This window comes from Syngnathoides biaculeatus, chromosome 7 (assembly GCF_019802595.1).
Source record: "Syngnathoides biaculeatus isolate LvHL_M chromosome 7, ASM1980259v1, whole genome shotgun sequence".
NCBI classification, from domain to species: Eukaryota; Metazoa; Chordata; class Actinopteri; order Syngnathiformes; family Syngnathidae; genus Syngnathoides; species Syngnathoides biaculeatus.
Window position 1 is genome coordinate 10,652,240 of NC_084646.1, and position 71,874 is coordinate 10,724,113.

At 46.2% G+C, this 71,874-nt stretch overlaps 2 protein-coding genes across 2 annotated transcripts; both read right to left on the bottom strand.

The window, feature by feature from the left end:
* Nucleotides 1–1,414: 1,414 nt before the first annotated feature.
* Nucleotides 1,415–3,520, bottom strand: LOC133504102 (proteasome subunit beta type-11-like). The gene has a single exon (XM_061826297.1). The coding sequence runs from the start codon at nucleotides 2,304–2,306 to the stop codon at nucleotides 1,512–1,514; it is 795 nt and encodes a 264-aa protein (XP_061682281.1). The 5' UTR covers nucleotides 2,307–3,520; the 3' UTR covers nucleotides 1,415–1,511.
* A 21,301-nt stretch (nucleotides 3,521–24,821) lies between these two features.
* LOC133504020 (sodium-dependent phosphate transport protein 2B-like) lies at nucleotides 24,822–37,761 on the bottom strand. Its single transcript, XM_061826135.1, has 13 exons — nucleotides 37,656–37,761; nucleotides 36,092–36,145; nucleotides 35,874–36,008; nucleotides 33,066–33,194; nucleotides 32,847–32,990; nucleotides 31,540–31,651; nucleotides 31,279–31,474; nucleotides 29,796–29,891; nucleotides 29,307–29,418; nucleotides 27,694–27,861; nucleotides 27,094–27,210; nucleotides 25,680–25,804; nucleotides 24,822–25,611 (listed from the first exon to the last, which is right to left on the bottom strand). The coding sequence occupies exons 2-13, from the start codon at nucleotides 36,135–36,137 to the stop codon at nucleotides 25,084–25,086; spliced, it is 1,908 nt and encodes a 635-aa protein (XP_061682119.1). The 5' UTR covers nucleotides 36,138–36,145; nucleotides 37,656–37,761; the 3' UTR covers nucleotides 24,822–25,083.
* Nucleotides 37,762–71,874: the final 34,113 nt, after the last annotated feature.

The following is a 71,874-nucleotide window of genomic DNA, read 5'->3' on the forward strand; positions in this document are numbered from 1 at the left end:
AACCGGCGCTAGCGGAGATAGTTGCGCTATACGAGGTTTCGTAATGTCATAATAATAATAAAAAAAAAAACACTTGACTAAACAAAAAACTGGAAAGAAAACACGAGCGGTGACATGGAAGTGGCGCAGATGGACCATGGGCACGGGCAGACCGGGACAAACAAACAATGACATCGGCAAGAACCAAACCAAAGCAGGGAGCCAAATACAACCAGACAACGAGGAAAACCTGGATGAGACTCGAGCGGCGGCAGGGAGCTGATTGGTCAACGAAAGAGAGAACAGCTGGACACAATTAACCGAAGACCGAAAACACGAAAAACCGGGACCAAATCCAAGCGATCCGAGACAGACCACGAGTACTCGGGGCCAGTCGTCACGTTTCAAGAGACCGCCACCGCCCGGCTTCGTGCAAGGCATTTGCCTGGGTTGTCTTCCTTTCAGTCATTTAGCAAAACATCAGCAGCAGCTTTGCAGCGCGTTCACGATTTTTCCGCATAAAAAAGGAAAAACTTCTCCTCCATTCATCTGAGCGAAAGAAAAGTCAATTAATTAACCAGTCCCTTGATAATCATGTGAAACAAAATTATTATTTTTTAATCCCCTCTGGAAACAATTTACCTCACAAAACATTCCATTTTTTTTTTCAGCAAATCCGGCGGTATTGAAGAGTGCTAAAATGCTCGTCTCTGAATCTTCTCCGCCTTGCTCAAATGACATTGAAAGTTTTTTTTTTTGTTTTTTTTACTAGTTGTGCCGTTTGCGCCGTCGCCGTCCGGAAGTACCGCGTCACGTCACGGTAAAAAGGTCCACAGCGGATGCGCCGTCGTCGTTCCGTAAAACGTCCACGTTCAAAACGCCGGCCGGTCGTTTAAGTGCGTTTTATCGTTGTCGCAGGAAACGCTCAGGCTGTTTACGACAGGCACGGATATATGCGCGGCCAAATCAGATGACAAACAAGCCCGCAGGCGGCTTCCTCTGCTCTTTATTAATTTACTATTTGCTGAAAAGATGCCGTGGCACGTTCTCGCCACTTCACAAAGGAGACGAGGCCTTTTTTTGTTGCTCTGGGATCCGCGAGGTCCTTCAAGGACGCCGAACAGAAAAAATCAAGAGGGCGCAAAAGTGCTCACACTCTGTACTCGCGAAAAAACAAAGAAATATTGATTGGAAATTTTCAACCGGGACTCATGAACACTTCAGATATGCCGCCGCTTGTGCGAAGTTAAAAAAAAAAAAAAAACAGAAGAAGCCTCCCTCACTGATGCACTTTCAGTTGTTTATTTACATTCACCACATGACCATAAAATGAAAACTTGCAAGGAGCAGAGGTTAGCGCGTGGCTATAACATTTTATACGGTTGTATTTTTCTTCATCGTAAGCGCGCATTTATGAAATTTGCGAGAAAGAAACCCCATCCGGGCGCGGGTGGAACATGCAAAGGCCGTACAGGACTTGAGCACCCACCACTCCCCGCCCTCAAGTGTCGGGTTTTAGCGACGTATCATTTTCAAAATTGCGAACGTTCCGCCTTAGACGGGATCAGCACCCTCATGCGCTCCCTGTAATATTCCTCCTTCAAGTCCTCGCGCTCCCTGCGAGTCCACCCGGCGGAGGTGACGAGGTAGATGTCCACGCAGTTGCCCGAGTAGGCGTCCCGGTGCGCCGCTCTGTACACCGCCTCCCTCGCCACCCTCACGGCGTCCTCCGTCGACATCCCCCACTCCACCTCCTGATCCAAAAGCGAGTAGGCGTAAGGCGACCCCGAGCCCACCGAGAAGAGCGTTCCCCGGAGCCGAACGCCGTCGCTGCACACGTAGAAGAGGCCGGGCCCGCCCTCGTCCCACCCGCACAAGGTGGTGGCCACGCACACGTCGGTGCCCTTGAACGGCATCAGCATGCGCCACAGCAGCTTGGCGGCGCCGCCCGTGGACACCCGGCGGCCGTGTCGCAGGCGGTGGAGCCGCAGCTCCCGCGTCAGGATCCGCTTCCAGAGGGCGCAGTCGGCCGACGAGCCCGAGCCGGTGCCCACCAGGTGACTGTGGATGGGCGCCACCTTCTCGGACTCGGGGTTGGCGACCAGCCCGTTGCAGCTGGAGCGCGTGTCCCCGGCGGCCAAGACGCCCCCCTGGAAGGTGAACGCCAGGGTGGTGGTGCCGTGAGACGCGGCGAAGGGTGGAGGACTCCTCACGGTGCCGGATTGTCGGGGATTTTCTTTCAGACACTCCACCGCAGGAATGGAAAAGTCCAATGGGCCCGTAGGCAGAGTGGAGGCCAGGGAATTACACACGTCCTGTAACGCCATCGCGCACAACCGATCGGTGGTTACGGCAAAAACAGATTTCTGACCAACCTTGCCGTCTACTTTTTGTCACGTAACGACGCCAAACCTTCACAGTTTCCCCTTCCTTCTGTAGCGTCGTCGTCACAGACCCTACGTAAGTGTTTTTCTTGATGAGGTCTCGTCGTCTTTGCTGTTGTCGTCTTCAGTCGGTCATTTGCTAGCACAATACCGTCTTCGCCTTGTCTGTGTCAATACTTTTTACTTGCGTCTGTGTCGATTTTTTTGGGGTTGTTAAACCTCCATTGGTCATCAAACTTTTGTCGTCAATTCTTCGCGATCAGTCGTTGTTGAACTTCCGCTTCGCCGTTACTGCCTTGGTGTCTGTTGACTCTTCACCGACATCGTCGAGCCTTTGTCCTCTCTGACGCTCCACCGCAAAAACATTCGTGACGGATCTTAACGCGTCGGCCGCAAGTTCTACGCCGTCTGCTTTTTATACCCGAGGCATCGGCAACATTTACCGCTTCCTTCCTTTGAAGCCAAACATTCAGCCGGCCGCGAGTCATTAGTCCAGGTCCTTTTTCAGATCGCATTTCTTCAAAGCCGCGTCGAAGCGAAGGACGCCGAGACGGATCAAATGAAGTCAAACTCGGCAGCTTTTGATGCGTCTCTCCTGTGGCTTGTTCTCAGATAGAATCCCAAACAGGGTAACTAACGCCGCATCAGTCCAGCCTAGCGTGAGGTGTCCCGTTACGGGTGCAGCATGTAAAACATGCAAGACCGGGAAGCTCGCGTGGTCCGATGGGCCGCGTTAGCGCGAAGGACCGGGCCCGCGCCAGCTCCCGGAATCAACGTGACGTTGGATTATGTCTCTGCTTTTAATCAGCCTTGAAGCCAACGCGCACTCGATGTTATCGCCGCTAAATGTGTCTCCGCTGACTGCGCAAGGCATTTAAATTGTAGCAGTGTGGGAAATTTGCCTGAGGGTTGTAAAAATGTGCCGGTATCACCTTTGAGCACGTGTCAGTTGCCATTTATAGCCAGTTATCGGGCCGTCGATGTTACAAGAAAACACGAAGCCGTTTCAAGCTGAACTCTGTTCGTTTTCAGTGCGCACACAGTTCTGGGTCCATTTTGAGTTGGCCAAGAATATGCTGTTTATAATTTACCATCTACAGAGCTTTTCAAAATGTATCCTGAGTTGATATTCCAGAGGAAATGGAAAGTGTCTTTTTATTTGCTACGTGCAGGTGCCGCTCTCGCGCCAGTTTGTGACCTCGATCAGTTTAGTTTGTGTCAAGTCAACTAACAGGAAGGGCACCTGTCCCCCTCCGGACCTGCAGGGGGCAGAGAAACCTCAATCACGCGACTCGTGAAACTTCCTGTCAGAGGCCAGCTGCGGCAGCACGTGAGCTCGTGTGGAAGAAAGAAAGCCGACCGGCAAAAGGAATAAATCGCGAGCAAAGAACTGAAGCAACTAAAAAAAAAAAAATAAAAAAGCCAAAGGCAACCCTCAGTTTCCCGTCAGACGCAACTGGTAGGGAAAGGACTCGGATGCTAATTGGTTGATTTGTTTCATTTCAGCTACGAGCTACGTTCTTTGTGTGTGTCTAACTTCTGAAATCATCTCAAGTATTCATGGAGACAAAGTGGATGCTTTTGTTTGGTTTATTCAATCAGTTCTGCTGCTTATTTACTTTGTTACTTTTGAATACTTAAATGTGTGTCATTAATTTGCTTAAAATGTGATGAGTAAGGTTAAAGTAATGCTTTGATGACTGATTTATTTAAACTAAAAATAATGCAATGTGTTCAATGCGCTTCTTTGTTCAAGGTTTTCAAGCTAATCACGCTCCAACCGCCAATGAAGTGTGAAAAGTTGTTGACGTGTTTGAAGACCAAGACCCTTTTTCAAGTTGGGCCAAAGAACTGAGGGAGTTAAAGACAACTTGACGGTCTGTCTGCCCTGTTCTACGTTGGCAATTTCGAGAGACCCTTCAAGATCCATCCAAGACCGACTGCAGCGTGACTGAGAGAACCGGTGGAGAAACAAACAGTTCTGGGGCCAATTTGAAGTGTCACGTTTTCAAAATTAGCTCCATTTTCCTAGATTTAACGCGTAGTGCTAGATTAAAACTCTGACGCGACCCATATCCAAGTTGACCCCGTGTCACTTTCTGAAACTTCATCAGATGTCAGTGCTAAAGAATGCTCAGCAATGCTATGCTATGCTAGGCTTGCTATGGTAGAGCTTCACTGTCGACGCGTAGTGTGCGTGTGGAATTTACGGCGCGTTGAAATTTCTTTCCCAAGGTTCACAGCTCAAAAAAGACAATAACACGCAACATTTGCGCTATTTTTAAATGTCAAAATGGAAATGGATTGGCGCCCGGTTGCCATTGTTGTACTGATGCTTCAGACCTTGCCGCGTACCCAGAAAGATGCTCAGAGAGGGAAAGAATTTGATGTTCTTATTATTATTCGGTGCGAATCCTTCATCAGTCAATTGTCGTGCGTCATCGTCGTCTTCCATCCGTCGTCGTCGCCGTCTTGTGCGGTTGCGCTCGACCCTTTTGCATTTTGTCGCACTTTTCCTTCATCATTGCCGTCATTCTTCAGTGTTATTGTCATTTTTGTTGACCCTTTGTTGTTGCCGCTTCCTCGTCGTTAGCTTTTTCTCGCGAATCGCGGCGTGGCGTACCCTTTGATCCTTTTTGGTCGTCAGCGTGAATATTTGATCGTCTTCGTCGTCGGCCGTCCTTCGCCGTCTTCACTGATCCGTCTCCGTCTCGGTCCTCTTTGTCGATCCTTCAAACTCCACTGTACGCGCACGACGCAATTAGTTACGCGAGGGAAGCTATTTTTGCGCGGAAACATATTTCGTTACGGCAACGGGGCCATGCGAATACAGTATTGATTGTACCGAGTAAAGAAAAAAATTTCCCGCTGATTTCCGAGAGTTCTTTTTCAGGTTTTGGGTAAAAAGGAGCAATCGGGCTTAGTTTTGCATTGACACGAGTGTCTGTACTTCCACATCGGTGCAGAGCGCGAATCTCTCTGCCACCTCCGGTCGCTCAACGTGCTGGAACCCGTTTCCGCTTTTCCTGGCATCCTCTCCGGTGTAGCGTGTGCTCTTGTTTTATGGTCACTGCCAGACGGCGAGGTCACTCATCTTTAATTCAGCCTCACGCCCGAGAGGCGCTCGGGCCGCGGCGCCGAGGCTCGCGGGCCTTTCCGCCGTCGGCGGCTCCGTGGCGCCATCCGTCACCTTGACGGCGTCCGTGACTGCGACGCGACGCCGCTCGACGGACGCCGGCGCCGTTCACCTGACACCGCTTTGCGACGAGCGCGGCCAGCCGAGCGTGAGCGATGACGTGTGTTTGGCGAGATGAGGGAAGCGTGCGAGGGCGCGGCGGATTCGTCGCGCTGAAATCTACGAGCGTCACGTCTCCGTCGGGGGCGCCGTCGTCATTCAGGTGCGTGTTACGCGAAGACCGAGACGAGGAATTCGTGGCTCTTGTATTATTATTGTATTAATAACCAGGCATGATGAGATGCGTGCAAATTCCCCCCTTCTGGTGAACGAGGCTCAACTGTGACTTTATCGTGTCAGGTTCACCCCAAGGGAGGTAAAAGAAGGAGAAATTTGGGTGCGTTTTGATGCCATCAGATTGCGTCACTGGTAACTGGGCGACGTCGCCCGTGTGCCCGCCAATTTCGGTTGAATTCCCTTCCTCGTCAAAATACGAGCCGTTAGGAGCTCATTTCAAACTACAACAGATGACTTCCGCGACGAAAGGTGCCAAATGGCTCCCAAGACTTTTTCATGTGTCCTGCCGTGATGTGCGTTCGTTTTGGGTGGGTGTCGTTGTTGGCCAATATTTCCCAAAAATGTAAACAATAATATTCCAAACCAGGCTCCCCCTTTTGCTCAAATCCGCCTCTCATACAAGTTCAGTGGTGATAAAGAGAAGCGTTGCACATTTCAGAACGGAAGGCAAGGCCTTTATTGTCCGTGCACGGCGCGCCGCCAGATTTTGTTCCCCCGCAAATGCTGCTCGCGAAGCTTTGTTGAACGTTTGTGGCGAATCGTTGTCTGGCGCCAGCTGTCGAGTCCCCGAAGTGGGAACTGGGGAAGTCCGCAGCATATGGAGCGCTTCACAGATGACAGGCACACGCACACCAAACGTTCGGGGCCCGCCACTTAAGCGAGATATCATGAATATCAAATTAATTCACAAAAGAGTTTGACGCCCGTTTTTAAGTATGTTCTTTGGGACATATTCTCATTTTTTTTTTTTTTTTTTTTTTTTTATATTCCTGGACTTGTGCACTTCACGTTCGGAATGTTGGTTCACTATACACTATTATTATTATGAAACGTGGATATTTCCTGATACTTTTCAATCTCACTGATCAGTCAATCAGTAATAAAGATGAAGTACGCTTCAAATGTTTTTTTTTTCCAGGTTGTCGTGGAGGTATTTGATTGGATTCAGCGGACACGCCCATGACGTTTGAGAGCGGGGAGAACCGCTTCATTTTCCCCCCAATTTGAAGCATCATTTTTATAGACAAGGTGATATTTTTATTTTTCATTGAGAAGACCTTCCCGGCTTGATGTGTTCCAGTTGATGGGAGACTACGCGCGACACTAGATTCGAACGCGAACGCCCACAGTCGAGAGTCGTGCGTAGTTGCCGTGAATTTGCTTCAGTTGGACGACTTCGGCGCCTCTTCACTCGTAGGGAGAATTTGGCTCGATAGGAATTACGGATGCAATCGCCTTCTGCGGAAAAACGGCAATCAGCGGATTTCAAACGTTCGATAGCAATTAGCATGTGCGGAGGCGACGTCGCGGCGCGGCGATGCGGCGCGACCGTCGGAAACCAAGTCATTTTGGGGCGTCTGTCGGCTCGCGGGAAAATGACGAAATGAAGAGCGGCACCGCTTTGAATAACATCTGCTCGATTGCGATTTCATGAGCCATTTGGAAGGCAACGACACGCACTCAAAGCTCGGAAATCACCGCCGCTCGCGCCGCCAGACCCTAAAGAGAGAAAGAAAAGACGGGCCCCAAGTCCAGGACCGAAAAGTTTGTTGGTTTGTTTATTTTGAGTCATTTGCAAACATTTGCTCAGACTTGTTGCTCATTTTCTGACATGTTACAGACAAAACTGGTAGTTAACCGAATTGTAATCGATTGATGTTTTTTTTCATGCATTTTGAAATTACGTCCTTTTTTTTTTAATCAAAAGGATGCACATCAAAAATGTTTTTCGTTGGATTTATGGACACATCAAAGATAATACTGCAACACTACAACAGATTAATTAATTAATATACATAATTTGTTGCAGTCTTCACGCAACTACCGTAATTTCTGGCCTACAAGCTGCAACTTTTCAACCCTGCGGTTTATGTGGTGATGCGGCTAATTTGTGCATTTTTTCTAACGGCCACAAGGGGGCACTCGAGGTAAGTACAAGACGGGTGGAATATATGTGCCGAGGAAGTGACTTTTATCGGCCCTGTTAGCGCTGTGCCAGTATATTGCTGCTGTGTTACTGGCGCGTCTCAGTGATATTTACCGGTAAGTTTTATTCTGACTGGCCTTCTTAGCGTTAGCGGTAGAGCGGCGCTAGCGTTAGCACTTGCTTTAGCGAGAAGCTAGCGTTAAAGTCTTTCCGTGTACCGCCTTTCTTTGTAAATATCTCGTGTTTCAATGTGGGCACTTGTGGCTTTTACACAGCTGCGGCCTACGTATGTACCAATCGGTATTTCCTTGACAAATGTACTGGGTGAGGCTTGTAACCAGGTGCGCTCTGTAGGCCGGGAATTATTGTAAAAGTTTTAAAAAATATTATTCTGATTTTTTTTTTTTTTTTTTTCTAAATTTATTTTCATTTTTTTTCAGCAAACTATTCCAAGGATAAAGAATGATTTTTAGCGGCAAGTTCCTCGCTAATCAAAGCGTATCTTTCTAAAAAATTTCCTCATCTTATTATCGGTTGAAATGTAAAAATCCAGCCAGCGTTAGCCGCAGTTCCGCTCACGCCACATATTCTTCCGACGCTAGAGCGGAAGGCTCAAATCGTGCTCGGAGCCGTCGCAAAACCGCTCTGCCTTGCTCAAAGGCGATCTGAGATGTATCCAGCATTGAGATTGTTATAATCGGGGAACATTGGGTGAAGACGTGCCCGTTTGAAAATCGCCAGCGGTGTTTTAGCGTTAGCCGTGCGACGAGGATGTCCGCTGGCGTCTTGCCGGGTCGGACGTTTCATGACGCACGTTCGAATTAAATCCGTGACTGACTGCACAGAATTGTGAGATTCCTCCCCGACGCCGGACATGGTGCGGTTTTTGCTTATTTTACGCTCGGCGGTGGCCAACCCGTTACTTGCTCTGTGCTCCAAATAACCCTCCCACCACCCACAAACATTTTTTTTTTTTTTTTGGATGCGTTAAGTTAAGTTAAGCTAAGTTAAGATGCTAGGTTGCAACTGAGAAGCCATCGTTATTTATTTTCATTATCCGTGGAATCTTTTTTGCGGCCGCATTGGTGCTGGAGGCTCAGGTTCTGGTTTTGTTTGCCAATTGTGCCATCGGAGAATATTGCGAAAGGTTGGGATGGGGGGTGTTTGGGAATACATAAATAAAGACGCACGCGCACACTTTCATTTCCACGAACGCCTTGAAGGGAAAATGAAGGTGTCAGGGCTACTCAGCAGGTGGTGCGCTTTGTGGTGATGTATTATGATGATGATTTTTTTTTTTTTCACTGTTTGGTGCGGCAAACCTGCAGCTTAGCTGACCACACGCTGCTCGGGAAGCCACCACGTCGTCATTCCAGCCGGTCTTGCGGACGCCGCGGCTTATCCTCCAATGAACTCTGCGCCGATGGCATTTGGCCTCTGCCGAGCTCGAGCGACGGAGGCACTCGAGGCGAGCGCAATGCGCGGATGTGCTTCTGCGCTCGCAGATAATGGAAACCGTCTTGAACGGAGACGACTGTTTGCACCCTTTACTGGAAATGAAAATATCTGCCACACAAGCGAAGGCCTGAATTCAATTCAGTTCACCACAACTTTCCCGCTGCCGATCTTAAGCTCCGCCCCTTTAGCTACATTTGCCACGTCCCACAAGCTTCCGAGATGGCAACGAGTCAATTCTCTAATGCGTATTCCAGATAATATTGCGCTATGTTTTTTGCCAAATGCCTCAGACTTGCCCAAGAGAGTTCTACGGAGAGGTCTCAAGTATTTCACGCAAGGATATGTACTCGGAATTAAGATTTTGGACGGAGCAGGACGCGCGTCAGCGTTACGGCGAAACGTTGGCGATGGACGCCAAAAAAAAAGTTTGACGCCTCACAAACTTCATGTTGAAATCCAACAGGATGAAATAGTGGAATCGTGCTGCGCGTGGAAAGCAGGGTGAGTACTTTTTACTTGGAAAGATCACCAGTAGTATCAGTGGAGTCTTGAGAAGTGAGTCGGCTTGTCATCGAACCCAGTGCTCTGCCTTAAAAGTCGGACGTGATCCAAATAGGCAACGAGACATTTCTCTTGCATAGCCGTAACCCGACTCTTTGGCATAAAACATGACACACTTCATCGGGCAGCTCAGTGATACGCTAACAAAATGAAAGTTGTTCTCCGGCTCTGATAATAATTCAACCCAACTCCGAGAAGGTACTTCTCCCCCACTTGCATTGGAAGATACAGCCTTGCGTTTGTTGTACGTGGGCTCTTCCGCCAGCCTTAATCCATCGTAGAAACTTGGTCAACTGTGTTTTAGGCCTTGCAAAATGAATCATGCTAGCAGGATATCTTTCATCGGAACTGCACGTTCCCCAAGCGCATCTGAGGACCATTTTCTTCGTAACGTGAACTTTTCCAAGCGCGCGCCGGTGGGACAACACGGCGAGAGGGGCGTGTCAAGCCAAGGGGTTAAGACAAAGCAGTTATCTGATTGGCTATTATTGTGCGAGTGATTGACAGGTCGGAAAGGTCCAGTTGACATTTCGGTTGCACACCACCCGCGCAATACGTGAAATCTACAAAGCGGCGACCGCGCATTTTGTGAACTGTGTACATTTTGAAGTAACTGGGCTTTAAAATACTCCTTTTCTCACTCTAATAAACACTTTGTATGCTCTTGAAAATATTTTCTTCAACATACAGTATTGCTCAGCGGTACTGAACAGGATGTACTTCTTGTTTTCATTGGAATACAATATGAGTTTCGATGAAACGCTCTTTTATTTATTTTACCGTTTGAATGTTTTCCGCGAGGGAAGCGTGCGTGCAGCGTGAGGTAATATCCAAAATGGACGCAGCGGCTGCGCTGGAGCCCGTTTCGAATGTCTTTGAGTCTATTTGGAAAGATCAAATTAAATGCTTGACGTCTGCCTTGTTGTTGTCATGGCGGCTTTTTCTTTTTTCCCATTTTCTTTTTTCCGCGCTCGTGTGTGCAACGGTGGCACTTATTGATCGGCTGATTGATGCACGTTCCTTCGGGGCGGCGAGAAAATAAGCTCGCCTGCCTTATGAGTGCGCTCATCAATCTGTTCGCCGTCGCGCGAATACCACTTGCCGTTTCCCGGCTCGGGGGCTCAATTAGCGGCTGCAACGGTTCAGGTGCGTGGCCCGTCGGGATTGGACGGAACTAGCGTAAAAAAAAAAAAAAATAATAATAATAATAATAATAATGTTTTTTTGGGGTTTTTTTTTTTTTGAAGTGCAGGGAAACATTTAAGATTGGAGTTTTTGCAACTACGTATGGAAGACGGCTCAAACGTCGCATGGAATAATGAAGCCCGCCCGAGTGGAAATAATCCAATGCTTTGGCCTTCATTTGCAATTTGATTTCCCTCAACGCCGGCAGCGTCCAAAGTACGGCCCGGAAGTTATTTTTATTGGCGGCCGCGGTGGAAGATTCCAAACGTGGGGCCAGCTTGTCTGTGAAATTCAAAGCTTTTGCTACAAATGTAATTGTGATCGGTCACCACTTGGTGGCGGTATGGTATGGCTTTGGAACGACGCTTTTTCAGTAGCGTTCCGTCACTATCTTGTCATTCACATTAGCAAATTTGGTTTACAGTATATTCATATCGTGCATTTTGGGGACTTTTAAGGGTAGGCTGTTATTTTTTTTTAATGAAAATAAACACCCCATGGCTTAAACTCTTAACTCCAAAGAAATAAACACATTAAAGAAAAGTTAACTACAGCAAATTTGTATATGTAATTCCCCCCACACTGCCCCCCCCCCAAAAAAAAAAAAAAAAAAATCTGCCTAGCAACAGGAGGCCTGTACAACAAGTCGGGAAAATATCGCGTTCAGGTAGCCAATCGAAGAGCACCGTTCGGCTCACGCCCGCGTGGCGGAATCCCAAAGCCTCGAGGCAAAACGCACCCAGAATGAACTTCCACTGCGGACAAATATGAATTTGCATTTTCATTTCATCTGGAATTTTGAATTAGGGAGGTTGCGTTCTAATGATTTTCAACCGTGCTTTTATATGCTAATGACATGTCATCGAATATTGTAGATGTTCTCGTGACCTCTGAGGCTTGTTTTAGATGTCTTTAACCCAAAGAAAAGTTTTTAAAATAATAATACATTTTATGAAATATTGATGTAACAACATACTTATTGTTACCTGCTTCAGTTATATGTTGGGTTCAACATCTCCACTGAGATTTTAATAAAAAGAAAATGATTCATTTTCTATTAGTATTTCATTATTATGGCAATAATTGAAATTAAAATAGCAGTAAATCATTATTAATGCTTGTACACATTACAATAACCTCTGTTTTGGAATTTTAAAAGAATATTTGATTGATTTATTTTAATTTATTTATTTTGTTATAGGATTTTGCGAAATGTTTTTCAAAAGGCTTGTTTTTAACCCAAAGAAAAAGCTTTGAAAATAATAATACGTTTTATGAAATATTGATGTAACAACCTGCTTCAGTCATATGTTGGGTTCAACATCTCCACTGAGATTTGAATAATAAGAAAAGAACGATTCACTTTCTATTAGGATTTCATCATTATAGCAATAGTTGAAATTAAAATTGCAGTCAATGATTGTACATATTACAATAACCTCTATTCTGGAATTTTAATAGAATACTTTTTTCCACTTTTTTTTATTTATTTCATCATTATGTTATTGTTATTTTATTGCAGGAAGCTCTACATTTTGCAAAAAGTTTCCAAAAAAAAACCCAAAATCAAATCATATAATTGAGTGAATATTTCTGTTCTTATTTTACAGTTTTTATTTTTCTATTTGTGTTATTTTATTGTTACATTATTTAACCTATAAGAAGGATTTCTCTTTCTCTGTCTCTCTATTTAATATATTTATATAGCCATTATCCATACATGTATTTGTATACCTGCATGCATGTGTGCGTTTATGGCGCCGTCGCGTCCGACCGCAGCTGACGCCGAGCGAAGTTGTCATCCAGTTTTTCCGGAAGCCTCCGCAGGCGGCGCAGCAGCAGCAGCAGCAGCAGCAGCAGCAGCAACAGGACCCCCACCAGCGGAATCCCAGGATGCAACGTTGACGTAAGGTTGGCTTTTATTAGCGCGCCCGAGCAGACTCATTTTATTTGCATATCTAAAAAGTGAGCGCTCGCCCCGGCTTACAGATTGCCAAATGTTTCTCTTTTATCTTCTGAATATGAAGAAGCCGCCGCCGCCGCCGCCGCTGCCGGAGCTTGAGCGGCTTTATTTTAGCGGGACCTCCACAAGTTGGAGACTATTTTAGGGATTGCTATTTTTCATCTTTTTATGTGGGGTGAATTATAAGTCATCCGTCTTTTTTTTCTCTTTCGGTACCGGATGCTAAAAAAAAAAAGCTAGGTTGGATTTATGACCCGGGGGCTCTAAAAACACACCTCCAGGGACCGCTGTCAGGACATTAGCTTTTCTTATGGTTCACTTTATGACCGGCATCGCTCACACGTGTCAAAAGTGGCGAAATAATATCACTTGTCAAAGTATGGATTGTGATTTTCTTTCAAAATACTTGATTCATTTAGTTGTCTGTCAATTGAAATATGTCTAATATGATGCTTTTTCTTTTTTTCTGGAAGCAGATCTGTAAAATAGGATTAAAAGAGTGAGAGCAATCTGAAGGCAAATTAACAAAAGAATTGATATTAGTCTGAAATAACTTCCCCCGTCGTCGCACCCTCGGACAGGAAGTCATTTGTGATTGGCAGCCGATATCCGCGGATTTTCATTTGGCCTCGGCCTCCGCGCACGGGTTAGCATTTATCTGCGCGGCGCAAAGCGTCCGTCGCCGAGCTGCTTTTTCTCATTACGGAGGCGCCGCCGGTCGGAGCGCGGCCACACTCGAGCGCGACGACAGATTTATTCGGCCCGCAATCTCATCGCGCGCCGATAAACTTAATTAAACTCGGCCGCGGCTGCCGTAAAAAAAAAAAATAAATGAAAAATAAACAGGCCGATGCATTGTGCCTGCTGTTTGTTATCATCGTTGTTATTATTATTATTACTGTTATTAGTTCTGCTGCTCATTATTAGCTCCACCGTTTTCCCCCACCTGGCATCCAGGTGACACGCACCAGATTATGGCCTCCGTCGTCGTAGCCTAGCATAAAACAGTATGGCAAAACATATTCTAGTTTAACTTAACAGTGTAAAATAGCATTATATTTCATATACTATAATGTTGCATGACGTAGCATTGTGTAGGTTAGCATAGAAAACCATAGCAATACATGATACAGCATTGCGTCGCGCAGCATCGCGCGGTGCACAATCGCGGAGAACACAACATTGTGCACCATACTGCACCGTAGCATAGACCATATCAACATAGACTAACATAGATAGTATAGCACAACTTTCCAAACTCTTTGCATTTCAAAGTGGAGCATAGTATAATGTATAGCACAGGGTCGTTTAAAATCATAGTTTTGTTGAGTATCCCATTGTACGGTGTCGTATAGCAAAGTTTAGCATAAACACCTTCACGTCAGCCATCAGAAATTAGTCGCGTTCACTCATTAAGACTTCACAATTCGGGTCTTGGTTTATTTCACGCTGTTTTTTGCTTGTTACACATTATTGTCCTTCTTGGTCTCGCTATAATTGAACTTGTATTTTCATTATTGTCATTAGCACCTTCGATGCTGTGCCATGGGACAAATTCCCTGCTCTGAAGTAACGGATTTCGGATTCAATTTTTATGGAATCATTCAGTACAGTTTTTGTCCCCGCCCCCTGTTCCTTTCCTAAAAATAAGCACACGGCTAAAGTTCAAACCATGGCACACAATAATAACGAATATACATTTTTGTTCCTGTTCTTTGCCTGCTAAGCTCCTGTATGTCGGTCATCATGATTGGCAATATTGGATTTTTTTTAAAGATGGTTCTTGGTGTAATCCTTTCGACAAGTACCGCACTGGAGTATCGCCAGAGATGCGGATCAGGATGAGGCGACAAAGTCGTCGCATTGTTCTCTGCGTTTGCGTGTTCGCCCGTCGAAAAATGGCAAAAGCCGGGGGGCGAAATGTGAGTCAGGCCGCTGCGCTGCATCCGCGCCCGCTATACTATCCATGACTTGACCGCGATGCGTGACGCTACATTTCACTCCACGATAGTTTGCAACGGGCAGACCGACCTCCTTTGATAATTGCGGCGTACGTGTACTTTGAATAATTGAGATGTGTGCCGATACAAATGGGTCGTGAGCAATGAATAAGACATTAAAGACGCCTCTTCGCCATTTTTCTTTGCTGTTGTTGTGTTTTGCAGGCCTTCTGCGTCCTTTGTTGTTGCTGGGACGCGCCTGCCTCGAGATGGCGCTGTTTCCTCATAATAGGCCCGAGTAGACGATCTTATTTAAAAAAAAAAAAAAAAACGCTCTACCCAAATATTTGACTGCCACTGGCTCAACAAAGAAATGTCATACTAAAAATGTATATTTATTGGTGCTGTTTATGTCGTGGAATCTTTGTTTGTATATCATTTTACAGTCATATTTATTTTTATCTTATTTTGTATTTCAATAGGGTTATTTTATGTGTATTATTATATACGTGTATATGGATATTGAATGCTGGGCGGCACGGTGGAGCAGTTGGTAAAGCGTTGGCCTCGCAGTTCTGAGGACCCGGGTTCGATCCCGTCGCCGCCCGTGTGGAGTTTGCATGTTCTCCTGGCACTCCGGCTTCCTCCCCCCGTCAGTGTGACTGCGAGTGCAGCTGTTTGCCTCGATATGCCCTGCGATTGGCTGGCGACCAGTTCGGGGTGTACCCCGCATCCTGCCCGTTGGCAGCCGGGATGGGCTCCGGTACTCCCTGTGGCCCTCGTGAGGATAAGCGGCAAAGCAAATGGATGATATTAAATGCATTAAGGGTTACAATAAGAAAGATTTTGTCGCAATTTAAATGTCGATATCTCGCCTGAATAAAGTTGTTCTTATCTGAGATGAAGTCATAATCCAAATTCATTTTAAAGACGAAGGTCAACAATTGGTATGCGACGACGGTCTTTAATTGCCCCAAAGTCAAGCTAGTGAGGCGTCGTTGGTCGGACTAGCGACGTGTCACCGTTCCGTCGCAGTTTTGCAAGGAACTCAAAGCGCTTTACAACCGCAGGCACTCTTTGTTGATTCCACAGGCATACCAGTGGCTGCCATTCTGTGCCTACCACCAAAACGGCCAACCGTGGCCCAAGGACACGACGGCAACATGCGGCCCTCCGGACCACAAGTATGTTCGCTGATCCCGATACCACAGCTGGCTCCCATTTCCGAGGTCGCTGGTGGTTCCAATCTGCCCCCGCCTGTTTGGTCTTTGCATGTTCTCCCCTGTGCATTTGTGACTTTCCTCGCATTCCTCCTACCCCCCCCCCCCCCAAAAAAAAAAGCTTAACTGAAGACAGTAAATTGCCTGTCGGTGTGACGGTTCAAGGTGTACCGTGGGTTTCGTCCGGAGTCAGCTGGGAGAGGCGCGATACGGGATGTGGCAAACGAAAGAATGAATGATTTTGCTGACGGAATCGTTGCAGCTCGCGGCCGTCCGCTTTGTGTGGCACCGCTCGAGATGCCGACTTTTCCGCACCGACGTTCCCGCGTGACCTCGGTTACTTCTCCTGCGACAGCAAATTGTTCTCGTGCGCCACAATTGACACGCGACAAACGCTCAGGCTAGCGCGCGCAGCGGGGCTCAAAACACATTCAAATTTTATATTATTGGTAGGAAATAGAATATTATTGACAGGGGGATCAATTATAATATGGACTAAATACAATACAGTGAAGTCCTGCATGTTTGCGGGCGGCATTTCCAAATTTGGCCAATCACAATTTTTTTTTTTCCACATTCTCCCCCCCATGGAAAAAGAATCAACTTTTTCCTTTTTTGTGCTGCGATGAAAGCTCTACAGCAGGGGTGACCAACGCGGTGCCCGCGGGCGAATTGTGGCCCGCGAGGACCATAGAAGGCGCCCGCGAGGTATGTTCTAAAAAAAAAAAAAAACCAGGGTACAAATTGTTAATATTATTTGTGCTTCAAATTCTGAATCTGACTTGCTCACACGTGAATTAAAATTTTAAAATACCTGTGATGACATTGACTACAAAAAAAATTAAAAGGAAAATATTTGATGTAGGTGTAATCTGAAATACTGAAATTTGGCGCAAAAGGGGTCACATAGCCCTTCGTACGATCGGTGCTCACGAAGTCGGCCTCATCCTCAAAAAGTTTGCCGAGCGCCGCTCGAAAGAGTTTTTTCGGCCATCTTGGAGCAAGGCAGGAGTTTCCCGAAGACGGACCAGTTGAGAAAATTACGTTGGACAAAATCAGAAATTATTTCAAATTTCAAAGATATTTCAAAGGAATTAAAGACATTAAAACAGCGAAACTGTAAATGTGCAACATTACTTTTGAGCAATGACCACAATTGTAATAATACAGAATAATGATTGTATTTCATATATACATTAACAAAACGTACATGTATTTCTCTCACATCGAGTGCAGTTTATTACATAAGTGAATACTGAATGATGATGATGATGCCGAGACACGCAATGGCCGCTTTTTATGAGCGCGCTGATAACATCTCCCCAGCAACTCACGTGGCCTTTCAATTCGCTTGCGGAAAGACGACGTCGCTATCAGAGGTGGCAAAAGTCCTCACACACACACCGCGGCAACACCCATAACGTGCAAGTACAGCGCAGAATAAAACTCTACCTCGAAGTATAAATGCAAGTTTTCGGGTCAATTCTATTTTTGATCCTTATCTAGCGTTGACCCAGAGGGAACTCGTGGAAATGTGGCGGAAAACGGGCGACTCTCAAGCTCCCATCTTGAAACAAACGCACACATTTATGGCTTTTGCAGTTGGACCATTTCCAGCGTTATCGCGACCATTTTTCAAGCTGGAATTCGTTTTGACAGTCGTGGGCCAAATTTGACACACGACATCTTCAGGGTGAACAAACTTTGTCGCGCGAATGACATTTTTGCACATTTTCGCCGTCGTGTGTTTTGTCCAAATTCCAGGCTGAAAGAACAACATTTATGATTTTTTTTTATTAACTGTTGCCTGAGATGTCAAACTGGGTCAAATTTCACCCAGGAAAAACCCGGCCTTGTTGCCGCTCTCCGACTGGTCCTCTCTTCAGCAGACGCGCTTGTGATAAGTGGGAATGGACGTGGACAACAAACAAAACAAAACAAAACATGAAACATTTGAATGCTCCGAGGCCTCAGATGCTAACTAGCGCCAGGCTAACGATGATAATAGTAGTGCGGTAGTAAGTAATATCTGGATAATTTTCCTGTAAATTTGAATATGTCCAAGTTAAGACAACGACATAAATCGAAAAATGACAATTGCAATTCTCCAAACGTCCTTCACAGGAACTTTTAGTAAATCCAACAGAGTGCGGTTTTTAATTTTTTAAAAAAAAATTTTAATCGCTTGTAGAGAAGCCACCGCAACATGTACAACTTGTACACACAATTTCACAACATGTACGGAGTCAATGGCTGAAGATTTTTGCGCCCTCTGGGCAGAAACGCATCATACATCAGGCAACACAAAATGAATTATCTTCATGAACAATATTTCTGTAATTAAAAACAAATGATATGCGGTGTTGCCTTGACTTGAAGAATTTAAATTGTTCAATGACCAAACTCGCAACAACTCACAAATACTTGTTGTTTGTGTGTTTTTTTTTTGTTTTGTTTTTTTTTTTGTCCCGTTGCAAGTCCATCAGGGCCCGGTGCTTTACCATACACCGAAATGGCTTTCTCCCCCCCCCCCCCACTGGCGACCGACAGCTCGAATCTACAAAAAAAATCCTAAAATCCGCTTTGTATGCAAAGATGTAATTATGTCAATTAGCCGCTGAGTCAACTGACGCCACGCGTTCCCTACACTCGTTAATTTTTCAACTCGACGCTAACCGCAAAGTTCTTTCATCCGCTTAGCGGTGCTCGCAGAACCTTTTCTGCCATCACGAATCGTCACATTAATGATTGTACGTCTTTTTGTTTTTTTTTTTTTGTTTTTTTAATCTGTCCACGGAGATATTAACATGCAAATGATTAAAAAAATATCACCCTTTGTAAAAAGTGGGGCTGGGAAATATGGCCAGCAATGTTCTTATTTTTGAAATTCGGATTCCGACTGCCTCTTTCCAGGTGGACGCTAATTTTGTGCGGTGGCTTCCAACACTAAAAGGGCTAAAAAGTCTCACAACGACAATTTCCTTCCCGCCTTTTGGGTTGATGCAGGTCACAATTTTCCGATTTGCAGTGGCGGGAGAAGCGGATGCGCACTTCCGGGGCAACTTTTGGTGCGTTTGTTTGTGCACAATATTGGTCGTCTGTGTGTGTTCACTCACCTGTCGGTTACGTTTTCACTATTGTCAGTTGAACTTTTTACCCCAAGTCCCGTCGGTGGCATTAAACGAGGGCAGACGCACATTTAATAAAAGTGTGAAATTGGTGCTTTTTAATGACAACTTCATGTGAAATTTTGATAACACTGTGAAAGACGAAAAATTGCCCGTTAAAATGTGTTCCTCCACTTCCTGTAGAGAACAACATCAAGGAAAAAGGTTTGATAAGAGGACATTAATTTTTTTGGGTTTTTTTGGAGGCAACTCCTTCCTCCCACGGAAGAAAAAGTTTTCCAGGAAAGCGCGCGAGTCGGTCGTCTTCTTTGTTTTCCCGTCGGAATTCCCGCAACCGGAATTCAGCGTTGTGCTCAGAACGTTCTGTATCGCGACCGAGTTCCTCTCGGTTATGATGACCTGGACTCATTCATGCTTTTTTTTTTTTTTTTTTGGATGCTGCGCTAAGCCAGCTACGTTGATAAGATTGCTGAGCGGCCCCACACATTGTGCTATTGTTCATTCAGTCACGCTGCGGCGATACCCGATGTTTACCGACATATTTGGACTTTTGCGGATTGGAACCGGCGAACTCAACTCGACCTTGGACGTCGACAGCCGCTGTTTGTGTGAACGCTTACAGACTTGAGTCAGTGTTGTTTTGAAATAAGAGGGAAATATTTTAATGGCTATAGCGACAAAAATGGAACATCAAATTGTAGTATGGGCAAAAAAAGTCAACTTAAAGCAATAAGAGTCAGCAATGACTCCAACAAGTGAATAATTAAAACAATGAGAGTGAATCATCAGATCCTGATTTGTTTCCGCTGAGTTCGGTCTGTGAATCAAAATGAAACGACCCGTCGGACTTTTTGGAGTTTCCTTATGGCCCCGTCACACCGTGACGTTCTGGACAGCGTTTGAGGAAACGTCGGTAGTCGCCCACGGTCGCCGGGATGGCGCCGGAAGACCGTTGTTCGAACGCTAGTGAACGTCAATGATGCGGAGAACGCCGGTCCGGAATAAAAGTTGTGAACGCGCTCAAAAGTTCTCACCGAGACCAGCTTTCATCAACGTTTAATTTTAAACGCTGCAGAACGTTCGTGGAAGGTTTTACCAGCGTTCGCCGAGCGTTGCACGCGTTTGGCTATCGTTAGTCAGTCGTTACTGTGGCGTTACTTGGTTGTTACTTAATCGTTTGCTTTGCAGTGAACACAATCCCGTAGCGCGCACAGCGTGTAACTAAAGTCAAACGAACGTCCTTTTGACAAATTTGCCAAATCGCTCGACGCGCGCCAGTGACACGTCGGCACACGCTAACGGTTGGTCGCTGTTCCACGCTTCTCGTGCGTTAGACACACGTGAATCACACGCCAGATGTGTCATCCGCGTTTGAGAACGCTGAAAAATAGAACGATTGAAATGTTCAGAGAACGTTGACCGGAACGTCATGGTGTGACGGAGCCTTTAGTCGTCTATTTGAAGTCGCTGAGTCCACGCAACCACATGGTCCAAGAACAAAGTTAACTCTTCACCATTTACTTTGCCTCTGATGTTTTTCTCCCCTTTTTTTTTTTTACTCTTGACCATCTTGTGGGTGAACTGTCGCTTTAAATATTGCTGCCATGAAGGCGGATGCAATCTAATTTTCGTAAAAGTTTGCCAGTAAAGTGTCGCGCGCGATTAGCACATTCTTTGCGAATGACTTGTCTTTCGCGTCCGATAATCAGATTGGAGTTACGTATCCTGGTAGCGATGCGTTACTGTTGAGTACATCGGCTGCGGAAAGTTGACTCGTGCATAAAATGCATACTTATGTGTGTCAAGTACCAGATCTCAGCTTCTACCAAGGAAAACTTGCCGCTCATAAATGTGGCGACTTGACATCGTGACAAACCGCCAGCGGTCCAAAATAGCGTCGAGATGTTTCCCGCGTGGGTTCGTTTGTTCGAAAAATCTTTAACCTGCCGAGAGTATCGTCGAGTGATAATGCTGATAGATTTTGACCCGTCGGTGTCGTGTCATATCTGTCATCTGCAAGTGAAGCTCAAGGTTCCGCAATCGGGCCCTTAGGCGTGTCCTATCTCCGGGTGGAAGACTCCGGTTGTCACGGCAACCTTCCCGACGCCAGCGGGTTTTCACGACCTCGTGGTGTTCCCCAGGGCTTGTTTTGTGGGCCCTTGAGGTTTGATTTGTTCACACATTGCCTCGGCAGATTCCCGACTTCGGAGGTAGCGGCGGGCTTGTAATCGAGGCTGGATGGAATCTGAGTGAAAAGCGAACGATGGAATTGGTGGCTGTGAACGTAACACTCGCTAATCACTTTTCTGGATTGGCAGGAACCATCAGAAGAAACAAAATGGCCGTTGTAAACATCGCCGGCGGTCCGAGAAGCTATTTTGCACTGGCTGCACTTTTGTTTTTTTTCCTGTCACTGTCTTGCATAAGACTTTGCCATCATAGCTTGCCTCATTAAGTTAATGAGGTAGCAAGCATTCTTTAGTTTTAAAAGACTCATAATTTGCATCTCAAGCTGACACGCCACAGTTGACGGAAAAATGAGACGGCGCGACGTCGTTGTTGTCTCACCGCGGTTTTGCTGTTGGATGCCATGAAAATCAAATGAAAAATCTTTTATTGGCAATAAGACAGCAGTCCAAACATGTTACATAAGGTCCAGGAGGCATCCAAAGGGGTGTCCTGATGGCTTTTATTGTTTGCATATCAATTTCTGCTCCGTGAACACGATAAGAGATTACGCTTTATGATTTGATGGGACGATTTGCTTTATTGCGTTTGAAATTTCCACCGACAAGGGGCAGCCTGGAAATCCTGACCGTGGCCGTCGATGAGGTCTCGCTTGGACTTCCTCGTGTGGTTTTTAATCGAGTCTTATTTTAAGAAAAAAAATTCGCATTTCCCTGGGCAAAAATGATCTTTTGTGTAATTTCCAACGTCATTCTGTAAACTGTTAAAGTGGACATCATGCTATCGTTTCACTAAAATTCACTTTGTGTTTATTATTCATCAGAGACATCGTTTGGTTGAAATATATTTTTAAGAGGGCCTTTTCACAATATCAATGCATTATGAAACCCAGATGCAAATTGTACTAGATTTTTATTTTTGTTTCGGGTAATTCACAAATGTTATCAAAATAATCCTCAATGTTATCGCCATGAAAATGATGCTAAAATCTTGAATTTCAATGAACAAAATGGTCTTAAAATGCAAGCCCAAGATGTTTTTTTTTTTTTTGTTTGTTTTTTTTGGGTCCAATTTCCAACCAAATCATTTCACAAAACTTCACTTACACAAAACACACACACAAAGAAATTCACCCCAAAGCAAATATCGCACGTATAAACTTCCCCACCCACCAAACTGATTTGAATTCTGATCAACAAATACATTGTAATTGTTAGCTCATAGATCCAGATAACCACTAAAAAGTGATGGCAAAATTACATATAATTTCCATTTTTCAAATATTTTCTTTCCTTTTCCAAAATTACAAATGGTGTTCAAACGGAATCCTGAGTTGCTCCTTTTTTTTTTTTTTTTTTTTTTTTTTAAATACAATTTTAAACAATTTACATGATAAGTCTTCAAGTATTTCTTTTAGTCACAATCTAAAAAAGGATTGGTCATAAAATGTTTATATCTGGAATCAATACAGTCATGATTCTAATTTCTTGAAACAATTATTTGCAGGGTGACGTTGCCGTTTCCTGTTTTTGGCAGTGTTGTGCAAGGCCTCGGCAATCTTCCACTGATTTTTTTTTTTATGTCATTGGACTGCGCGGGTGTAGCTCGCGTTGCAATCATACGATCTAATAACCGATAGCGGGACGCCGTTTACGTGGCTGGGATGCGTTCACTGAGGTGACGACCTTTGACCCGCTCACTCGGAGGAACATCTGCGGTCCGCTCGGCTTGACGGGATTTTCTCAAATTAAAAACTGTGAAAATTAGACGCCTTCGTCAAAAAGTAAACATAAGAAAAATGTTTGCCCAAAAGTAGTGAAGTGATGCAAGCAAATATTATAAAATGTGAAGATTGAGAGGTCGCTGGATGACACTTTATAAAGTTTGCGTTCAAAGGCACATCAGATATGAAAAGCAATGAACGCGTTATCAATCGTGCGTAACACGTGCATGTGCGCGCCGGCTTATTGCGTATGAAACGTAAACTAATAACCATCATTTGCGACGTATATCTATCTAGAGCGTTATAGATATAGATGCATAGATATAGATGGGTAGATAGGGAGCGAGATTGAACTTGAATGGGAAAAGACGTTACAACCGCCTGTCCTGGATCAGAAACTCCAGCTCGGAGTGCGTAAATGTGCGCAACTGAGAAGCGAGACTTCGAAGCCACAGAAGAGCGGAGACGGAACTGCGGCGAGGTCGGGATTCTAGAAGGGATTCGGCTGCACTCAAGTGGCCTCCCTGATCCTTAAATAGAAGACATCTGGGGCGACCGGCGGCTCTTCTTGGGCTGGCCGTCCGGCCAAACTGAGCAATCGGTCACGGTCCTGCCGTTCCAGCCCTGGCTGGGCGTCTCACGCCTGACCGACGATGCTTAACCCTGGTACTTATAGGACCCAGGGGACGACTGGTCTTCGCCAGATCGTCGCCTCCCACGGCTCGTTCCCGCGCTTCCCAAGTCCTGACTCCAACCTCCCGTGTACCGACCAACGCCCGTCGCGACTGATCCTGCTGCTTGTGTGGACTGACTCCCTCGCTCGCTCGGTTACCGACTCTGGAACAAATAAAGACTTTCTCCTTACTGCTTGCCTGTCACCCGAGTCGTGCGTTTTGGTTCGCCCTCGAGTCTCGTTCCCGACACAATCGGGAAGGGAGCAGAGCCTCGGTCAGAGTGATAAAAAAAGATGAATCTGGCCGAGCTGCTAGGAAAAAGTTCTCGCGAGGTCACCCATTAATCGTCCGCAGGCCTCCATCAGTCTGGGATTTCTGGCAAAGTGGTCCGACCCAAGCCTCTCCCCCACAGAAAACACGTAAATAACTACCAGAATACGAGGGGAAAAAAAGTTTCTCCGGTCTGATGAGACAAGGTACAAGTTTTTGGCCTTAATTCCAAGCAGTATGTGCGTCGAAAACCAACACTACTCATGACGAAGTCGTTTTCCCATCGCTCTACCGCACCTCGGGAACTCAGCCCCGGTCATCTTTGGCTTCGCCCTTACCACTTACAGCAAGGTGCAAAAGTATAAGGGATGGTTTGCAATATTTCCAATGGGTAGAACAGCCCGAAAACCACTTACAACTGCTGCCACGAGTAATCGGACATGGATCTTATCTAGACCTTTTCGAGACGGGCAAAACCGGAGATCTGCTCGGTGCAGGGGCGGATCTAATCAAGTGAAGGGCCAGAATCCTGAAAAAAAAAAAAATGCCTTTGACCTACTGCAGTTTAGAAAAAAAAAAAAAAAAATCAATATATAGAAAACGATTGGAAATTGTTAAATGAATTAAAATTCGAGGAACGTCAAAGTGGTCTGTGTGTACTTCCATTTTTCAGCACGTAAATAAATAAAAAGTGCATTTCTTGCAAAAAAGTGCAGCTTCATTTTTTTTTAAAAAAAAGTAGTAATTTATTTTATTCACACATGAATTATGTCTTAAATAGTGAAGGAAGTTTTACACTGACTATTCAGTTACAATTTGATTTTTTTTTTTTTCCATACATACAGAAAATACAAAAAGTCCCGATGTGAGCGTAGATAACGATAGAAAGTTTTTGTCGACAAATTTTCACCGGGTCCAGTGGAAAGACAGTTCATAGCAGCCCAGCGCTGAGATTACAGCGTGGAGGAGTCACGGGAATCATTAACGTGCAAGAGAGAACTGTTCACGTTTATTAAAGATGAGTTCCTTGGATGACCTTGGGGTCGTCGGACGTGGTCGCGGCCGGGTTGTCGCGCAACTCCAGGCTCTTCTTGCGCGCCTTTTCATCTTTCTGGCAGCAGTCGCAGCACTTGCAGATGCAGCAGCAGTAACGGCCGCAGAAGCCCAAGCACGACGTCACGACGCGGTCCCAGGGCTCCAGCGAGCGCATCGGCAGCGGCAGGAAGTTCCAGGTGCGCAAAAAGCGGGGCAGGAAGCGGGGGCAGTGCGACTGCATGATGTTGACCAAGATTACGAAGATGATGAGCACGATGATGGGTGCCCCGACGCCCACCAGGACTTGCCACCCCGCCAGGGACAGGCCGAACACAGCCAGGGGCAAGACCAGGAAGCACAGGACGAGGTAGAGGGCGGCGAACCAGCGATACTGCGCCGTGTGGTTGCCCAGCCCCCTGGCCAGCCTGATGGGTATCCGTGTGAACGGGATGGGATACCACAAAAGGATGCCCATGATGTTGAAGAAGAAATGGCAGAGCGCAATCTAGCGGAAAAGCAGACACTCGGGTCTCTGAAGAGTAAACCAAACAAAGAGTTGCCGCTCTGTCCTACCTGCAGCGAGTTGGCCAGCGTTTCTCCCGGGCTCGCCATGGCGGCCAGGATGGCCGTGGTGGTGGTTCCGATGTTGGAACCCAAAGTCAGAGGATAGGCCCGCTCAAGGCTGATGACGCCGATACCTTGCGACACAAAGAGGCAGAGCTGACTTTGCAAAACTTTTTCACATACCTTTCCTAACAACAAACAAGCAAAAAATGCATTTTAGCAAGGACTCTCCTCTGGTGGTGACATCAGTTTTGGGTTTCTGCTTTCTGCAAATCACGCGGTCCTGGTGACTTGATCAGGCCGTGGTCTCAACTTGCAGTGGGGAATCATACATCTAACCAGACTTCCCTCTTCCTCTGGTCTTCTTCTCATGGGACAAGCCTCGTACACGTCACTCCTCTACCACTACTATGGACTTTGGACCTCCTATTTTACGGCAGAGCCAGTTGGCCGCCTGCAACATGGATCTTTTGATTTCATGGACTTCCCGGAACTCGTGATCGTCGGTGAGTGGTTAAATGTGGTTCAATTGTTGAATCGACAAGAATTCCCCGCATTGCTGCAGACCTGATCCCAATATACTTGAACTTCTTCCCATCGTTTGGGTTGAGATTCTGCACCTCCAAATCTAAGACCGTGGTCCTCTAAAGGAAAATGATGGAATTTCCTCTCCAGGTTACGGTTGAAATCCTTCCCAAGTCCATTGCGATGTGGACTGCGCATCGGTCTTTCTTGGGGAAGAATGTTCTCAATTTACTGGTCTTATATATCTACGTTTCCACTCTCAACTAAAATCCCGAGTTATTGGTCGTAACTGAGAAACCAAGATGACAGATACGAGCGGCTGAAATGTGTTTCATCCGTTAGCCGTCTGGGAGCAAAGCGATTGTTCCTTACATGTCCTACTGGCAGGAGGGAGCAGCCTGTAGAAGGTGAAGCGTCTTCAACGAACAAGAACGGCAGAGTTGCTACGATTTTAACCATTGCGGATGCGTGTCGGAACGCAAACATGCTTTTTTTTAGATGGGAAATGTTGTCTTCACTCTTAAAAGAATCTGACAGGAAGCCGAGCCTTCAAACCATCCAAAGATCCAACCATCCCGTTAGGCGTTCCTCACGAGGTTTCTGGGTCAGCTGGAGCATACCTCAGGTGGCTTTGGGCGAGGTTTCTGAGCTCGGATCCAAAAAATGACACTTCAAAACACGCATTCACACTGTGACTGAGTGGGAACGGAACACGTGCTGCCTTCACTGAAGTCAGGTGAGCGCACCACAGTCCATTCCTTAAAATTCAAATAATTATAAACTTGTCTTAAACTTAACATCCAACCTCAGAACGGCGAGGCGGCTGTGCTACCAATTCGACCACTGCGCCGCCAGGCTTCAAACCGGACGCATAAAACAGCGAGGCGACAAAACTCACCGACGAGAGGCGTTATGGCCGAGGTGAAGACGGAGCTGCTCTGCACGATGAAGGTCATCCCGGCTCCCACCATGATGGCGATGTAGCCGGTAACCCAGCCGAAAGGGAAGGGGAAGTCTGCCGAGGTCACAAAAGACGGGACAAATGCGGTAAATGCCGTGAAGTCAACGCGGGTTGGGTCGTGACGGGGTTTGTTCCTGGGCTTTCTGAATCGCACAAGTCAGGTCAGGGAGGGCCCGAAAGTGCAGGTTCAAGCTTCAGGGCTGGCTTTGCCTGCTTTGCTCATCGAGCACCACCATCAAAATTGATGTGCCGACTATCAAACAGGCGCAATCTTGACATTCATACGTACGTACCTACAGATCTGGAAAAAGTTGTAACGACCACTGCTGAATGATCAGTTTCTCAGATTTATGGATTCATGCTTGAGCAAAATAAACGTTTTTTTGTCTGCGTGAATCTCAAATTCCAAATACAAATGGAGCATTGTTTGCAAAACATGGAAATTGGTCATAATACTAAAGAGAGTTTCAGTTTTTCCAGCGCCGTAAATGTTGTGAAAATTCAAGACAAAAACCAAGCTGCTGATTGGTCCTTTACCTGTGTTGAGCACCTTCTTGATGACGACGGCCACCTGGCCCTTGAGCATGGAGTTGAGGAGCTTGACGATGAGGATGAGGCAGGAGCAGAGGATGAAGAGCGACATACCCAGCAGGATCAGGCCCACCGCCAGGTCAGGCAGGTCGGCGTTGACGAAGATGTGGGAGCCTGTGAGCGCAAGGTCGAGAAAGTACTTCGGCTCTCTACTTAAGAGAAGAACAGTTCCGTAAGAATAATGTAGTAACTTTTTCTGAGAAGATTGAAAAATAAAATGCCGCGCTTATTTCGCTCGACTTGGATGCAAAATCCAAAAATGTGCTCTCCCGCCTTTGCTCGCGACTCCAACTGAATAATTCATCTTATCATAACACCTGAAAAAATAACGCCTTGCTTCCACTGTATGTGTTTGTTCCCATTCCTGCAGGCAATAAGACCACCAAAAACAACAACGATAAAAACAAAAACAAAAAAAAGCAACGACTCTTCATTCTTCATTTCATTCGACTTCAAATACTTGGGGTCAACAACCTGGAGCAAACAAAGAGTGGGGTAAGGAAGTGAAGAAACTGGTCCAAGCGGGTTGGAACAGCTGGCGGAAGGCGTCTGGTGTGTTATGTGACAGAAGAGTGTCCGCTAGGATGAAGGGCAAAGTTTACAAAACAGTGGTGAGGCCGGCCGGCCATGATGTACGGATTAGAGACGGGTGGCACTGAAGAAACGACAGGAAGCAGAACTGGAGGTGGCAGAAATGAAGATGTTGAGGTTCTCGCTCGGAGTGAGCAGGTTGGACAGGATTAGAAATGAGCTGATTGGAGCGACGGCCAAAGTTGGATGTTTTGGAGACAAGATTCGAGAGAGCAGACTTTGACGGTTTGGACATGTCCGGAGGCGAGAGAGTGAGGAAATTGGTAAGAGGATGCTAAGGATGGAGCTACCAGGGAAGAGAGCGAGAGAGAGGAAGACCAAAGAAAAGGTTGATGGATGTTGTGAGGGAAGACATGAGGACAGTTGGGTGTTAGAGAGGAGGATGAACGAGATGGAAAAAGATGACTCGCTGCCGCGACCCCCAACGGGATAAGCCGAAAGGAAAAGAAGAAGAACTGACATCAAGCAGTTCTTTGGAATGATGGTGTGAATGGGCAATATCTTTCTCCTCCATCTGGTTTCACATTCCCTCATGTCGGCGTTGAGAACGTTCTCTTCATGATCCAAAATCAATAAACAAGATCAGAACCGCAGTTGGCTTTTTTTTTTTTTTTTTTTACGCTCTCTCTTGTCACCAGCCCAAGTTGAAGAAGTAACGAGCCCAAAGTAAGGAGTGAAAAGTATGTATATGAACACGGTACTTTTTGGGACTCGATGACTTCCCAGCGATGTTATCCGGATGGTTGGACCGCGGTCTTGAAACCGATCGTTGACTTTCAACTGGAGACCGAATTGTCCCGGATTGGCATGAATAGCCTCATTGAGCCGGTAGAAGGGATTTGCTGAGTCAGCAAGCGGGACCAATCAAAGGTGGGCATTGTCCCAAGCGGGGGAGCAGGTCTGCGTCTCGTATTTCACAGGAACTCTTGTGCCAAGGTTTTGACCCCAGGTAGGCGGCCGAGACTTACATTTCTCCAGGTAGTCCGTCCAGGTGGTGTTCATCTCGGTCCAGATTTCGCCGCCTTGCTCCCAGCAGACGCCGCCGGCGGGGCAGCTCTCCACCGTCGCGTTCCAGAACGTCTTCATTTTACCCACGGGGGAGAACCCGACAAATTATTTTCAGCAACCATCTTACATCGTGCTCCACTTTTGAGAGATTCAAAAAAAAAGAAATTCCAGGAAGCACCTGCTGTTGTTATTTGACTTGACTTACAAAGCTCGCGATTACAGTTATGACAGCTTGTAAAATTACTTTGTTTCTTTTGTTATGTGTTTATACAATGCATCGCTAGTTTTGTTCATTCAAAACTAAATATTTTTGCTGGCTTTTTTGAGGGGCCGGAAAGGATTTCTGTACTGGCGCTTCAAATTCATTCAACTGGGAAAAATTGCTTTGACATAAGAACAAATCATGGTGCGAATTCCCACGTCAAGGTACCACTGTCCAGTTTTCTTACCGTGTTGGTCTTCTTCTTGCACCAGATTTTGATCAGACTCTTGTTTCTGGCGGCGGCGTCCCCGGTGGCGATTTGGGTGATGACGGATTTATCCAGCTGAGAAAGAGAAAGAAGCGTCAGACGATCGTCAAAGTGGGATCTAAAAATCAATCGTGGGTACATAGAAACGAGGGCGTCAATTTTATTTTCCATTACAATTGAATTTCGTGTTACCGACAGGGACTCGATACTCATTAGTTTAGATTTGAGTTTGTGGGTTTTTTTTGGGTGGGGGGGGCCGAATAAATCCTCTCTCATTTAATCGTGTTTTGAGAAGATTTTTGAGGACAATTGCGAATTTTCAGGGGCGCTGCCATTTTCGCGGGTCACATGATCTACGTGGGCGTACGTGACGCGTACCGTGCCGTTCCAAACGCCGGATTACACGGGACACCCTTTATGCCCAGCGCTGATTTCTCAAATTTATCCTTATCTGATGAAGTATCGGTTGATTGGGAAGACGGAGGAATACTTCCATACAGATTTGAACCTGTGGCTGTAATTAATGTTGAATATTCGGATGGTTCTTCGGGCGGAATGACGGATGACGCGGAATCTGACGAGCGAGCTCCGGCGGCGGGCCGCGAGCCGAGCTTTCAGGTGGCGGAGGCCTTGAGCAGAGCTCCGAAGGTGGCGGAGGCCTTGAGCAGAGCTCCGAAGGTGGCGGAGGCCTTGAGCAGAGCTCCGAAGGTGGCGGAGGCCTTGAGCAGAGCTCCGAAGGTGGCGGAGGCCTTGAGCAGAGCTCCGAAGGTGGCGGAGGCCTTGAGCAGAGCTCCGAAGGTGGCGGAGGCCTTGAGCAGAGCTCCGAAGGTGGCGGAGGCCTTGAGCAGAGCTCCGAAGGTGGCGGAGGCCTTGAGCAGAGCTCCGAAGGTGGCGGAGGCCTTGAGCAGAGCTCCGAAGGTGGCGGAGGCCTTGAGCAGAGCTCCGAAGGTGGCGGAGGCCTTGAGCAGAGCTCCGAAGGTGGCGGAGGCCTTTAGCAGAGCTTGAAAGGTGGCGGAGGCCTTTAGCCTTGCTTCGGCGTCCGGGGCTAACGACCTCCGCCACCTGAAAGCTCGCTCGCAGCCGCCACCAGAGCTTGTGGCCCCGCCTCCGGTGGTGGCGGAGGCCTTTAATCTAGCTTCGGCGTGATTATTATTATTTAATTTTCCTGCCACTTGGAAGTATCCCAAAAGGTTTCACCCAGTAAAACATTATCATTCATTATCAAAATTGAGCAGTTCGGTACTCATAACAGATACTTCCAGCGTTCTAGTGTTTAGGAGCCACTTATGATGTTAAATGGGTGCAGAAAAGGTTTCATGATGAAAGAGTGAAGCTGCCGCTTTAAAGACCACTAATGATACATAAGTTGTCGAAAGCGTATAATTAGAGATAATGAAATTGAAGTTCGTCGAACGAATCTTTTTCATTTGTGGATTTCAAACAATGTCCATCCTTTGTGTACCTGGATGATGGATTCTGTGAGCGGTTCGGTGATGATCTTGAGCAGGTCGGGCGCGTCCTCTCCCGACTGGATGTGGAAGGACTCGATGATGAGGTGGGTGAGCTTTTCCAGAACGCCCGTGGCCACCTCCAGGGGCAGCAGGACCAGCACGGAGAGCCAGTTGAAGAAGTCGTGCACGGTGGCGCCGGCGAAGGCCCTGCAAGCGAGACGCGTTCGTGGCGTTCTTCAGGCTGTGCGTCTGCCCCGCCTTGGAGCGTTTACCTGCGGAACTCGTTGCGGTTGCCCGCCTGCATCATGGCCACGATGGTGTTGGTGACCGAAGTGCCGATGTTGGCGCCCATGATGATGGGCACTGCGGACCGAACCTCCAGCACTGCAAAAAAATAACGACAACTGAGAAACAATAACTCGTGAAGAAAATAAAAGTGTTTGGTGAACATCAAAGACAATTTCATGAACTAAAGACTTAAACGATTGACAAAGATCGAGTCGATGAACCCAGTGGGCTTGTTTTCATAACCGCAGTCAGTATTTCACTGAAAGGAACCTATTGTGACGATTTCGCTGTAGTTTTGCTAAATATTTAATAATTGTTGGTCTTCGACACAGCAGCTGTCAATCCATTGGATCACGAACAAAGACGATTAAGTGGAATGGAAGCCTTCACTGGCACCGACAACAGGCTGCCGTGGAAAAGGGTCTCGCCCAGCTTGTCTGTGAAAATCAAGTTTGTCAACCGCTGTCATGACAAGCGGATCCCTGCGGATGGCGACATTGCGTCACTTTAGATTGGAGATGGGTACAGTTTTGTTTTTTTTTTTTTGTCAAAGATAAAGATTAGGCACTCAGTCGTGACTTTTCAAGCTGATTACGAGGGAGAGAAATGCCGACGTGTCGAAAGTCGGACAAGTTTCGGCACGTCGCACTCTTAACAGTGCTGAGTCTACGCGGTAAGTAGAAAATTTGTGACGTGATCGTGAGATAGTAAAATCAATGTAAAAAATGTGATGTTTAACTCGAGCTGTACGGTGACTAGCGTCACTTATGGCCATTCGTGCATCCGTACATGAATTATTTTGCCTTCAAATTTTCTTGATCTTGTTTTTGTTGTTTATGCATAGACTAAGAAACAAAAAATATATACATATTTGTGTTGAAATCACTGTTTTGCTTGATGTGATTCTTCTCCAAGTTCATTTTCCTTGTTATGTGTCAGGAATCGCTGGTTTTGATCCAACCAACCAATGTTCAACCGATAGTTACTAAAAAATTCATAATAATAATACATGGGAAAAGGCCAGAAACAAAGTCTACGCAATTTTACAAGGTTTGGTGGTTATATTGTCGCGTAAACAATATTCTGTGGGTCTTGAGAGGGGCTCTTAAATGGATGCCGCTTTTGACAATGGCTGCCTAACAATTAGGTAAGAATCCCTAGACTGAATGGGTTTGTTTTCGGAACCACAAGAAAACCAGGCTTATGGGGATGTTTTTAAACGTTGGGTACGATGTTGTCAGGTCGGTGGTTCCGGTTTTATGGTTTGATGGTGACGGCAAAGGGTTCTTACATCCAGAGGACACCATGCTGACCACGATTGACGAGGAGGTGCTGGAACTTTGCACCAACACCGTGACCAAGACCCCGATCACCAGGCCGGCTACCGGGTTGGCCAGGATCACGTTCTCCTTGAAGATGTCTCCGGCGGCTTTGCCTACGCACAAAGTGTCAAAGGTGACCCCGACATAGAGAGAGGAGTGCACAACCGTCGGGGGGAGTTCGGTCTCACCTCCGACCAGCTGGAAGGCCGAGCTGAGGACGTCCAGGGAGCAGATGAACAAGTAGAGAAGTCCCAGCAGCAACGCCAGCTTGACGATGGCCGTCAGCACTCGCATGATCTTCCCTCGAGTGTCCAGATCTGAAAGCGACCGTGTTGGCTACGAATCACAAAGTGCGGGACGGGACCTGCCCGCTCGGAGCTTTACGAACAAACGACCGAGTTCTGAAATGTTTCGGGAGACTCCGGACGGGTGAAATTCCAAGTTGAGCTCGCTGCGGCGTTGTGGGCCAATTGAGCCCTCCGTGGATATTGCGCAATCCGCGTCGCTGACCAATCAGAGGCCAGAGATCCGCATAGACCAAAGCCCGTTTTTGCTCCCGCTATTTTCTCAGACAACATTGCATGGTCCAGTATCGGTTTAGTTAGCGTTTTATCGCATATTTGGGTTATTGAACAAAAAATATGGTTAAGAGGTGTAGTCACGGACTTTGTAATCGTGACGACGGGTATCCCGAAAGGCCAGTCGGTGGGAGTTGGATTCGTACCCTTTCCAAAACCGAAGACCCGGTACGAAAAATGCCTTCGATGGATCAAACTTTGTGGAAGACCGCATCGTCAACTAAATCCATCTAATATCAACCGGAACACATATGTTTGCACGAAGATATGCCCTATGTTTGATTTTTAATACACGTCTCGTATAAATGAATTTGAAATTCTTCGCTAGCATAACACCGCTGCGTGTGAACGATTGACACACTTATTCTTTGTCGAGCGATATTTAGCGACGATCGGACTGCACAAACGTGTCGCTTTCTTGCCGGCTCGCGGCCGAAGCTTAACCAGGCTGTGTTTGCGCGAAGATATGCCCTAAATTTGATTTTTAATACACGTCTCGTATAAATGAATGAGACGTTCTCCGCTAGCATAACACCGCTACGTGTGAAGGATTGACACACTTATTCTTTGTCGAGCGATATTTAGCGACGATCGGACTGCGCAAACGTGTCGCTTTCTTGCCGGCTCGCGGCCGAAGCTTAACCAGACTGTGTTTGCGCGAAGATATGCCCTAAATTTGATTTTTAATACACGTCTCGTATAAATGAATGAGACGTTCTCTGCTAGCATAACATCGCTACGTGTGAAGGATTGACACACTTATTCTTTGTCGAGCGATATTTAGCGACGATCGGACTGCGCAAACGTGTCGCTTTCTTGCCGGCTCGCGGCCGAAGCTTAACCAGACGGTGTTTGCACGAAGATATGCCCTAAATTTGATTTTTAATACACGTCTCGTATAAATGAATGAGACGTTCTCCGCTAGCATAACACTGCTGCGTGCGAACGATTGACACACTTATTCTTTGTCGAGCGATATTTAGCGACGATCGGACTGCGCAAACGTGTCGCTTTCTTGCCGGCTCGCGGCCGAAGCTTAACCAGACTGTGTTTGCGCGAAGATATGCCCTAAATTTGATTTTTAATCCACGTCTCGTATAAATGAATGAGACGTTCTCCGCTAGTATAACATTGCTACGTGTGAACGATTGAATGAAATCAGAAGCATGGCGTCTGTCTCAGTTCAGAATGTATTGTATTTAGAATCTATATCGTTGATTTGAATGAAATCAGAAGCACGGCGTCTGTCTCGGTTCAGAATGTTTTGTATTGTATTTGCCATTTTTACTGTTTGTCTTACGTCAGCGCACGTGGCGTGACGTCACTTCAGGGGGCCTGGTTAAGTGCCCTGTACGGAGGGGTCAATTGCAATCGAGACGGGGAAAACCTTTTTCCACAGCACCTGGCGGTCGCGCCACGACAATCTGATCAATAACAAAAACAATTGATCTGTTGATCCACTTGAAAATGTTGGTGTTTATGGACGACAAAATTTAAAAAGGAAATGTCAAAAGCTCCATCCAATTTTCTCTGTTAGGAAAGCGCAAGGTGAATACTTTTGTCTGTTTTTCGGGGTGGGGGGACAGAAGGACGTACACGAGCGCAAAAAGGAGGACTTTGAACACCGGAGAACCAGCAAAGGCCTCTGATCTTGCTTTAGCTTCATCCTGAAGGGTCCGAGAGAATCTGTTGAATTACTTTTCTATCGCCCAATTCAAGAAAAAAAAAAAACGATTTGCAAGCCATAAAGTCCGTTTACGTGTTCTGTAATTGAACCCTAATAAGCGGCCATCATATTTTATTGCTCCTTCATTTGCACGATCTTTTAAATTGCTATTTTTGGTTAAACAAATGTTAAGGAAACGGTGGCAAGTTTTGGCAGGCCACATAAATTGAGGTCCAGGCCCAGATCCGGCTCCCCGGCCTTGAATTTGACAACTGTGATTGTGAGTCCACCACACATACTTTTGTGAACATTTGGGACAATTTCATCGTCATCATCATCATCATCAATGTCTTTATCACTCACAAGATGTTTTGTCCTTTCTTCGACTTCTTGCTGAATTTGCATCCCAAGTTTTTGATGAAACGAGCTTTAAGCTTCCCCTTGCGGGATTTTGCGGGTGGTGAAAATGTTTCGATTGTAAGGGGGCCTGGACCGAAACCCTGTGGTGCTCCCCAGAGGGATCTAATTTGACTGCTTCAAACCAAAATAGCGGACTTCCTGTGTATTTTAAGCCATGGCTTCTTGAGACTTTTTTTTTTTATAGGAACACTCATAACAGACTTCAGGACGAAATTTCCCACGGCTTAGAGAAACTGGTTTTGGGTGCTGGATTTCCAAAAGGAAATCCGGCGAACGAAGTGCAGTTTCAACGTAACCGGAAGATGGAACCGACTCGGTCCAAACAATCTCACCTGACCACTTGACACCCACGTCCTTGAGCTCCGGCAGGTCCCAGGGATCCTCTCCGACCCCGTCGTCGTTTACCAGGTCGACGGTGGAGTACGACGACACCATGGCGCCGTCCTTCTTGTCTTTATCGTTGTCTTCTGCAAGACGAGCATTCAGTCGGAAAAATATATCGTCGAGAAAAACGATGCAGTCTCAAAGTGTCGAGTAGGGGATGACATACCAAAGCTTGCGGAGGACTCAGTCCCCACTTGTGGTCTGGGAGCCATGGCAGTATCTGGTGAAGGAAATTTTAGTCAGTTTGGTCAAACAGAACATTTTTTTCAGATCTGTTGCGTCGAAAGCAATTCGTCCCTCTCCCACAAGTCAACCAGGGATTTTCTGGCTTTGTGGGAGTATCAGAACTGTAAACGTGACTGTAAGTGGATGCCTAAAACACCAAACCCTTTCTTCTCTCTGTCGGTTGCGTTGCAAGCAATTCTTGTTGTCACACAGGACGACTGCAATTTTTCCGGCTTTGGGGGTCGGGTCGGTTCCACCAAACAGGCAGAATGCTGCCGGTCCGCGTGGATATGCCAGAAATGTTCTGACATTCACCTCCCGTATCCCGTTGCCGTGAAATCCGTGGTCCCAGTCCCAAAAATCTCCTAATTCAGCTCCAAAGCGGTGCAAAGAGAATCCCAAGAAACGCTCGTCGGACTTTCTCTCACGGGCTGCAGAGAGGCAGCCTCTGAGTCCGCAAGCCAATTCGCTTCTGTGGCCGCCGTAAGAATCCCCCCCCCCCTTCTTCTTCTCCCCCAGGATGTGAGGGCGACGCCGTGAACGCTGTTTTGCCCGGTCGGCCGCGAGCTCCCGACGCCATGCCAGTGTCGCCAGATGGAATCCCAAATACCACCAAACACATCACACCCAAGGGAAGATGTGTTTTTTCAGGTTTCAGGTTCTCGCTCTAACGGTCGCAACGTTTTCAGGCGAAAAAGAACGACGGAGGAATCTTGAAGTCACGGCGGGGCGGACTCGTGCCACTAATTATAGTGCGCGCCCAACCTCTTGCCGTCGCCGGGTTCGTTTCGAGCCCCGCCCAAAAAGAATCAGACTCGTCCTCAGATATATATATCTCAACAATTCACTACTAAATCGTCTTACCACTTGGGATTCGAACCCGCAGAGCCGCGGGGCAGACGCACAAACCGCTCGACCACCGAGCTGCACTTCCGCACTTGAAATGAAATCTGAAATAATGCAATGATGTAATCAGTTTGAAAATATCGTTCTAATAGTCCGAATAGCCATCCATTTTCTGAGCCGCTTATCCTCACTAGGGCCGCGGGAGTGCCGGAGCCTCCTCCACCCTGAACTGATCGCCAACCAATCTGGTTCAAATATTGTTATATACACACATTAGTCCTCAGTCCTTGGAATTTTTTTGATGCAAACTCGAGACGCAACAACGAAGTGCAAAAATATGACACCGTATGGCAACGTGCACGAAAATGAATTCATTTTGACGAGGGTTCGTCATCGTCCTTACAATTGATTTGTATGTTTGTAAATTCACGAGGCACCGTTTTCTTTCGATTTAAAATGGTCACGTTGACTCAAAGATTTTCCGTGCGGCAATTCTCGGCTGCGGAGCTCGCAAACGCCACTCAAACCGCTTTTCGTTTCCATTTTTCCAAAAAGTTCAAAGGCGGCAAATATCGCTCCCGATTATGCGCCAAATCAAAGACAATGTGCCGAGATTTTCCCCGTTGTCAATTGTATCCATAAATCGATACGACACTCACCCGACGGGAGTTGGCCTGGAGCGAGGAGCCGCTTATTTTCCGGGCCGGGGGGGGGTTTGAATTCTTCTCAGCAGACCCGCGGGGAGGTCTCGCCCGCACCTGGGACACCTGTTGCTGCGGGGGGGGTGCGGCCCGCTACGCTCCTTTTATAGGCCCGCTTCGCACAAACACACACACACACACTGGGGGGGCAAAGGTCGGGGCCAGACACACACGCCTACATTTTGCACGTGACAACTTCATGACACTTGTGTGTTGTATCATAATTGAAAGAAGCAAATGTTTTTGTTTGATATCATTTGTGGTGAACACATTGAATGAATGTCAGCAAACTTTTTTTAAAAAAAAATATATATATATATATTTTTTGCCGGTGGTGTTCAGTGCTGGACTGCCAATAGGTCGCCCCCTGGTGGACGTCAGGGCAGTACACCTCGCTGACAAAATCACTTGGTTACTGTACTCTCTATTGTAATAATTCCGCTTTTTTTTCCCCCACCCCAAAAAAACGTTGGTTGTATTTTACTTGTTAATTTGGATACATTGATATCTCGAAATAATGAGTAAATTAATTAGATGATGCAAAAGCAGTCGATCCCGACTCGATCGGGCTTCGGCGAATTCCTCGTCGTAGCTTCAATGAGCCGAGCCAAAACTCGTTTCTTAAGCGACGTCGCACTCATGTTCTAAATGCATTTTTTCTTTCTGCGATTGAGGCAAATACACATTTGATAAACGAGTCAAATGATAGTTCCATGATCAAAAGAAATCATATCGTGCGGAATTCGTTCGCTTATTTGTTCGATTCCAGCAAGCGTCCAATCATCCACTTCCTGCCGTTGCGCGAAAGAAAAACGACTTCCTCGTCCGGTTTTGTTCGTCTCACGGAAAAAGTTACGCAATACAAGAACGCGAAAATATTGCCCAAAAAGTCATTTTTTACCTTCGGAAAATTTCATACGGGACACCTAACGGTAAACACGTTTTGCTGCCAAAAATTAGAAAAATATTCCTCGAGAATTTGTTTTCAACAGATAACGATCATGTCAATCAATCAATAAATAAATAATGATTTGCAAAACTCGATGTCTTTCCCGTTATTGATCAAATTGTATGAAAACGACCCACATAATAATAATAATCGCTAATATTCCCGCAGCTCGTGTTTTACGTGTGCGATAGTGCCCCCTTTTGGCCGAGGTGCACATACCAGAAGGAGTTACACGATGCCTATTGAATAATCACGACACGCTTAATTTATGACATTCTATTTATTTATTGATGGAATAACTATATATTATATTATATTATATTATATTGGAAAGTGCTAAACAACCCGTTTGAGTTTTGATTTGTGTTTTTTTTTTGGGGGGGGGTGCTGGAATACATGAATTCATATTTTTGTAAAAAAAAAAAAAAAAGAAAGAGCATTTGAGACGTCCGCTCCCAAAATAATTTTCAACTCCAAACTCAAAGACGCCTTTCGGAGATTCTCTCGGACACGCCCAGTCAAAGGCAGCGTGGCCCGTTTATTACTCATTAGCGCTGCGTTTACGGGGCCGAGACGCCGCCCGTTGCATCTGGCGTCCACCGTGTGAGAGGAAGTTAATGATTCTCACTGAGGTTACTTGGATGCAAAATTAAAAACAATCATATTGGCCGGAATGATTCACCTATTAAAAAAAAAAAAAAAAAAAAACAGGGTTCAGCGGGTTGATGGAAATATAATGAGGCATTAAAAATATGTGTTGCGATTCGCGTTACGGCGTCGTGGTGGATGTGGAAAATGGGCGGTGGGCGGGTCCTCGCCGTCTTCCGGGGGGGGGGGGGGGGTCGACCTTCGGACCCGCCACGCCCAGCTGGGACTTCGAAGCGCCTTGCGAAATCCAGGAGTGAGACTGAGCCCCCGGCACCAAAGCCGTACAAATGCACGTGCACGCAAAACAGATTTGGGATTTTGTCATTTTTACAAAATAAGAAATGAGAAAATTAGCACTCTGGACTGGGTTAATACGTAAAAGCATAAAGTAATGGCATACAGGCGCATGAAAAAAATATTATAGCACGCATGCTTCTTATGTGTTTTGCTCCTTTTTAATGGCAAGGAACTGTGTTGAAGTGACTTGAAACGCTTCTCTTAAACTCAACTGTGGCATCTTGGTCCCAAGAAACTATTTTTAAGTGACCTTGAGAAGCTTCATTTGGGGGGGAAAAAAATAGTTTTCCTGCCCTCTTTTGGCATCTCGGTGGCAATGAACTATGTTGAAGTGACTTGAGGAGATTCATTTTGGTAAAAGTAGTGCTGTATAGCTCGACTGTGGCTTCCTAGTCCCAAGTAACTATGCTGACATGAGATGAGGAGGTCCATTCAGAAAAAAAAAGTAGTTTTTCTACCCTCTTGTGTCGTTTGGTGCAGAGGGACGATGTTGAAGTGACTTGAAACACTTCTTGTAAACTCAACTGTGCCATCTTGGTGCCAAGAAACTATTTTTAAGTGACCTTCAGGAGCTTCATTTGGGGGAAAAACGATTAGTTTTCCTGCCCCCTTGCGGTATCTTGGTGCCGATGAACTATGTTGAAGTGACTTGAGGAGATTCATCTAATTTTCTACCCTCTTGTGGCATTTGGTGCAGTGGAACTATGTTCAAGTGACTTGAAACACTTCTTTTAAACTCAATTGTGGTATCTTGGTGCCACAGAACTATGTTTAGGTGACCTTGAGGATCTTCATTTTGGGGAAAAAAGTAATTTTCCTGCCCTCTTGTGGTATCTTGGTGCCAATGAACTATGTTGAAGTGACTTCAGGAGATTCATTTCGGTAAAAGTAGTGTTGTATAGCCCGATTGTGGCTTCCTAGTCCCAAGTAACTATGCTGACGTGAGGTGAGGAGCTCCATTCAGAAAAAAAGTAGTTTTTCTACCCTCTTGTGTCGTTTGGTGCAGAGGGACTATGTTGAAGTGACTTGAAACGCTTCTTTTAAACTCAACTGTGGCGTCTTGGTACCACGAAACTGTTGAAGTGCCCTTGAGGAGCTTCATTTTTGGGGGGGGGGGGGGAAGTAGTTTTCCTGCCTTTTTGTGGCACCTTGGTGACAATGAACTGTGTTGAAGTGACTTGAGGAGATTCATTTCGGTAAAAGTAGTGCTGTATAGCTCGACTGTGGCTTCCTAGTCCCAAGCAACTATGCTGACATGAGATGAGGAGCTCCATTCAGGAAAAAAAAAGTAGTTTTTCTACCCTCTTGTGTCGTTTGGTGCAGAGGGACTACGTTGAAGTGAGTTGAGGAGCCCCATGTGGACAAAAGTCGAGCTTTACTGACAGAATTCGGCATCTTTGTGCTAAGGAATGATGTTGAAGTGAGTTGAGGAGCTTCATTTCGCGCGTGTTTGATGACATGTACGTGAGCCACATTGGCACACCGAAGTGCGTGAAGTGCTGCATCCGCAAGTGAAAATGCTTTCACTTTCGCACAAGAATTGTTTTTTTTTTTCAAGATGAAACGATATTCAAATCTTTAGCTCCACCCAGAGTCGTCATGGCAAAAAAAAGATTTTTTTTAATGTTTTTTTTTTTCTTGTTTTGTTCTGTGCAGTTCTTACGGCAAGATGTTGAGTGTGTTTTAAAATCGGAATTTCGATAAAAAATAACAATGTATGGAAAAAAATAATAAAATGGGAAAAATAGCATGTATTTGAAATAAATTGAAATCACAATTTTGTGATACCCGCAAAAATAATAAATATCTATTATATATATATATATATATATATATTACTGAAATGTCATCAAATTGGTTTTCCAGATAGCTTGGCTGTTATTTGTTTGATTCCGTGCCTGCGCCCGGCTGCTTTTGAGCACCTTTATTAACAACATGGTCATCATTTATGCGGCGCCCATAAAGCCAATAAAAACCCGCGTGTGGATTTTAATAACCATTCGTCACCACAGATGCTGATAGCGTGCACGGAAAGAACACCGCGGTGTTTTGTTTTTTTTTTTTTTTTTTTTAATGTTCATATTTAATGAAACTTTGACCTGAGCCGGCAAAGGGGGGCGGGGTCATACTGGAGGGGCGGGGCGGAGTCACGCGCGTGCGCATTAAGCCCCGTTTAAGACGCATATGACAAGTTTTCATAAGTGATGTTGACTGGTCGAGTTTTGTTTTGTGGGCACATGAAGCAAAGATGCAGAAAAATGAAAAAACTTCAGCGTGGCGATGATAAGGTGAAAGGTCACAGTCAAACTTTGACATTTTCTCACCACATAAAAAGTGCACTTTTCTGGGAAGAGGTCTGCTGCTGCCTCCTACTGGATGAAATATCAATTACAACATTTCATTTAAAAAAAAAATTGGCTACCCGAGCACACGCAGAATTAAATCTCGCGAGACTTCAGACCAGCGAACGTGGCAACGACAAACTCTTTTTCGTTTAATTTGTAGCAGTCCCACGGATGAGAAAAATGCAAAAGAAAAAGTAACAAAATTAAAATTAATTTTAAAAATTGTATAATATATTATAATTTATGTAATATACTAACGTCATATTTTATAAAACATACGTAAATAGAAAATGGAAAATCACAAAAGTGACGAAATTATAAAAATGAACAACAAAATCCACTGAACTCAATAAATAGAAATTGCCCAAAAAATATGAAATGTGACAAATTAAGATGATCATTTAAATAGATTAGATAAGAAGGGAAAATTGTGTTATTATTGTTATTAATTTGGCTGGTGATAACTACAGACACGCTCACACACACACACACACACACACCTATTTCCTTCTTTTGACTTGTTGGCATCCTCCCGCTATTTCTTGGTTCACTTTTTTTTTTTTTTTTCTTCAAATAGCCCCAAAATGAGTGGAATAAAAACTGCACAGTACTGCGGACAGAACATTATTGCGATTCACGATTAAGCCGGTAGAGGGCGGCAGATGCTCATGTTTGGTTGATGCTGTTCCTTCCTCATGAAAAGCTGATCGCGAGTGGAAAATATTTACATTCTCCATAAATATTATACAGAACATATATATACCTTTTTTGGGGGGGCGGGGGTGGGAAAAAGTACATTTCCTGAAAAAGTCGTATATTTTCTCTGAAAAAAAAGGTCTTAAATGTTCTAAAAAAATTATATTTTCCATGTTTTTATTTTATCCCTGAAAATAAAGTAATGGATATTTATATGAAATGAAGTTATGTTTTCCAAAAAATATTTTCTAATTTTGACAGAAGAATATAAGTCCAGTCACAAAATACACACATATTATCATTATGTAAATGCTATTTTAGTCTGTTGCTAAAACAAAATGGAGTTTCTTTTTCCAAAAGGATTATCTTTTCTTTTTCATATTTCATCTTGCTCATGGCATCAAAACCGTTTTCATATATTTTGTAAAATAAAGTTCATTTATTCATGTTTTTATCTTTCATAAAGCGGCACTTGCAGAAACTGTTTGTTTTTTTGTTTTTCATATTTCACTTAATTTTTTTTTTTTTTTTTACAGTTTTACTATCAAGAACATTATTTGTTTTTAAAGAAGTTACTGAAGTTGTTGTTGTTTTTTTTTTTTAACTTTGTAAATATCTGGTCGGGGTTGCCAGTCGCGGTGCTTTTTGTCCTGGTTGCCCAGTGGCGACGGGACGGAGCTGGTGACGCCCGGCACGTATCGCCCGTCCTCGCCCCAACAGTCACCCTGGGGGAAAAAAAAAAAAAGCGGGAGGAAGTTGCAAGTAAGTCTCAAGTTGACACAAATGGACATAAAAGTCACGGTTTTCCCCAGTATTTAATTTTAGTGAGCCCTTCTCCTTCGCCGCCGAGATAATTAATCAATCCTCCTCGTGCGGGCTGCCCACAATAGAAGGCCGCCCCGCCCTCAAATCTACACAGAACTCCCCGATCCTCACAAGTGTGGATGGAGAAGAAAATGCTTTGAAAACCCGACACATCGTGAGAATTGCGACTTACAAAATGTACAAAACTTGTTCGTTTTCTGCCTGTCAAACGTAGAGCCAAATTGGCTAATGAAAAATTTAAATATGAAGACTTAACTAAGAAGTTGCGCCAAATAATAATAAAGTGGAGAAAAGTCAAATTATGAAAATCAAATGTTGTGTTGTTGAAAAGTGCGTTGGAGTCGCTGCTTTAGGAGTTGACCTAACTAACTTATTGTTATGCCAACTGTTACAATCGGAATTATGATTATGGCTATGAATTGATATCTTTAATGTCTGCTGCGGAAGTCTGGGAAAAAAAATGAAGTTGAAGACGTTCTGCTCGTTAACTGATCTCAAAGTATCCAAAAGCAGAAACAAACAAAGGGTTGCCACAGCAGACGGACGTTTCCTCGCTTCTCGTCCGTGCTCGAGTTCCACTAATTTCCTTTTCGACCCCCCGACTTCCCCACCACCTCCTGGAGGTCAAAGGTGACAAGCGGGAAAAGTCCATCTGCCGTCGGAGGACGCTCGTGAGAATTTCATCCCTTTTCAGTGTAAAGTGTTTGGGGTTTTTTTTTTTTGCACTTTGTGGGAAATTGCGAGCCAGAGCGCCAGCGGAGGGAAATCAAGACTTGGGTGCAATATCCATACCAGAGATGGTTTTGCTCTCTGCGATGTTTAATGTCAGTACACAGGTGCCATATTATATTTTGAGAGTAATACTGGAATGTCCAATTACGCACTTAACCATTTGCCTTGCTATTCTATTTTTATTTGTAGTCACAAATCATATCAATACAAATTAGAGCACGAGTAATTTCATATTTTCCAATAACTTTTTGCAAGCTTAATGGGCAAGACCGTGATTATTCTCTTCTTATATTTGTGTGTGTGTGTACTTTTTACCTTCAGCAGCTGCTTCTGAGTGAAAATGGCCAACATGGCCGACTTCCTGTTGGGTTTTGAGACATTTTTGCCGACGAGGGTTCGTTTCCCCCAACTTTCAGCACTGAGTGAGTCTCAAATGTGGAGGAATATATTGAGTAAAAAAAAAAAAAAAATTAGAAAGATGACAAAATGTTGGCTGAAAGCGTACGAAGGTTTCCTATTCCAAGACGTAACATCTGATGACATTTCTACGTTCGGAGCAGCCGGATTCCCGTGGAGATTTTTGGGCGGCGGCGGCGGCGGCCGTCGCTTCCACCCCACGGAAGGATTCCCGAGGCGGGCGCGCCAAAAGATGGATGAGGTGCCAGCGGCGGCCTCCGCCGAGCTTTTGTGTGGCGTTGGGTCGCAACGCTGCCAATTAGACCTTCGCAACATAAATCTCACTTTAGCGCCGCGTGTCAACAAGAAGACCCCCCCCCCCCCCCAAAAAAAAAAAAAAAAAAACCCGCTCAACCCCTCCGCAGTGCGGTCCGACTTTGGCATCCCCGGGTTTTTAAATCAAAGTTTTTCTGTATCTCCTGTACAGTGAATCGCTATTTATCGCACTTCTCTGTTTTGGCTAGCAACAGCATTTTTCACCCCACTAATTACCGCCAATGTGGAATTTAAAATAATATTTTGTCAGTCTTGGCTGCTGCTCCCCCCCCCCCCCCCCCCCCCCCAAAATTTAAAGACTTCCCCACAAAGCAGCGCAGTTTCCATCGTGTCCGATTTCAAATTGATTCCACGCAAGAATGCGAAGCAATTTCTGTCGGGTTAAGTATGAAGATGTCAGTCAGATTTTGGGTCTCGCTCGTTTGGTGCAGGGCCGGGACGTCGGGGGGTGACACCCCGAATGGAAACCCATTTTTCATCTTTTTACGTTTCGGTTCAAATGGAGTTGCTCGGGTCCTCCAGAGTCTTGTCCTGGACCCGAGAATAATAGCGGCCTTCTTTTCAGGTGGCGGATCAAAGGTTTTGGACGTTTTTCTCGGTGATAGACGAAGGAAAGCCGATTCCGGAATAAGTGCAGTACCGGCTGGAACGGCGCCCCCCGTCAACCTCGACTTTTATTACGCCCGCACCGTTAAATGATAAAAGGTCAACACGTCGGCCCCCTGCTGGACACGTCGGGTTTTACTGGCGATCTGCTCCACCTGCCTGCGCCCCCCAACTTCCTGAGGAGCCCCTAAACAAAGAAATGTTGATGCGTCGATTTTTTTCACCATGTCACACGGGGGAGCTCCAAAATGTAAACAGGAAACGGGGTTTTTTTGGTCATTTTTTTTAACGGAAATTGGCTTGAAAAATGTATTTGGAATTCTTCTGTCCCGCCGTAGTTTGAATGAGTGACGAGTCGGTCGATTAAACGTTACGGGAGGGAAACGTCTTGAAAAGCATCCGGAACGATGAATCTGTTTCACAAAGTTGTTCAAAAACCAAAGCAATGTTTCCTATAGGAAATCATGGCAATCCAGTAAATTGGTTTCGGCGTTTGGCGAGCGACAAGTCCAGGGTGTACTCTGCCTCTCGCCCGAAGATAGCCCGGGTAGGCTCCAGCGGATCCGCGACCCTAGTCAGGATAAGCGGCTCAGATAATAGATGACTGGATGAAGGTTTGGTTCCCTGTCTGGTCTGCCACTAGGCAGTTTTTGTACAGCTGGTTAGCAAATTCACTCCGCTAAATTCTTTGTGATGTCATCAAGAAAATTAAAAAACAAAATCTTTCGGGATATCTGCCAGGGCAAGCGCTAACAAAGTTTTGTCATTGTTTTTCTTTGCGATCATCTGTAGTCACTTCCATTTCGCCCAATGTTTACAACGCTGTAAAAAGTTCAATTGTGACCGGACCGAAGCGGCGCACCTCACGCGGACGGACGGGCTGCTTTCTTTGCGTTCTGCCTCCAATTTCACATTTCACATTTCACATGTCGTGTCCAGAGACATCTGGCTAGCGTGAGCTCAAATTGGAGCGAACAGATTGACAATTTGGCGGCGCGTGACATCAAAAGCAAATGGACGTAATTTGGCCTTAAACGGCGACTTTGTGATGGCTAATGGCTCCCAAACCGGCATGTCGTCTCCGATTAGCCGGCTCGCCGCTAAACACGAACCGAGCGGAGCCGGGATGAAAGGTTCTCCCTTTTCCGGCCCAACGCCGAAGAGACGAGCCGCCCTCGTTAGTCGGCTAACGTTACGTCGCTCTGACTGACGGGCAAAGACGGACCCCCTTTCCTCGCGAGCCCTCCCGATCCGACCCGTGACCCCCCCCCCCCACCCGCACGTCAACGGAGCAACCACTTAAGCTCCGTTTGCAGTCCAACATGGTGGTTCTGTTTTCTTTCCGCCGAAATCAGTTCCAGAACGGCGGCAGGTTAGCATTGCTACGTCCCGACGGGAAGGTTCTGCTTTTGAATACGTGACGTCCCGGCGGTTCTGTTCCGCAAAAACTCAAATGGATCCCAAATGATCGGGAACGGGCGGAAAAAGAGGTTACGGAGGTGGGCCGGTGTGCCGGTCTGAGCGCTCCCCCGTGCTGAAAAGTCTCCTTGTGATGACTGCGCACGCGTTGCTAACAGGGGAACTCTGGCTACGTAGCAGACGCTAACCCCGGTCTCACATACGTTATCTTGATAAATTGATAATTGATAAGAAGATATACACATATCTGTACGTTCGCTGTGTTCATCCACCTGAGACGTCCGTAGCGAACATGAACGCTCGGCGACGAGTTGCCGAATGGGACACGTCGAAGCGCGGATGGGGATGTTTCAGACTGGCCGGAAGTTGACAAAAAGCACGCGCGTGCACATTAATATACGTACGTTAATATCACGAGAAGACTTTTCCGCTCCGTGGAGCGCTCAGACCGTCACAGCAGGTTTTGCGAGCGACGTGAATCCAGACGACGGCCGTTGTAAAAAGTTTGAGAAGAACCGATTTCATATGCACGATTTTTTGTAAATATCAAAGATGATGCGCAAAAAAAAAAAATAAGTCTGTTGTGTGAAGTGAGAACATAACAGCGTGTTTGTGTGTTTAACACGGGCGTCATTTTGTGATCGTTTGATTTTGGGCCGGCGACTTGCAGACTTTTTCCAACGTATTTGTGCAACGTTTGCATAAAATGATAAATAAACAGGTGTGTTCACCTGAAAGGGCGGGGTCCACAGAGGTGGGATGTTGGGGGGGGGTTTGCCTCTTGAGAGCCCCCACCGCGGGGGCAACATTTTCTTGCAAGTGGGGTATTTTCCCAAAAAAGTGTCTACATTTTCTCAGCTATTTATGTATTTATTTATGTATTTGTTTGTTTGTTTGTTTATTTATTTAGCTATTTACTTATTTTCCCGTGTTTATTTACGCATTTATTTCTTTGTCATTTATTCATTCATTTTTCCGCGTGTTTATTTACACGTTTATGTACGTATATATTTATTTATTTATCCGTGTGTTTATTTACGCATTTATTTATTTATTCATTTTTCCCCCGTGTGTTTATTTACATGTTTGTTTGTTTATTTATCTGTTTCTTTATTTATTTATTTATTTTGTTTACCTATTTATTTGTTTGTTTGTATATAAACGATTAAAAAAAATTATATACTGTTTATAAATCCATCCATCCATTTTCTTCGCCGCTTATCCTCACCAGGGTCGCGGGGAGTGCTGGAGCCTACCCCAGCTGTCAACGGGCAGGAGGCAGGTGGGGTACACCCCGAACCGGTCGCCAGCCAATCGCAGGGCAGATGGAGACAAACTGGTCGCACTCACAATCACACCTCGGGGCAATTTCGAGTGTCCGATTCATGTTGCGTGTTTTTGGGATGTGGGAGGAAAGCGGAGTGCACACCCGGAGAAAAGCCACGCTTGCGGGCACGGGGAGAACGTGCAATCTCCACATAGGGAGGGCCGGGATTGAACCCGGGTCCTCCGAACTGTGAGGCCAACGCTTTTACCGGGTGATCCACCGCGCCGCCAGTTTGTAAAACAATCTTGAATATTAGAAGAAAAAAACCTCGACTTGTTTTGTCTTTCTCCAAGAGAACTGCTGTTTGTTTCCAGAAGCGAGGAGAAAACGCGCCAGCATTCCCTTCGCGGGCTTCCCGGCACGTTCGTCGCGATTAATAAAATTGTTTTGGTGTGAAGAAAAATGATTTATGGCCCGGTCAGCGCTCGCGATATTAAAGCCGCCAATTTGCAGGTGTCAGGCAATCCTGCGAGTTGGACTCGTGCTGCTCAATGGCCCCATTGTGACCCCCCCCCCCCCCCCCCGACACCTCCGCAAGGGCGGGCGAGGGCCCCCCCCCCAACCGCTTCGAAGTGGGGGGGGGGGGGTGGGGGGGCGCAACCAAACGCTCGGATTGTAACTCAACTCCGTCCGTGGCCAGCGTGTTCCACGTCGTGTTCATTTCAAGCGGAAATGACCTACATTTTTTTCAGGGAGGGGGGGGGGGGGGGGGTGAAAAAAATTTTGAGGGGAAATGTTACTCAATCATAAGCAAAAATTCACATTTTCCCCCAAAATATGTTTTGGGTCGTACGTAATTGAAAAGAAAAGAACAAAGTCTTGAGCAAAGTGACAGACAACGTGGAAAGATCATTTTCCTCATAAAACATAAAACCCATCCATCAATTTTCCAAGCCGCTTATCCTCACAAGGGTCGCGGGGAGTGCTTGGAGCCTATCCCGGCTGTCAACGGGCAGGAGGCGGGGCACACCCTGAACTGTTCGCCACAGCCAATCGCGGCACACATGGAGACAGACGAACAATAAACAAAAGAAATCTCACCTATGGGCAATTTAGAGAGTCCAATTCACGTTTTTGGAACGTGAGAGGAAAACGGAGTGGCCACCCGGAGAAAAGCCGCACAGGCACGGGGGGAACATGCAAACTCCACGCAGGCGGGGCCGGGATTGAACGGGGACCTCAGAACCGTGAGGCCAACGCTTTACCGGCTGAGCCACCGTGCTTTAAATATAAAACAACCATCGTACACAGATTTTTCCTACCCGCATAACCGCTTTTTAAAAATATTTCCTCACAAAAGGTGTGTCTCGAAATATCGAATTTCCTCCATCAAAAATTAGTTTTGGTTTTTCCAGAAAAACAGCAAAGTAGCCCGCACACGTGCAATCGCCGACGGCGTCGCGCGGGTTTGACGCCGCGCGCCCGACATTTTTCTGCACGGGTGCAAAATGTCATCAACGCCTTCACCCGCTTGACGTCATCATCGACCATCAAAAGATTAGCATTAAAAATTCTATTTCGAGGAGGCGCTTAGCTAACGCTCGACACGGGAGCCGATTAGCCACCCAGGTTAAAAGTCACGTGACCGTCGTGGAAGCCATTAAAGGAGGGGGCGGGGCGGCCCTGACCCAGACCTGGAAGGTCAGAGGTCACGGAGGACCATTAGCCAAGAGCGTGCTGGGGGCAAGTAGAACAGTGCCCAAGAGCCTCCAACAGATGGCGCCAACATTTCACTGGAGGAACCAAAGCATTAATTTTTTTTTTTTTTTTTTATCAAACATTTGAATATAGATTTTTGCACACATCCCATACATGATACCGAGACACATACACACTTTGTAGACATATTTTTCCTTTTTTTTTTTCTACCCATATTGTATCGTAAATGAGAATCAGTTCACCATGCATGTATAAATGATGAAAAAATATATTTTTAAAAAAACACTCTCATACACACTACAAAAATGCATTTGACGGTATTTTTAAAAAAATACAATTTTCACTATACAATATTATTGTTTGAAATGTTCTCATACACACTACTGAGTCAGTGTCACTCACATATACACAGTACTGAATTTTCACACTTGCATACAGATTTCTTGACCACTCTCATGCACACTCCTGAGTGTTTTTGTACACATACACTTCTAAACTGCTCTCGTACGTGCAAGCAAAATACATTTTGCAGTACATTAAATGAGCATTTAGCTCACATGCTTGCACACTCACGGCCCTTCAGCTCTCACACATATTACTGAAACACTTTTACACACTACTGAGTTTTATTTCGTCATAAACATAACATGAAATCACTCTCATGTGGCAGCAGCAGTATTTGAGTGTGTGTTTCATTGGTATGTGTGAGAGCTCATCTGCTAATCCAGTAATCCCGCTTGCTGAATGTTACTGAGTGTTTTTGTACACATACACCTCCAAACTGCTCTCATACATGCAAGCAAAATACATTTTGCAGTACATTAAATGAGCATTTAGCTCACATGCTGCACACTCACGGCCTTCAGCTCTCACACATATTAATGAAACACTTTTACACACTACTGAGTTTTATTTCGTCATAAACATAACATGAAATCACTCTCATGTGGCAGCAGCAGTATTTGAGTGTGTGTTTCATTGGTATGTGTGAGAGCTCATCTGCTAATCCAGTAATCCCGCTTGCTGAATGTTACTGAGTGTTTTTGTACACATACACCTCCAAACTGCTCTCATACATGCAAGCAAAATACATTTTGCAGTACATTAAATGAGCATTTAGCTCACATGCTTGCACACTCACGGCCCTTCAGCTCTCACACATATTAATGAAACACTTTTACACACTACTGAGTTTTATTTCGTCATAAACATAACATGAAATCACTCTCATGTGGCAGCAGCAGTATTTGAGTGTGTGTGTTTCATTGGTATGTGTGAGAGCTCATCTGCTAATCCAGTAATCCCGCTTGCTGAATGTTACTGAGTGTTTTTGTACACATACACCTCCAAACTGCTCTCATACATGCAAGCAAAATACATTTTGCAGTACATTAAATGAGCATTTAGCTCACATGCTTGCACACTCACGGCCCTTCAGCTCTCACACATATTAATGAAACACTTTTACACACTACTGAGTTTTATTTCGTCATAAACATAACATGAAATCACTCTCATGTGGCAGCAGCAGTATTTGAGTGTGTGTGTTTCATTGGTATGTGTGAGAGCTCATCTGCTAATCCAGTAATCCCGCTTGCTGAATGTTACTGAGTGTTTTTGTACACATACACCTCCAAACTGCTCTCATACATGCAAGCAAAATACATTTTGCAGTACATTAAATGAGCATTTAGCTCACATGCTTGCACACTCACGGCCCTTCAGCTCTCACACATATTAATGAAACACTTTTACACACTACTGAGTTTTATTCGTCATAAACATAACATGAAATCACTCTCATGTGGCAGCAGCAGCAGTATTTGAGTGTGTGTTTCATTGGTATGTGTGAGAGCTCATCTGCTAATCCAGTAATCCCGCTTGCTGAATGTTACTGAGTGTTTTTGTACACATACACCTCCAAACTGCTCTCATACATGCAAGCAAAATACATTTTGCAGTACATTAAATGAGCATTTAGCTCACATGCTTGCACACTCACGGCCCTTCAGCTCTCACACATATTAATGAAACACTTTTACACCTACTGAGTTTTATTTCGTCATAAACATAACATGAAATCACTCTCATGTGGCAGCAGCAGTATTTGAGTGTGTGTTTCATTGGTATGTGTGAGAGCTCATCTGCTAATCCAGTAATCCCGCTTGCTGAATGTTACTGAGTGTTTTTGTACACATACACCTCCAAACTGCTCTCATACATGCAAGCAAAATACATTTTGCAGTACATTAAATGAGCATTTAGCTCACATGCTTGCACACTCACGGCCTTCAGCTCTCACACATATTAATGAAACACTTTTACACACTACTGAGTTTTATTTCGTCATAAACATAACATGAATCACTCTCATGTGGCAGCAGCAGTATTTGAGTGTGTGTGTTTCATTGGTATGTGTGAGAGCTCATCTGCTAATCCAGTAATCCCGCTTGCTGAATGTTACTGAGTGTTTTTGTACACATACACCTCCAAACTGCTCTCATACATGCAAGCAAAATACATTTTGCAGTACATTAAATGAGCATTTAGCTCACATGCTTGCACACTCACGGCCCTTCAGCTCTCACACATATTAATGAAACACTTTTACACACTACTGAGTTTTATTTCGTCATAAACATAACATGAAATCACTCTCATGTGGCAGCAGCAGTATTTGAGTGTGTGTTTCATTGGTATGTGTGAGAGCTCATCTGCTAATCCAGTAATCCCGCTTGCTGAATGTTACTGAGTGTTTTTGTACACATACACCTCCAAACTGCTCTCATACATGCAAGCAAAATACATTTTGCAGTACATTAAATGAGCATTTAGCTCACATGCTTGCACACTCACGGCCCTTCAGCTCTCACACATATTAATGAAACACTTTTACACACTACTGAGTTTTATTTCGTCATAAACATAACATGAAATCACTCTCATGTGGCAGCAGCAGTATTTGAGTGTGTGTGTTTCATTGGTATGTGTGAGAGCTCATCTGCTAATCCAGTAATCCCGCTTGCTGAATGTTACTGAGTGTTTTTGTACACATACACCTCCAAACTGCTCTCATACATGCAAGCAAAATACATTTTGCAGTACATTAAATGAACATTTAGCTCACATGCTCTCACACTCACGGCCCTTCAGCTCTCCAACAAATAAATGAAACACTCTCACACCCGTCTGAGTTTAATTTCACCAAAAACCCTCTCATGTAGCAGCAGCAGCAGTATTTGAGTGTGTGTGTTTCATTGGTATGTGTGAGAGCTCATCTGCTAATCCCGCTCGGTGAATGTTACGAGCGTGCGCTGAGGCTCTCATCGCAATCTGATCCAAGTTTATTTACGGAGCACGTGGAAAACAACGGCGCGCTTTTGAGACGGGGGAGCTCGGGTTACTTTTGTTAGTCTGGGGGGGGGGGGTGGGGGGGGCAAATGCTGTTGAATGGTTTGCGTGCATGTGTAATGGGGGCGGCCTCCGAGGCCACGTTTAATTGCTTGGTCATTGTCTCCGTGCTCACTTCGTCACAGTCAATAAAAGCACATTAGACCAGACAGGAGAAGGGGGGGGGGGGGGCAGATTACAAGGATCCCCGTCTGAGTCCTGGATGACTAAATCTTACTCAAGAAAAATCAGCATTTGGTGGGCACAATTGGACAGCAGAACTGTTGATTCGATGACAAAGCCGGTGAAATGTTTCCATATCTGAAAATCACACAGTGGGGGGACATGACACATGGCCCCAGTCCACCCCCCCCCACCCCCCAACTTCCACAACTGTCGCTGCCTAATCGGGATGCTAAACCTCGCATTAAAAGTGCACCATCTGATCTCTCTCTTAATAAATTCAATATTATCCATAAGGTACATTCAGCCAGTGGCTCAATTTAACACGTGTGATGTATTTATTAATGTTTTTGACAATAACGATGTTTCCCAGCTTAGTGGCAGGAAAGCCGAAAAGTGATCCTGAAAAACGGCCCGACTGAAGTACAACGCGAGTACTTTTGCCACCTGCGATAATTTGTGACGGACGGATGATATCGCGCAAGTCCGACCTCTGGCGTAGTCTGCGGTCCGCGTTTCTTCCGGCCAATCAGGTCCAGTCGCGACTGGAGTGGCGCTCGCTTAGCTTTTAGCGCCGACGCTAACGCTAGCATCATGGCTAATGGCTGGCACGTCTGCCCCAAAGCACACTTTTGAAAACGTTGAGAAAAGACACAACAAAACAAAAGCAAAAAAGCGTTGTTTTGTTTTTTTTTTTAATCGGCAGCGGCGCGCCGACGCGGACGCTTCGTCCTGTCGCTGATAAGCGTGAGCAACGATCGCCGAGCGCACGGCGGCCCTCGGATAAGAGGCGCGACCCCTCCCCCGCTTCCTCCTCGCTCGGCATCTGCGGACCACCAAGCGAGAGTCCTTCTGACCTCGGCCTGACCCCCCCCTCCCCCCACTTACCCACCTCAACGTCGTGAACTCTGATCTGTAGGCAACACATTTCCAAGCATTTTCACCCCCCTAATTTTTTAAAATAATTTCAAATATATTGAAAGCACAAATTAATTATAGAGAATGAAATAAAACAACCTATTGTACGGCTCAACATAGTTGATAATGGTAGTACTCCTACAAGTAAAATAATATACAAATGCAGGAAACTACTAATGACAACACGGCTGAATTTTAATATTGATTCAATTAAAAATATGTAATTTAGCTCCATTTAAGTTGACTTTTGTTTTAAAGAGTTGTGTGTGTGTGTGTGTGTGTTTGAGTGAAAGAAGCCATTCCATTGATGCAAACGTGTATTTTTTTTTTTTTTGGGGGGGGGGGTTATATTTTAGTACTAGTAGTATTGTGATTTACTTTTGTGAATGTGGCTAAACATATGTACCGGACAATTAATTACTTTCATAAATCTAATGAGAAATAAAATGTATTTGTTGGCATCGGGTGGGGGTGGGGATGGGGGGGAGGGGGTCACCCTTGCATCTCCAAAAGCATCATTTTCAAAAATAAAATAAAATGGAAATAAACGGCACGTTTCTTGAGTTCAGAACATTGCGTCAGCGTCAAAGAGAGCAAGCCATTTTCAACACTTTGGATGAAAAAATAAAAGGAACTAAAAAATGAAAAACATTGCTTGAGGTGTCCGAAATTGTCCAAATTCGGACATTGGAGGTTTCGGCCTGACAGCGACGGCGCAGGACAACTACGGGCGGATAATAACCGACCGCCTCCCTCGTGAGCGCGCGAGGGACGACTGAACATCCCGCCAAACATTTTCCCTCGAGTCCAAGCAAGAAGTGGACCCGTCTGTGTGAAACAATGGTGTCAAAATCATTTTTGTCACGGGCCACATTGTAGTTATGATTCCTTCAGAGGGCCGTTATAGCTGTGAAACCATAAAAATCCCGAACCGCCTCATCATATTCACATATGCAATTTATTCACTAGTTTTGGAATCAGAAATCAAGCGTAATTTGTTTGCCAACCATCGTTCGTGTTTGGTCACGCAAAAATGCTCGCCATCTCTCAACTTTATCATCTACGATACGAAAATTTGAAATTTTGTTACAGATTATCACCCAAAAATCATGGAAGTTGATATACGTGATTTGCCTTCGCGGGCCACATAAAATCGTCCGGCGGGCCGGATCCGGCCCGCGGGCCTTGCGTTTGACACCTGCGGAGTAAAAGATGCCGCTTTAACGGCGCCGCTTTTCAGAACTACGGCGTCAAGTGCGGCTCGTGTAACACGAGATGCTTTACGGCACCAACGTTGTCCGAGCCGCCGACCTCGTCCCACGTTGAGGCCACGTTTGCGGTCCACGCGGGGCTCGTAAACGCTCCCCGATTTACAGCGGAGGGCGGCGAGTCATGCGCCTTTTTCGCACACTTGCAGCCAGCGGCGTTGCAAAGTTGGGAGCGAATCGGGAGGTGGACCTGGGCTGGGTGGAATGTGAGGAGGAGAGAGGGCGGGGGAGGGGCCAGACCTTAATCATCAAACATAAACGTCAAAAATGCCGTTTCTTAAGCAAAACCCAGAAATGTAAAATGAATTGTGGAATGTCGGGACGAAATCTTGCAGTGGAATAACTGCTGAAAAGTCCTGAAAAGTGTCAACTCGAGTTGGTTGCCACACAGACGAGAAGCAGTTATCCATCCAGCCGTTTTCTTAGCCGCTTATCCTCACGAGGGTCGCTGGAAGGCTGGAGCCTTTCCCAGCTGTCAACGGGCAGGAGGCGGGGTACGCCCTGAAATTGTTGCCAGCCAATCGCAGGGCACATTAAGATAAGCAGCTGCCCTCAAATTTACACCTCGGGGCAATTTCGAGTGTCCAATTAATGTTGCGTGTTTTTGGGATGTGGGAGGAAACCCACCCAGTGCCCACCCAGAGAAAACCCACACAGGCACAGGGAGAACATGGAAACGTCACACGGGTTTGAACCCGGGACCTCAGAACTGTGAGGCCAACGCTTTACCAGCTGATCCGCCGTGCAGCCGGGACCAGTTCGATATTAAAGAAAAACAAAAAACTGCAGCTAGTTTTAGTGATTCAAAGGATGGGTAAATCCTTAACACAAAAAAAAAAAAAAACAGTTTGTACAAAACAGTTTTGAGTTGGTGAAGTCAACAGCATCATTTCAGCGCTGACTGACAGTGGCCCACTTATTCAAGAAACCAGTCCAGCGTCTGCACCGACTGTTGAGTTCAGTCGCGAGGCGGATGGAGGAGAGTTAATAAAGTTAATAAAAGAAGTGATGACTGGGTTTTTATTGTAATTTTTTTTTTTTTTTTTGCATTTTGCTGGGCTGTTGATTTGAGTCGTGAGCAGAGACAATGGCGGTGCGTTCAAGGACCTCGCCAGCAGATGCAATGGCGCTGCGTTCAAGGACCTCGCCAGCGGTGGCAATGGCGCCGCGTTCAAGGACCTCGCCAGCGGAGCCAATGGCGCCGCGTTCAAGGACCTCGCCAGCAGAGGCAATGGCGCCGCGTTCAAGGACGGCGGAGTTAAACCCACGATCATCTCCGGAGATGCCGACGACGACGCCTCTTCGGTGAGCTCAAGTCGAGCGGGAAAAAGTCCGCAGGGTTCCGACATTTATCTCGCGAAAATGTCCTTGAAAAGACCCAACTTTCAAAGTGAATTTACACCATGCCCCCCGCCCCCCCCCCCCCCCGAGTGTTTTTCACGCTGCTGTCGACCACAGCTCACGGGCGCGAGCCGACCGTTCCCGCCTCACTTTAACTGGAAATTTGTCAATTTGGGAAAAAGTAAAGCTGAGTTCACGCCGCTTGTTTGGGGGGGGGGCGTCACCGAAAGGGGTCAAAGGTTTTTTTTGTGCGCAGCGGTGAATGGAGGCGCAATGAAGGGGCCCACAAAGCCCCCGCGTCCCGTCTCCTTTTGGGCCCGATGGACTCCGTCAAAGAAGATGCACTCAATGGAATCGGACTTTTCACTAGCCTGTGAAAGAATGTCACATAATCAACGCGGCCCAGGGAGAAACCCCAAAAACACATAAATTGAGCTTGAAATATTTGGCGCCCCGGTTACAGCGTTCAATCACGAACGGCGTTGCCATGCGGGGCCCTCCCGCTTTGTGTCATTATTTGTACTTAGTAAGCCGCAAATCAATAACGGCGTCTGCGGGGGGGGGGGCGGACGGAAGCGCGCCGGCGCGTGAAGTGGCGGCCGACTCGCTCTGCCGGCGCACCCCCCCCCCCCCCATTAAATGGCCGCCGGGGGGGGAAACGTCCAAACGCTCGCTAATTACGCCGCAGTCCGCAAAACTGGCAAGCGCGGTCGTGCCCGCAGATGTAAAGTTGCAAGTGTGTGTTCTGTTTGTAATTATGAGCGTACCCCTTTAAGAGCGGAGGGGGGCGGTGTCAGCTAAACTAGGAAGTAGAAGTCGGCTGAGAGAGCTGCGCTTCCGTGTTTTGTGGTTCAGTGCGCTGGGTCGCTTTTCGTGTGCGCGACAAGTGCGCAATCGATCGGTCGAGACTACACAAAATTAAGTGACGTCTTTCAATATCGACGTATTTCCACTCGCAATCAATTTTACGCGTGTGATTTTTCATGGCGATGGCGCTCGCAAATCAGGCGCCACGTTGGGGTCGTCCGCTCGCAAATAAATCTCAGCTCCGAGATTAGCGCGGAACAAATTTCTACAAATGACAACAAAGCAGCTTCCTGAAGCGCAAACGGTTTTGCAGCTTCCGTTCATTTTTTTTCCTGGAAGGGCTTCACGATTTATTGATGCTGTTTTGAAATACGATGTGTTCGTTTTCCAAGCCGCTTATCCTCACAAGGGTAGCGGGAGTGCCGGCGTTCATTTCAGCTGACTTCGCTACGCCCCGAAGTCGTTGCAGGGCACTTAGATAGACCCAGCCCGCCCGTCGGCGAGTGGGAACTGAACCCTCACCGACGTCAGGTGAGTGTAGCGCGACACCGATCGTGGGTTAGGCAATCGTTATCAATAAAATTAAATAAATAAAAAAAAGCAATTAAAGAGCGGGGAGGAGGGATCGAATTTTCATTAGAAATATGTGATATGCAGATATGACGCTCTTGGCAGTTGAATGGGAACTGCTATCTACTAATGGATCACTGACACAGGAAGTGGAAATCATCGCTCGCCAAAAAATGAAACGCGCGGGTGATGCCGCCTTTGAGCAATCAGCCTTCTCCTTTGGAAGAGACCGAATGGGGGTGAAATAGTGACAGATTTAAAAATTGAAAAATTAGTTTTTAAAAAAGGCTATTGATCTAAAAGGAAATGTAAAAAAAAAAATACGACTTCAAATTCTTAAAGCAGAGGAAAATTTAATTTTACAAAAGTACAAAAGGAGGGTTGTGGTGCAAAAAAAAACCCCACAAAAGTTGCAAAATTATGATTAGAACATTTAAAAACTAAAATACAAAAATTTAAATTCCCAAATAACTATTTAAAATTTGGCAACATTAAATCTTTTAAATGAAAAAAATGATGCAAAATTGCATCACAATCAAATGAAGAATTTGTCAATGTTTTTAAATTAAAATGAAATGAATTTTCAATATGCGTTCAAAATCCAAATCAAAAAGTTCATTTCAAAGCATCTTGAAAATAAAAAGAAAACAAGTAAATAAAAAAGTAAAATAAGTGTCAAACCAAAAGTATCCAAACGTGAAAAAATTAACCATTTGAAACTGTCACGAGTAAAAAATAGCACATTCAAAAAATTAATAATTAAATTAGATTAAATTAAATGTCCCCCCCACACACAAGAAATTGGTTCAAAGGTAATGTCAAAGAGTGAGTGAGTTCTACTGCTTCTTTTCTTTTCTTTGTATACAGAAATATAAATTTATATCAGTATAAAACGTACGTACATATTTATACATTTATACCAATTATTTATACATACACGTCTACGACTGCAAAACTAAAATAAGAGAACATTTTACTCACGCACAAAGAGTGACGACCTTTGACCCCAAAGTGTGACTATTTCCGTTTTCCTGAGGATGAAAAAAGGGAAAAGAATGTTTACATCCATGAGGCGAACGGCGGTCGACGCGTTGACCTTGTTGCTCCCCGCCGGACGTCAACGTGTTCCTTCATCATCATCATCATCATATTCATATGAAGAACGGAGCTGGTTCCAAATATCGGGATTCTTTTTTTATTTGGGTGGGGTGTGACAATATTTGCAACCATGAGACCTCGTCTGTCAAAAGTGGCGAATAATCTTTATGGAAAACTCACAGTTTTATGGTTATCCCCAAATGTTTAAATATCTTTGTGATACTTTTATATTTACGGAAAATGATTCGTCTCATTGATGCAACTTAGCAGTTACATTTGGGAAAAAAAAAAAAAAAATCATTTTATTTCTCTTAATGAATGGAATTTAAAAAAACAACATGTTTATGTTGAATTAAGGGATGGCGCAGCTGGAAAGTGTTGCCCTCACGGCACTCCCCGCGACCCTCGTGAGGATAACCGGCGAAGAAAATGGATGGCTAAGCAGTCGCTTTTCAACGAGGCAGAGTTTCAAATAAGCATAAACGTGCTTGAATGAGTACTGTCGTACGTTTGGCGCCCGTGATTAATCACATTCGAATTATGATTCATGTTCAAATGTACTGATTGACACGAGCAACTGGCAAAGAATTGATCCAATTTTCCAACAGACGTCCAGTGCTGTGTGCGTCTGTTGAGGCTCGGCGTTAAACCGGCAGCCCCGTTACCGCCGCGCGCTCTTGGGCCAATTCGCAGCGGGATATTTTTGGGTCTGACCTTTTCACCCCGACCTTCATTTGTCTACATACCCCCCCCCCCCCCCCCCGGGGACCGACCGGGAGGTGGAATCATTCATCCAATCGACGGGAGGAGAAAAATTAAATAAAATAACCTGGGAGCGGATTTAGTCGTCGCTTGTGACTTCCGGGCACGTCGGGCGATGTCAGCCGGGGCGTGGGCCTTTTTTTTTTGCCTGCTGTCAGGAGGGAAGTGTGATAAAGTTGCCGATTGTTTTACGGCGGGGGGGGGGGGGGGGGGGTTACGGGAAGGTCAGATCCCGAATCAATGAGGAAACGCTTCTATTTCTGCCGAGCGGCATCCCGGGAGAGCGAGCGAGAGGCCGCCGGGGGATATCGGGAACGGTGGGGGGGTGGGGGGGGTCATTAACCAAGGCGACGCATCCAGGAAGGACGAGAGGCGCGTGAAACGTGACACACAAAAAGCTCGGGATGCAATTTTATCCGCCCCTGCAATCGAAAGATAAGATAACAATACTCACCGGCACATATTCTTTATCATCCGCGAGGAATTATGCGTATCCATCTAGCGTCTAGATTTAGCATCTAGTTCGACATTAATGCTCATTTGGAAGATAAACAATGAGTGTGTCTTTATGAAAAATTGTAGTGGGTGTTACTTTCGGCTTCAATCTTTTTCGTCTGCATTTTTCTGACCATTTTTCAAGATATTGAACGAACAACAAGCACCATAAATCTTTTCGATAGCTCACTTGCAATTACTAAAGTAAAGTATGTGCATCTTTGTACATTTGTCCAATAGTTTCAGGCAATATTGACAGCGTAAGGTTGCTAGCGTCTGGCTAATGCTATTGGTAAATGAGTTAGTTACGATATAATTATATTGTAATAACGCTTCAAGCACATGTGCTCTGCTTGCTATCAAACAAACGAGGTTTCCTGAAGATATGTATCTCCCTGCTGGTGCCGCTAAACACGCTCTTTGTCTTTGTCCCAGAAGCGTAAACGTATTTATTGCCACGTCCTTGGGTGAAGTTTGAGCCTCCCGGCGCTGTTGTTTCCAGAGGCGTTTAATGTCCTCCCGGAGAGTCGTCAAATCGGACGCGACCCAAACGCGATCGTAAATGCCGCGTCGGCCCGAGCTCGCCCCCGAAAATAAAAAACGAGGCCTGATCGCAGAAGTCGTTCTGAGTTTGGTGCATCGAGTTCAGCCTTTGTTGGCGCTAGCAATTGTCTCCGTTCGGAATGTGGTGCCAGGGCGCCACCGACAAATTCCTTGTGGGTTGTTGCGTACTGGCCCAGTAAAACTGGTTCTGATGCTGTGTCACAGTGTCTATTTTCGTCAGTTAGATGAGGCAACTGACAACTAATTAGGGCACGGCTAGATTTGCCTTCGATAGATGACGTACCTGGCAAAAAAAAATTTTCTTTAAAGTATGACAATCTCATCTCAATGGCTGTGGGCGGCGCTTCCCGTGAGGGGCGTGGCCGGGCCACTGCTCTGGGCGGTGCCACCTCTGACAGCGGTCACAGCCGTGTTGCATTCGGGACACTAGTTGACCGAGCACTTAAGTGGCGAATGTGTCACCGGCATGGGCCAGTTCGCTGTGTCATGAGGACCCAAATGCAGGACTCCAAGGCAAAGGCATAATGTTGAGAGTGGTTTTATTCCCAACTAAGGTCGTACACAGCTTAAGCAGTCCAAGAAGGCAGAGGCACAAAAACGCTCGGCTCCAAAAACATGAGACCAGGTCCGATGTCTGCGAGGCAAAACTTGGAAACAATGGACTTGACAACGGTGGCACAGACTCGCTGCGACAACGGGTTGCTCTACACTAAACTTGCAATTTACGCGCAGTGGCAAAGTAACCCGGGATGCGGTCAAGTATACGCAACGAACTGGCCCACGCCGGTGACAAATTCACCACTTAAGTGCTTGGTCAACCGGTGTCACGAACGCAACACGGCTGTGACGGCACCGCCCAGAGCAGTGGCCCGGCCACGCCCCTCACGGGAAGCCACGCCCGCGACAGAGGTCATCTTCAGGGGTCCGAAGTTGGAGAAACCTTGCTGGGTCTTCACCAAATGGAAATTTGTACTCAAACCAAATCTTGACATTTTGGCAACAAAGTTTGACGACCTGAACTAAAATCGCATGAGGTCAAGGTTCTTGAATCCCGTCGATTCTAAAGAATATCTCCCAGAAAATGGCTGCGTAATCCGTGAAAACGCTCGACTCAGATTAGCATACATTTCGGGGATTACCGTACTTTCATTTTGGCTCTTTTCTCGTCTGGAATTTCAAAAGATATCCGTCGAAAGTTCACCGCACATTTATTTTTTAATACGTCGAATGTGAGGTTTTATAAGATATGGGGAGTGAAAAGTGGGTTTCTTTAAGATGAACAATCCCCCAAAACAAGAGGATGAGCTCATTCCTCGGAATGGGGGGGGGGGGGGGGACTTGGAACTCTTTGCGTTCCAGGTGCGAATTAAGATTCCCCAGTACTGCATCTGGTTGGCTCTGTGACTCGATTGTTGACATCCGACCGCTTCTGAAGTCACGTTCGCTCGCTGTGGGCAAAACAAAACGCTCTTCAGTCCGTTCGGTTGAGGTCCCTGGTTCCGATTACGAGCCCTGAAATTCACGGCTAACTTTTTTTTTTTTTTCGGCCTCTCCGCTGAGAGAGGTCCTCAACTGCAGTCGAGATCTTGATTTGAACTTTTATTTGTGCAAAGCTGTAAAACGGGTGTAGTTTCTCATAGCTAGCCGTTAAAATGTTGTGCTTACTGCCAGCTGACACCCGTTTTACAGCATCTCGACTGAATTTTCAACATTCCAATATTGTGTCGAACGTACCGAAAGAAAGTGTAAACCTTGGTCTTTTTTTTTTCCTTTCTCGATTTTTCTGTTCTGTAGTAATCGGCAGTGAGAGTTTGACGTCGCTGTTCACCTTTGACTCCACGAACGTGAGGTTCCCAAACCTGCCCGACATTATCAACGCGACGAGCCGAGATTTACGGAACGATCTTTATCTTCGTCTCAAAAACTGCGCTGATCTCAACTCCAAAGCGCCGTCGCCGTCCGCTGCAGTCGTCGGTTGGTCATTACGGCGGTTTACGATCCGACGCCTACCGGTTGAAAAACTCACGAGCTGAATGAATTGGTTGTGACGTTCCAGTTGACGTCAGCCGCAGTCGATGCGTTGGGAACCCTGCGGTCTGCATTTCATTTTTTTACTTTTGCATTTGAAGTTGAAGGAGTTGAACTGTACTTCTGTTATGTTTGCAACAGATCACGAGTACCTTTACTGATTTAAGATGAACTTTCTCCACTGCTGTGTACGGAACACTCGGACACACAAAACTACTTTTTTTTATTAAAAGCGATCGTAGACTATTATGATTGCGCACACTTCCGTGCACGTCCGGAGCGCTGTCTCCCGCCTGCCCTTGGTCTTGTAAATGTATTCTTGAGTTTGCCGAAATAAATACTCAAAAGACACGTTTAGTATATCAGGATTCCTTTCCGGAAGCGAGATGAGCAGAAAACACCAAAAGAACCGTGAGGACGGAATTCCACGAAGGACTTTTTCCTCCGCAACACTCGGGCCTCTCTGAATTCTTTCAACGGTGCCGGCGCACACTTGAGCGCTCCGGAGGAATCCGCGAGCGTCCGTGCCGTTCGGGATGTTCTTCTGCGTTCCCAGAAACGAAACCCTTCCGGGAAGACGGGGAGAACGGCAACCAGCGGCAGACGGGGGGTTAATCTTCCGGTTGCCAGATCTCAGCGTTCCCGTCGCTTTTTTCGACCGCATCGGTCCCGCGGCGGCGGTTGGACTCTTAGTAGGTCATCTTGAAATGAGCACAACCCCCCCTCGAACCCCCACCACCCCACCCCCCTCTCCCGGGGTGGGATTTATCCCGCATCTCTTCCAATTAGCTTCCGCCGAGCTCCGGGAGATAATTGCAGCGGCGGCGCTGCCGAGAAAACCTCGACGAGCGCTACGTTCCCGTCTCGTTCGATGTCGGGATCAGCATTACCGTTGCTCCCGCTTAATCCAGCTCGGACCCCCCCAACAAAACCATCACGTCCCGTGAGCCCACTTCTGCTAAGTACTTACATACGCTAACCAAGTTTGGAGAAGTTTTGCATGTGTTGTCATTTCATCATCTCTAATGACGGGGAGGGGAGGGATTAGCGACGTTGCCTTTTTGATCCGATAATCCTCCGCTCCACACGAAATCCCACACTTTCCTCTCTCTTTTTTTTTTTTTTTTTTTTTTTTTAATCGCCTCTCCTCACTCCGCCGGACCCGCTGCTGAACCGCAGTCGGGAAATTGACCCTCGAAAACGAGACTGGAGTCAGGCAGCGGCAGGGCCTTCGGTGGGGATTTACTCGACTTCATTTACGTCCTAATAGCACCACCATAACGTCGCAATTAGAGAAATTATCAATACTATACAAAAACACAACATGACATTTGTAACCTTGACCTCATTCGAGCCTATGGCTCAATTTACTCGTGCAAATCAAAGGGATTTCCTCCCGTGAAATAAATCGAAATGGCAAGACATGTTTTTCCGTTACGTCGCGTTGACGTACGTTTGTCCGGCGACTCTCATCCAGCGGATGTGTCAAATCCACTCACGGATCCCCGTAGATGGCAGCGAAGCATCGTTTGGGATTTTCCATCAGCACAACTTTCGAGGAGAAGATTAAGATTAGGAGGTGATTGATTGGGTCGGCTCCTTTGCCCCGGCGTTGCGGGCTCAGCGATTCCAGGACATTTCACTCAGTGTGAATTCACTTGCAGGTGTCCGGAGGCACTCACCCCTGGGACTCTTTCACTGGGTCTGTGTCACGGTCCTTCCGGTCCAGCCCTGGCTGGGCGGGTCCCAGCACACCGGCGCTGATTAGGAGGCGCACACCTGGGCCTCATCCTCGCTGATTTGCCCCGTATTCGTATTCATAGGACCCTGGGGACGACTGGTCTTCGCCAGATCGTCGCAACTCATGCCCCGTTCCTGCACTCCCGTGTTCTTGATCGTGACCCCTGGTGTACCGACCTCCGACCGACCCCGTATATTCCTTATATTCTCTTTCTATAGACGTCTTTTAAATGATTTTGTCTGTCCTACCACATTTCAGTTTTATAGCCAGCTTCACGATCCTTGTCTTGCATTATTCTTCTCCTGTCCTTGTCCTGTCCTAGCCTGTCGTGTCCTTCCTTCACAGGGTGCAGCTCGAGGGTCTCATGCGACATCCATTTTTAATGTTTCTTTGTTGTCGATATGCAATGATTTGTTTTATCATTCTGTTTACGGTTAGCGCTTTGTCTTTGTCTCTCTCACCACTCTAGAAATTCTGCTGTGTTCAACTGATCGTCAATAAACTTTGATTAGAATACGAAGAAATCACAGCGGACGCTCAAAACCTCCACTCTGACAAAGTAAAACTGCTTCGTTAGATTCCCGGTTCTGCCAAACAGGACACAAAAGATAAGAAGGTGAAGGAATGAATCTTGGCTCCACAGAGAAATGAACACTTGGTCGTCCAAAATTATGTATCTTCGTATCTCCGTGGATACCTCGAGATGGCGGCAAAGCACCACTCGTGTCGGAATGAAACTCATCAACTCACTACAATTTTCTTCCCGGACACCAAGATGCCACAAAAGATGGTGAAGCACCAGATAATTAGCAAATTTGTGAATATGTGAGGGCTATATTGCAATATCATGGAGCAAATAGTCAAAGTTAGCTTGTGAACGCTGACGAAGGCGATAAGTGCGGAGGAGTTGAAACGGCTTCGACTTTTCGAGTATACATACATATATATATATATATATATAAAGTGTACATATCTCAAAGGGCGACATTAATCAGCGGCCAGCCCGTCCCCGGGTGTGGTAATTGCATCTGCCGACGAAACCGACCGACCGACCGACCGCCCGCGCCGCCGCATACATCACGTCTCGGAAATTCCGCGTGTGATCGATGGCCAGAGAGAAAATATTTCCTGCCTCACTTCGGAGGCTCGACATTTGCTGCGAGAAGTCTCCAAACTTCGGCCTTGAACTGAAATTGCACGTACAATGGAGGGTGCCCCCCACCCCCGCTCCAGTCGGCGTTATTTTGGTCCCCGCCAGACGCGTCCCTCAGTCGACGAACAAATAAAAACGTCTGCCGCTTTGCGACTGTTGACGTTTCAAAGCAGCGATTACGCGCAGGAGTCGTGTCTCTCACACACGAAGGACACGTGACATTTTGATTTTCTTGAAAACATAACTAAAACTCTCCTCATTCCGGATCGAGCCGACTCAGTTTGCGCGTTTGCGTCGGGCCCGGCCGCCGCGGGTCCCTAATGAATCGTCCGGCGGATCCGCGTCCCACTTTTCACCGCCGGCGCTCGCGTGGTCGCACGCTGGAACTAATTAAGCGAACGCGGGCCCTGGTTTTATGTCGACGACGTCTGAGAGCGGAGAGCGACAGGAACTTAATTACATGGCGCCGGAGCCCAGAATAGCCGCTGACGGTTTCAAGTGCAGAGCGTGTGTGTGGAAGCCACGAGGGGGGATATTACAGTCAAGTGTTGCATTGTGGGACTGTGAGCTTTGCAAAGTCGTCAGTGTCCTGAGGCGCGCACACGAGATTTATGTCCTCCTTTTTTTTTTTTTTTTTGCGCATCTCAGGACTTAACTTGATTTAAGAAGCTGAGAGACATCACGGAACACGTTTTTGCTTCAAGGACCTTTCCGACGGCGGCGTGAGCGATCCATTTTTTTTTTTCTTTTTTTTTTAGGGCCGATTCCAGTATTTGGTGGAAAAAAAATAAATAAAATACAAATCAGATGAAAAATACTCAGGGAATTAAGCGTCAGTTTTCGGCTATAAATATATGCAAAGTACACGGAACGAATGATGTTAGTGGCAAAGGTCAGCCCTCGAATGTTAAATCATATTGATGACTTTGAAATAAAAACCATAGATGACTTTCGCAGGTGTCAAAACATCTTCATTGTAAAAGACTCCCACGGAAACGCGAGCCAAACTTTTTCTCATTTGTTTTAAAAATGTTCCCCTGCAAAGTTTGACCAGTCGTGCAAATGCTAAATTTGGCAAAAGTTTCCAATCAGTATCAAGCTGGGGAGCTTCTGTTGAATACAAAACAATCGCGACTCCAACGCTTAATCGCCTTTGCAATTTCATGAGAAAATATTATTTGGGGATGTAACGCCAGCCGATGATGATGATGATTCTGAAAAGGGGTCACTAATAAGTAAGTAAAACTAATATCATCCAAAAATCAATCGATCAGGCCCAAGTTGTAACATTCACCCCGGGTCAAAAGTTGTACTTGGAAATGTCATTTGCCGCAGGCGACGTGCAAACAGGAAGGGGCTCAGCACGGAACCCCGGTGCAGTCCCACCTCCACCTTAAATTCATCTGACACACCAACGACACATTTCGCCGCTGTTCTGCTGCCCTCGTACATGTCCTGTAATATTCTAACAGATTTCTCCGCCACACCGGACTTGCACACGCAGTACCGCAGCCCAAAGAAGAGAAGAAGAAGAAGAAGGTCCAAGAGAAAGAAAACCGTTCAGGCCATTTTCCCGATTTTTCTCAATCTTTGTCTAATGACATGGAAAGCTTGTTTGCCACCTTTTGAGCTCGTTTGAGCTTTTACGAATCAGAAGTCTGCTCGTGACATCATCAGCCCCAACCCTGAAAACTCAACCAGATTGAAACCCGAAATGAAAACCCCAATTTCAAAATCTAACTGGTAATGGTGCACGTGGACTCCTTGGCGAGTCGGTCCATCAGCGCCGCCACCGCTAACTTCCCGCCCGGTCGCGGTCAGCGGCAATTGCGCGACGGCGGCGGCGGCCGTGGCGCATGCCGACTTCGCAGCTGTCATCACAAGGAAGCCGGCCGGAATTCCCCCGAGCGTGGCTCAACGGTGGCCGAGTGCTCACGGGCTGCTGTTTCTTGTTTGCCGCTAAAAATGACAACGTGCATATTTTTGTCAAATGGCGAGCCAGCTAATTACACACGAATCAATCAACTGGGTGTGCCCCCCCACCCCCCCGGTCCACCACGAGGGTTTGTCGGGTGATCCCGCAAACCTCGCCGATCCGACCGTCGCAAACGCCTGCGCTCTTTCGAACCTCCTCGGCTCCACTCCCCTCTCGCCGTGTTCCGACGGGCGGCAAATTGAGGGTTCGAGATCGCCTTTTGATGGACAGCAAGAAAAAAAAAAAAAAAAAACTGGGACGACGTCATCGCAGCTGCACAAACTGCACTTTGACAAATGTATTCCTGCACTCCAAAAGCGCCGCCGTTGCACGTCTTCCTTCCCACGGTACGTTTCCACTGGTAGGGAGGTTTAACCAAACCTAAGCAAAGGTAACGTAACCTAAGCCGTAAAAGTCTTGCTGACGCGTCCCGCTTAGCATGTTGAATCAGCCTTTGAAGTCCTGTTCTTGTGGGGGCAGGCGCCGGCTGTTATCCCCCAAAGTGGGTAAGTTGGATGAGATAACGCGTGGCGTACTTCTTTCATGGCTCTTCCCCGACAATTGAGAACGACGCCCTGGGACGTCTTTGGGGCTACGAAGCACTTTGAGGCTTCGGAGACGGGACGGTACGTCGGTAGCGCTCGGGTGCCGACCGAAGGTTTACACCGACCACAATCCTCTTACGTTCCCCAAACACGTGCGCAAAAGCTGTTCGGCGTTCGATGCGTTGGGACCGGGTCTTGCAGTCCTTCGCTAAAGATGATGAGGATGGCAGATTATGTTGCGGTTTGTAAGATTATGAAGCGGTCAAAGGTGTGTTCCGACTGAATTCGTCTTGATGACAGGGTGTATTTTCAGTCGTCGCGGGAACGCCGGCGACTCCCGGAAATTGTGAGGTGAAACGGAATCCCGCCGATCGAGGAGAAACAAGGAAGCGGTCGGACCGCAAAGCAGCTGACAAACACCGTCCGTGAGTTTCTTTTTGAGAACTCTCCTCTAGCTTGTTCAGTAGACCAGAAAGCCCGCTTTCACGCCGCCTCCAGAGTTATTTCCGAAACAAAAGTCAAACGCCAGATTTTCTTTGACTTTTTAAACCTCAGGTGTGGCATCTCTTGTAACCTAACCCTAACCCCATCTAGCCCTAACCCTAGCCCTAGTCTTCACCCACAAACTTTGCCCAAGCGCATTCAAGTTCGTCGACTCCGACTGGATCGTCTTACAAAACGTAAAATAATCTGCCGTTTGTTATCCTTGCTTGGGGAAGGGGCAAAACCGAGACCAGGACAGACTGATCACGTTCTTTTGTGAACTGAGCTCGATTCCGCTCTGCTAGATTTCCCCCAAATATTTTCGTGGTGTCTATATGGCAGCTAAACCGGGTTACGGTTTACGGCAAATAGACGCATCAAAACACAGTCAATATGTGGTTCACTTGTCTGGCTCACAGTTTTGAGTTCTGGGGTTTGAATCTCCTGTGCGGACTTTGATGAAGAAATCTGGATTTCACGTTAAAACGATGCTGCTTTTGGGAAAACACGGCGGGATGTTTTGGTGTAGATTTCCTCCAGGCTTCATCATCCAGGCTTTTCCTTTCTTTTCTTTTTTTTTTTTTTTTTTGTCTCTTTCTTTTCAACTCGACTTCACGAAATAAATTCTGGTAATTACGACCAAATGACGCATCCCGCCATTAGCGTAACAGCTGCTTGCATTTAATCCCGCGCAATAAAAGCGTCCCGTTCTTCAGCTACCAAAGTTATTTGTCACCACAGAGACAAAAGCGGCATTGAATTAGCAATCAGACAACTAAAAAAAAAAAAAAACGCAAATTGCAAATGAAGGTCTGGAGCGCGACGCTGTGGCGGGACCACATCAAGTAGCGCCACAAGCATCCCTTTTAGGAGCTTTGCGAGCGAAAGCAACTCCCATTTCCAAAGTTGACACTCGCGGAAAACATACAAGCCGAGTGTTACCTGATATTCTGCACCCCCCGTGTCATGGGACCCGCCCCCCAACCCCCCCCCCCAAAAAAAACCTTGCGACCTTTTGAAATGTGTGTGCTCTCGCCCCCTCCGCAGACCACAAAAGTCATAGCACAAGCTTGTTTTTGTTGTCGGACGGCTTTTGTGCTGTTTTGACTGGGCCGGGGAAGTTGGTTCTTTGACGCAAATGAAGTCCATCAGTGAAGCGTATTAAGCTAGTCTCAAGAACAGCAACAAAAAAGCGGAGAAAAGAAGAGGAAACGCTCGACTTGCGCCATGATCGGTGGAAGAGGTCAATGTGATGGATCGCAGCCGCTTGGTGAAACGCGTTTGGGTCCATTCACAAAGATTTTTTTCGCTCTTTGGTGAGCCCGTCTGGCCCCGTTGAAGATGTCGCGTGCTGGAACGCCAATGGAAAAGGTTCCGCCGTCACGTTGGGTACCGTCATGTGCATTTAGACCCACTAAAAACTGGACTTTTTTCAAGTAATGATGGCACAGTGACTAAGCTGGTAAAGCCTCACAGTTCTGAGGGCCTGGGTTCAATCCCAGCCCCCCGTCTGTGTGGAATTTCCATGCCCCCCCCGTGCCTGCGTTGGTTTTCTCCGGGTGGGCACTCCGCTTTCCTCCCACATCCCAAAAAACACGCAAAATTAATTTGGACACTCTAAATTGCCCCTAGGTGCGATTGGCTGTTTGTCTCGACGTGCCCTGCTACTGGCTGGCGATCGGTTCAGCGTGCGCCCCGCCTCCTGCCGCTGACAGCTGGCATCGGCTCCGGCACTCCTGCGACCCTCGTGAGGATAAGCGTCAAAGAAAATGGATGGAAGCAATGATTAATGTGATTGCAGGACTGCTGTTGCATGAAGTGGATTTTTTTTTGTCGAGGAGTTACGAAATACGCAAACCAGTAATCTCTGCCTTCATAACACCGCGGATGGATTATTGCAAAGCATTTTTCTTTGGAGTCAGCCAGTCCTCCTCCAAACATCTCCGGTTGCTTCAAAATGCTGCTACTTGCCTCCGAAGCGGAGCCAAAGCTAAAGACCATCCAGGAATCTTTTCTGCGGGACGTCCTTTGGGCCGATTGTCAGCAGGGGGGGTCGACACGGGTGCCCTCCCGAGATCCTCAATAGTGCGTGTGAAGCTAGCAAATAACTTCTTGGTCACAACAAAATAGCCTGTCCAAAATTGATAAAATCAATGATGAAAGTTCCTCTCTAATGCTTCACACAGCAGATTTTGGGATTTAAAAAAAAAAAAATCGTTTTGTATGTTTTTCCCCTTTTATTGCTCCGAGATTCCTCTCCGATCCTTCCAAGTTTCCCACGCAAGCATGGTGGGAACACCGACAGCGCTCAAGGTTGTTGTTATGTCCCGTAAACCAAAACACAAATTGACGGCATCTCCAGTTTCATTTGACACAAAATCTGCTGGAAACCAGCACCTGTATCGAAGAATATTTTCCGTTTTTCTGCATTTGGGGCATGATCACGTTTCCTGGCGAAGGACGACATTGTTTTCTTTTGCTTTTTCCCCCCACGTAAAGAGTACGGAACAAGTTAAGATGTCGCGACATTGAAAGAAAAGCAACTAACGGTCGCTAACCCCACGTTAGCGCTACGCTACGTCCGACGCGACCCGTGTCCCGGAGACAAGTCCATCCGCGTA

What these genes read in the sequence shown, in the direction of transcription:
- LOC133504102 (XM_061826297.1), bottom strand. Translation starts at nt 2,306, where the DNA reads ATGGCGTTACAGGACGTGTGTAATTCCCTGGCCTCCACTCTGCCTACG.
- LOC133504020 (XM_061826135.1), bottom strand. Translation starts at nt 36,137, where the DNA reads ATGGCTCCCAGACCACAAGTGGGGACTGAGTCCTCCGCAAGCTTTG. An exon ending in CAAGAAGGTGCTCAACACAG is followed by an intron (nt 27,211 to 27,693) that starts GTAAAGGACCAA and finishes TGACCTCGGCAG; the next exon opens with ACTTCCCCTTCCCTTTCGGC. An exon ending in CGCTGGCCAACTCGCTGCAG is followed by an intron (nt 25,612 to 25,679) that starts GTAGGACAGAGC and finishes CTTTTCCGCTAG; the next exon opens with ATTGCGCTCTGCCATTTCTT.